At 45.3% G+C, this 71,256-nt stretch overlaps 4 protein-coding genes, 1 non-coding gene and 1 pseudogene across 5 annotated transcripts; 2 read left to right on the forward strand and 4 right to left on the reverse strand.

Moving 5' to 3' along the window:
- Positions 1-1,931: 1,931 nt before the first annotated feature.
- LOC132585790 (free fatty acid receptor 2-like) lies at positions 1,932-2,946 on the reverse strand. Its single transcript, XM_060257672.1, has one exon. The coding sequence runs from the start codon at positions 2,940-2,942 to the stop codon at positions 1,932-1,934; it is 1,011 nt and encodes a 336-aa protein (XP_060113655.1). The 5' UTR covers positions 2,943-2,946.
- Positions 2,947-16,302: 13,356 nt separating this feature from the next.
- LOC132585791 (free fatty acid receptor 2-like) lies at positions 16,303-16,923 on the forward strand. Its single transcript, XM_060257673.1, has one exon. The coding sequence runs from the start codon at positions 16,303-16,305 to the stop codon at positions 16,921-16,923; it is 621 nt and encodes a 206-aa protein (XP_060113656.1).
- A 10,802-nt stretch (positions 16,924-27,725) lies between these two features.
- LOC132585792 (free fatty acid receptor 2-like) lies at positions 27,726-36,752 on the reverse strand (annotated as a pseudogene).
- Positions 36,753-37,249: 497 nt separating this feature from the next.
- LOC132585794 (free fatty acid receptor 2-like) lies at positions 37,250-38,364 on the reverse strand. The gene has a single exon (XM_060257674.1). The coding sequence runs from the start codon at positions 38,354-38,356 to the stop codon at positions 37,250-37,252; it is 1,107 nt and encodes a 368-aa protein (XP_060113657.1). The 5' UTR covers positions 38,357-38,364.
- Positions 38,365-43,246: 4,882 nt separating this feature from the next.
- TRNAT-UGU (transfer RNA threonine (anticodon UGU)) lies at positions 43,247-43,317 on the forward strand. Its single transcript has one exon. It is a non-coding gene; the product is annotated as a tRNA-Thr (tRNA).
- A 7,651-nt stretch (positions 43,318-50,968) lies between these two features.
- LOC132585950 (free fatty acid receptor 2-like) lies at positions 50,969-52,097 on the reverse strand. Its single transcript, XM_060257833.1, has one exon. The coding sequence runs from the start codon at positions 52,087-52,089 to the stop codon at positions 50,983-50,985; it is 1,107 nt and encodes a 368-aa protein (XP_060113816.1). The 5' UTR covers positions 52,090-52,097; the 3' UTR covers positions 50,969-50,982.
- Between the last annotated feature and the right edge of the window lie 19,159 nt (positions 52,098-71,256).

Here is a 71,256-nt window from a genome sequence, read left to right on the forward strand (position 1 = left end):
TCCACCCCCAAAGTCCCCAGATATTTCTGGAATTGGACTTGGCAATCCTAGATTCATTTCGTGGCCCAGTCGTTAACAGTTGGTAATGGTCCATGGCCCAGAGGTTTGGGGATCCCTGGGTTAGACTGCGAGAGACAGAGTAACTAGACTATGGTCCCCCAGAGAACTTTCATGGCCGAGTGGGGATTCGAAACTGGGACTTTCAGATCTTAGCCTGACAGTTTAACCACAACACCTGGCTGGTCTCTGACAAAAGAGACCATTCAGTTCAGTTTAAAAATTAATCATAGGACAACTTGGAATAGCAAGTCCAGAAAACAACAGAAAAGAAAGCATTTCTAGAACTTTACTGTTTGCATCTGTTTCCCAGGTTTCCCTGTCTAAGAAAGTATGACAGAGAAGGTTATGAGTCAACTAAGCTGCAAGAAGAAGAAGAAAATAACCAGGAAAAATAAAAAAAAGATCTCTGTGATGCAAAACCCTGCACATAGATGGCCCACACTAGCCACACAAAGCAGCTAAGACTCCCAGCTGGAATAGCAAAGGCTTCTTCTTGCTGAAAGATGGAAAAGAGGGAAACTTTCAACTTCAACCGTCTTTCTAAAATTGCTATAGGACCTTAATATACTTGGAACCAAAGAGGAGGAGATATTTATGGGATACACCTCCGACCTCTTGCTCTCCTTTGGAGTCATCATTGGCTCAGAGGCTCACAAGATTAGCAGGTCTGGTTTAAGTAAGGGGGTGGGAGACATCCTGGCCTGGGCGCACAGTTCCCTGCTACCATTCAATAGGCCAGCAGGAGAAAAATGGGGAGGGGGGATTGCTGTCCTCCTATGTCATGACGTCACTTCCGGAACAAATAGAAAGTTACATCAGCACATCAGGGTAATGTTCTAGAATTTGCCCCAAATTCCAGAGTGTTGAGCCTATGCTAAAGCATCACCCCTATGTGTTGACATCCCTTCCTGTTCACACCAGAAGTGACATCATGATGCTGGGGATGTGGGAACAGGAGGATCCCTACCCCTCTAAATTCCCACCAGTTGCCAGCATCAGCATGGCAATTCAAGCAGGAGATGGTGCCATTTATCTCATGAAGGATAAATCTAGATCCGAGGCCATGCATTTAATCACAGGGGGGTTTACAAAGAGCTTTTAAATATATATATGGAATGGGCATTTTTTTTCGTGACCCTCAACTCTGGGTTGAGAAATTCCTGGAGATTTGAGGGTGGAGTCTTGAGGAGGAGGAACCTCAGCGGGATATAATGGTGTAGAGTCCACCCTCCAAAGCAGCCATTTTCTCCAGGCGAACTGATCTCTGCAGTCTGGAGCTCAACTATAATTCCAGTAGAACCCTCGATTCGATCTGGAGGTTGGCAGCCCTATGCATTGGAAGCACTCCGCTTTTGAATTTTGAGCTAAAGATTTCCCAACCAAAAGGTGAACCCATAATTGTGCACTTCAGGTCTCGGATTCAGAAAGAGCTCACAGGAGCACAGCTCCTAAACCTTTCTGAGAGTTCCACCACCTCCTTCCCACCTTGTCCACTGAATAGTAGGTGCAGCTGCATAACAATCCGGGTTAAGCTCCACCACCTATTTTTCTACAAAAAGACCCCTGATATACTCCAACCCCCAAATTTAAAACTTGCACTGAGAAATAAGAAAATCCACCAGATTTCAAACATCTGTGCAGCTCCTGAACTTTCTGAGAGTTCCACCTCCTCTTTCCCACCTTGTCCATTGAATAGTAGGTGCAGCTGCATAACAATCCGGGTTGAGCTCCACCACCTATTTTTCTACAAAATGACCATCCCCCAAATTCAAAACTTGGACTGAGAAATAAGAAAATCCACCAGGTTTCAAATATCTGTACAGATGTTTGTACAGCCAGCTTGTAGAGCCTTTATGAGTGGTTCTTGCTTTTCAGAGCTCCGTCTGAGCAACATTGACGTGGTATTCACCTTGAAGATATGAACTTGAGAACTGTCCAGCTCTTTTTCCTCTATTGTTATCTGTCAGACTTTGGCAGCAGGGCCAGCAACACCAGTGGGGTAGCAAAGTCTGCAGTTTGCGGCACATGCCAATCCAACAGTCAATAAAAGCTTGACGGACTGCCTGGGAGGAGAAGTAGAAGATGACAGGATCTATGGAGGCATTGAAGGTGCTGAAGAGGAAACCTTCCACTCTCCAGGGAGGGCCCTGTTTTTGTACGAAGCCCACGATGTGGGAAATGTTGAAGGGGCTGAAGCAGATGACAAAACTGATCAAAGTGGCCACGGCCAGGCCCATGGCTCGTTGCTTCTTGCGGACAGGGAAGCTGGGCAGGGAGTTCAGGATCTGAATAACTTTCACATAGCAGAAAAGAGTGATGATGAAAGGGAGGCAGAAGAAGACAAGACAGATTTCCAGTCGGATAGGGATGATCACATCAGGGGAGAAATTCTCATAGCAATGGGAGGTATTAGAAGAGCCTGGAAGGCTCCCGTTGGAAGCTTGGTATTTGGCAATGTAGATAATGCCGTAATGGGAGCAAACCAGCAGCCAGATAAAGACGCTGGCCGTGACTGCATAAATTGGCTTGCGCGTCAGCTTGTACTTGATAGGATGTCCAATGGACAGGTAGCGATCCACACTGACTGCTGTGAGGAAAAGGATACTGGTGTATACACTGCCATAGAGGAAGTAGCCAGTGAGTGGGCAGAGCAGAGGAGGAAGAGGCCAAATCGTGTCGGAGGTGACCTCCACCATCTTGAAGGGGAGAAAAAGGAGAAGGAGGATGTCAGAAATGGTCAGGTTGAACAAGAGGATGTCTATGGGAGTTGGCTTCTTGGACACTTTCAGCAGGAATATGTAGAAGGCCAGGAGGTTGGAAGGGAGGCCAGTCAGGAGAATGAAGATGCAGGAAGTAAGCTCCACAGCCTTCAGAACCGTCATCTTAGCTTCTCTAAAGGAAGGAAGGGATGATAAGATATCAAAATATTATCCTTGGCGATCACCCATCCAAGTTCTAACCAGGGTTGACCATGCTTAGCTTCTGAGACCTGATGAAATCGGGCTGTACCGTGCTGCCTTCCCTCCTAAAAGCACATTACAGAACATTTTTTAAAAAGAACTATCACTGCCAAGAAAGAAAAAGTAGGTTCTAACCAATGTTGAGCACTTGAAAGACCCACTCAGTCCAATAGAAGAAGAAGAATTGCAAATTTATACCCCGTCCTTCTCTCTGAATCAGAGACTCAGAGCAGCTCACAATCGCCTATATCTTCTCCACTCACAACAGACACCCTGTGAGGTGGTTAGGGCTGAGACAGCTCTCCTAGAAGCTGCCATTTCAAGGACAACCTCTGCTAGAGCTATGGCTAACCCAAGGTCATTCCGGCAGGTGCAAGTGGAGGAGTGGGGAATCAAACCTGGTTCTCCCAGATAAGAGTCCACGCACTTAACCACTACACCAAAGAGTTCTGCACATGACCAGACTATAAAAATGTAAGAGCACAAGAATTGCCCTGATAGATCAGACCAATGGTCCACTTAGTCCAGCATCCTGTCTCACAAGGTGACCATCCAGTTGCTATGGAGGGCCAACAACTGGGTATGGAGGCCAAAAAGAAACTCAGCTTAGCCAGCAACATGTTTAATAATGTTGCAGTTTGCAAATGGGCTTCTGCTGGAGAAAGCAGGCCCCAAGGGAACACATATGTTCTAAGTGCAGAGATAAACAGATCTAGGGGAGTCAGCTAAGACCATCTGGGTAAACAACTCCAGAAGAATGTAGCAGGCACTTGAAATGTATGTGGCAGTCTGGAGTGGAAACTTACTCTTAAGTTTTGGTTCTGGCTACAGCTATAGCTTTTGCTCATGAACAAGGCTATGTAACCTAAGAGTATAATTCAAAGGAACACTCTGGAAGGGTATGATTTTCTCTTTGCAGATTCATTTCTGTGGTCCCCATTTGCCTGGCAAATAAATCTTTAAGGTTGCTACCCAGTTGTCTGCCTGTTTTGGACCTATGGTTAGACTAGAAATCTAGTGAATTCCACCACAACCTGCAGAAAGCAATATTCAGATGACCAGGGCTGGCCCTAGACTGTCTGGCACCCTAGGCAAGGCTATGTTCTGGCACCCCTCCTCTGAGTCACATGGGGGCACCCAATTCAGAAGGCTGGCGCCCTAGGCAATTGCCTAATTTGCCTAGTGGTAGGGCCAGCCCTGCAGATGACATCTATTGTGGTGGAGCATAGGGAAAGAGATGGTCCTGCAGATAAGATGGGCACAGCCTTGGAGGCTTTGTATGTTAGCCAATACTTTGAATGGAGTCTGGTAACTGATGGACAGCCAATAGAATGACCGAGAACAAGAGTAATATGCATGCTCCTCCCAGGGCCAGCTCGCCGACTAGGCAAACTAGGTGTTTGCCTAGAGCGCTGGGAGGGTGGGTGCGCCAAATTGGGCTCCCTACCCCCTCCTGGTGCCCCAGGCAAGCACCCAGTTTGCCTGCCTCCTCTGGCCACTCCTGCCGCCCGCCACGGCTGCTGCCTTGCCCGCCCCTTCCCTTCACTTTGCCCCCACCACCGCCCCTCCTTTCCCTTCCCTTCCCTGCCCCGTCACCATGATCACAGTGGGCGGTGAGGCGATGGCTGTACCCCCTTCCCTCCCCCCTTCCCTTCCCTTTTGTGCCCCGCCACTGTGATCACAGCGGGCGGCGAGGCAGCAGCGGCACCCCCTTCCCGTCCCTTCGCTTCTTGCCCCCCCCCCCACTCACAGCCTGATGCTGGTGAAACTTATCTTTAGAACGACCGGGCTGAAATGAAGGCTTGGCTCCCCCCTCCCTTCCGGTTCCAGAAAGGAGGGGGAGCCAACCAAGCCTTCATTTCAGCCCGTTCGTTCTAAAGATAAGTTTTATCCGCGTTGGGCTGTGAATGCTTGGGGGGGGGGGAAGGGATGGGAAAGGGGTGTGCCGCTGTCTTGCCGCAGTGGGGGGTTGCAATGGGGGGTGGTGGAAGGCGACGGTGGGAGGCACCTTTTGGCGGCACTGGCAGGGGGCAGCGGGGGGGGGGCAGAGGGTGCCTGCCTAGGGCACCACAATTCCATGGACCGGCCCTGGGTCCTCCTAGGCCTTGATAATAACAAAGCTCTGGTATTCCACACTAACTACAACTTGCTTATGTAAAGTGCATTACAGTAGTCTAGTCTCAACGCCACCATGATGTGGATCCCCTCCACACAATTAAAGTTTAAAACTGAAATCTGGCAAAGAACCCTCAAATTCCGTCTTCGACTTGTGAATTTTTTCCAGATGTCAAATGTGTGCAAAATTTCATCAGACCATGATGAACATGGCATTAAGACTGTTAACTTGTTTCATGAGACTTCACATCGAGAATGTTAGCTCATTCTGACAAATTTCCACCAACAGAGACTCTATATATTATATACTAACAGATTTTGCAACCAACCTATCTATGGCTACACCCACTCACGGCTGGATAACAAAAAAACTATAAGCAATTGTTTGAAACTGAATTTTCCAATGCAGACAAGTCAGTTGAGCATCAAACCATTGCTATAGTACAAAACTCCCATGTGCCTCAAGATTTATCTGCCTGCCTTTCTAAATATTAACGCCGGAAGATTTTCTCATCTTACGTGCGTTCTAGATCGACAGCCGCTCCATTCAGTCTCCCAGGAAAAGTACAACCAAAGCCTTCTGAGGGTGACCCAGCCAAAGGTCTCCTTTCTGCCTTCCGAAAGCAGTCAGCTGAGTCTGATCAAATGCATTATAAAAATACTGTGCAGTGCAGGGAACACAGTGGGCTGCTCTGTGATATTAGGAGGAAGCAAGCCACCCAAGAAAACTTAAAAAGAGGCAATGGACTTTGGGAAAGACTATCAGCGATCACCGCTTTATGGAGAAACTGCTGGAGTGGTCAAGAGGGACTTACGGTACTTTGAATGACTTTTTTTACAAGCATGTTTTTTTCACCGTGCCTTTTCAGAACTTCAAAAATATATCAGATCTTTGCATTTGCAGGTCCCAGCGGATGCTGGCCAGCATCACCGATGATGACCGCTTGCTAATTTTGGCAGATGGAGCTGGCTCAGCAAGCAGGGGCTGCTTGAAAAAAAACCCAGCACCTTACCAAAGCCACAGTCAGGAAGTGATGTGTCCAGCGACTCTGACAGCTCTCCCACCTCCCTGGTCTCTTCTGCAGCTCCAGGAGAGCAGACCAAAACCAGAAGGTTACAGTTATCCAAAGGTATTTCATACACTTTACTGAGACCACATTCTGAGCTTAACAAAAGTGCAGCCAGCCAGCCTGATGAAGAAGCAATCATGGGGCATGACCCATTGCTAAACAAAACACTACACTGCTATTAAAACAGATTGCTCTGTAAAAATATTTGGACGCCTGTGGCAATCTGGGCCAATTTTCAGAAATCCATGAACTCTGGTGTACAAAATGATGAGATGACAAGATAAAGGCAGCCTGAGATTGCCGCTTTCTAAGTGCTTGACCACTTCCCCATTTTTGTAGTTCCAGAAAAGCAAAGTACAGCAAACTGGTGGCATTAAGGAGTCTCTGCTGCTTCACAAGAATGGCTGGTGGGATGGTTAGTGGCTAAGATGGTTTATAGGACTGTTTCCCCCTCCACCACCACCATGGTTTAGATCCTACCAGCTTTCCACAGAGTTGCCAGGTCCCACTCAGGAAATATCTGGAGACTTTGGAGGTGGAGCCAGGAGGCTTTGGGGGGTGATGGAGCCAGGTTGTGGCAAGCACTATTGAACTCTGAAGGGAGTTCTGGCCATCATATTTAAAGGGACCACACTTCTTTTTAAATGCCTTCCGTTCATTGAAAATAATGAAGGATGGGGCACCTTCTTTCGGGTTTCATAGAACTGGACCCCACTGAAACTTGTTTTGTGTGTGTGTGAAGAGGCATTAAATGCTATACTGAAAATCTGGTGTCTCTACCTCAAAAAACAGCCCCTCCCCCCAAGCCCCAGATATCCACAGATCAATTCTGCATTATACTCTTTGGGAACTGGTCTCCATAGGATATAATGGAGTGCCTACTGGGCATTCAATCCCCGCACTTTCTGATAACCCTGAAGCAGGGTTTTTTTGGCGTTCCATTCTGTATAGATATTTGTATGAGACTGTATTTCTATGAGATTGCTTTAGTAAGATTCTTTATATATTTTCAAGTGGAATGACAAAACATTATATTTGTTAAAATCTTTATTGGAGGCTGGTTTATCATGGAAACCTTTGGTTTTTGTATCTTCCCAACTGGAGATTAGCAACCCTATTTCCACAAGTACAAGAGGGAAGCCCAGTGATCTTGATCAGTTCCCTTCCTGTCTCCCCACTCATCTCACATGGGTTTTGTTCATGTGATTACATGAGCCTCAAGCACTTTTTTTTTTGGAGGGGGGGCGGAATGCAAGGAAAACTAATAGGATCCTGTGCACAAGAAGAGCAAAAGCATAAGATAAGCCATGTTGGATCAGACCAATGACCATCCAGTCCAACACTCTGTCATACAGTAGCCAAAACAAAAACAGGTGCCATCAGGAGGTCCACCAGTGGGGCCAGGACACTAGAGGTTAAGGACCAGAGAATACAATATATAGATCTATTCTGCCTGCCTGCTCTGCCTTTTTTAAATTTCAGTGGGTTCTGGTTGGTGGTGACCTTCTTTACATTTTTAGGTGTCTAGGTCTTGGACTGTTTATTCCTGTTTTATTGTATTATTGTGCCATTAAAGGTTTGTTTGATTGATTGAAGTATTTGTGAGCCATAGGAAGTGTACTCAGCTCATGTCAACATGGACGATTAGATTTTCAATTCAGTGGTAAAGGTTTCATGCTGATTGTATGAAGATGAATTTTGGAGCCAAGGACATTTTGCCTAGGGGAAATCAGGTAATATGCCAGCTTTTGAATCATTGTAGACATTTGCTTCATGTTTGCTTTAGAACCAGAGTCCAGAGTTGTTTCAAATGGGTGCAGAATTTCATTTCAGCTCAACTCTGCATGATACCAAATAGAAGGAAGAAGCTTTTCCCAAGAACCTCAGTGGGAGATGTTCATTTCCTACTAAATCCCTCTAAGGATCCTATGGGTGACTTTTATTTTAACACTTACCAATACATTTTTCAAAGGATGTAATTTATTAATTAATTCCAGAGTTATAGTATTTTGTCTAAAAACTTATGTGATAATTAGACTTCCTTGAATAAATAAATAAATAAATCCCAGAAGCAATTTCAGATCTTACTTGTATCCTAGTTTGGCGGGTCTCTACTCTGTCTTTAAGAATGGAAAGAATCACTGTGGATGGTAAGTCTACTTTGAGCCTTCCAAAAGCTGTTGGACAGATGTGTTCTAAGAAAGCCCTGAAGTGGCAATAACTGGTTGGGAAAATATTGGAGGCAGCTGAGATGGACTACATACCCTCATAACTTGGCAAATTCAAAGAAGAAGCAAGAAAACGCTGAGAGCCATTATATGTTTGGACACTACAGGCTGAGTTTGTGAATGAAATTAGCGGATGTGAATTTTTACGGTGTATTATGCTATATTTTGAGAATATGATCCAATTTAGATAAATACAGCCATGAACTTACAATAGCTACTTGGACTCTATTTTGAGTCTATTGGACTACTCTATGGTCTTGTTATTCGTAGTGATATATCAATATGCAGAATGTACGATCTTTATTTCTTTATCTTCTCTTCTTATCTATATATCTTTCACTTTTATCCTATTTCTCTCCCCTCCCTTTTTATGGAATATTATAAAAAAACCTAAAACCTGGGGAAAAAAAGAAAAGAAAGAAATCCCTGAAGCATCTATCTAGTATAGGAAGGCCACCAGCTTATATGGCATTTTGGAGGAAGTTGAGGAATCAGGAAGTTAGCCCATTAGAACTGTAAAAGAAGTCAGGGAAGTATTGCCAGCCGATACTCATGATATGCAACTTTTTTTAGAACAGTGGAAGGAAAGATTTCTTTAAAAATGATTTTAAAAATCAATTTCTTTAAAATGAAACAAAACCATGACCTATGGCCTTAAGATATATTATGTCTTCGACTTCTGAAGGAGTCTAATTCTATGAACATGGTGGAGAAAAGTTGTTTCCAAAACTAAGATAACAGGTGGACTGCCTATTGTCACTCTTGTCAGTTTCTGGAAAAGGGAACAATAAGGGGTTCACTGAATTATGCTTTTTTAAAAAAAATGTGTACCTTTTTCTATTCTGAGTGGAATACTTGCTTCCTGCTTCCTCTATAACATCACATAAACCTACTTTCCTTCCTGTACTGAATGGAGACTTCAGGGTTTTTGTGGTAAGTGTGTGACTATGTCTATCCACAGGTATTTGGAAGAAACAAAATAAACTCATAGATGGATTTACTCACAAGCTAATGAAGCAAGAGTTTAGGGTTTCAGATTATGAGGGAGGACTTTAAATCGAAAAAAAAATACAAAAATATTAAATTCCCATTTTTGGGGGGGAGAGGGTCAATATTGTGGGTCTCATAAGTACAACGCAGCCTAGTTCCTCATCATGTCTTGATCTGGCCCTGTGTGCCTTATCTATTGAATCATCTGTAGCAGACCCCTCTTGGAGAGCGAGTGGAGAGTGAGCCATCTAGGATACAGGTGAGATTAGAAGTTGCTTTTGGAAGGAATATTCTTTCAAAGTATTTATTTCAAAATGTTTTCAGTGACAGATTAAAAGAAAGTGTCAACACCAGGTCCGCCTTTCTCCAATAAAGGGAAAGGTGAAGAGCCTCCAAAATGTTTGAACTGATATTCTTGAGAAGAGGTATAGTCTTTCGTTTTTGCATCAGGGCTTTTTTTGAGCAGGAATGCACAGGAACTCAGTTCTGACTGGCTTGGTATCAGGCAGTGTGCTCTAATACGCAAATGAGTTTCTGCTGGGCTTTTTGTGTAAAACAATGGTGATGTTAGGGGATGTAGCCTGATATGCATATGAGTTCCTGCTGGGCTTTTTCTATACAAAAAGTCCTGGCATCATGTATGGTTAAGTTCAAATGAAACTTTGCTCACATTTGAAATTGGGCAGCATCGCACCACTGGAAGGGAGAATTTCAGCGCTTTTTGAGCTTTCACTTTTGAAATTTGACTGAATGGGAGGAACTTTACAAAGAACTTCAGTTATAACTTTTTATGGTGTGGTTTGCCATTGTCTTCCCCAGTCGTCTATACTTTACCCCCAGCAAGCTGGGTAATCATTTTACCAACCTCAGAAGAGTGGAAAGGCTGAGTCAACCTTGAGTCAGCTACCTGAACCCAGCTTACGAACATAAGATCAGGCCAACGGCCCATCCAGTCCAACACTCTGTGTCACACAGTGGCCAAAAAACCCAAGTGCCATCAGGAGGTCCACCAGTGGGGCCAGGACACTAGAAGCCCTCCCACTGTGCCCCCCAAGCACCAAGAATACAGAGCATCACTGCCCCAGACAGAGAGTTCCAACAATATGCTGTGATAAATAGCCACTGATGGACACCTGCTCCATATGCTTATCCAATCTCCTCTTGAAGCTGTCTATGCTTGCAGCTGCCACCACCTCCTGTGGCAGTGAATTCCATGTGTGAATCACCCTTTGGGTGAAGAAGTACTTCCTTTTATCAGTTTTAACCTGACTGCTCAGCATTTTCATTGAATGTCTACAAGTTGTCATGTTGTGAGAAAGGGAGAAAAGTACTTCTTTCTCTACCTTCTCTATCCCATGCATAATCTTGTAAACCTCTCTCATGTCACCCCGCAGTTAAAGTTTCTCCAAGCCAAAGAGCCCCAAGCGTTTTAACCTTTCTTCATAGGGAAAGTGTTCCAACCCTTTAATCATTCTAATTGCCCTTTTCAGCACTTTTTTCAATGCTATAATATCTTTTTTGAGGTGCAGTGACCAGAATTGTACACAGTATTCCAAATGAGACCGCACCATCAATTTATACAGGGGCATTATGATACTGGCTGATTTGTTTTCAATTTCCTTCCTAATAATTCCCAGCATGGCGTTGGCCTTTTTTATTGCAATCGCACACTGCCTTGACATTTTCAGTGAATTACCTACCACGATCCCAAGAACTCTCTCTTGGTCAGTCTCCGCCAGTTGACACCCCATCAACTTGTATTTATAGTTAGGATTTTTGGCCCCAATGTGCATTACTTTGCACTTGGCCACATTGAACCTCATTTGCCATGTGGACGCCCACTCGCCCAGCCTCAACAGATCCCTTTAGAGTGCCTCACAATCCTCTCTGGTTCTCTCCACCCTGAACAATTTAGTGTCATCTGCAAACTTAGACACTTCACTGCTTACTCCCAACTCCAAATCATTAATGAGCAAGTTAAAAAGCATCGAAACCAGTGTTGAGCCCTGTGGCACCTCACTGCTTACCATCCTATGCTGAGAAAATTGCCCATTTATACTCACTCTCTGTTTCCTATTAATTAGCCAGTTTTTGAGCCACAAGAGGACCTGTCCTTTTACTCCATGAATCTCGATGAGGAACAATCAAAAGCTTTCTGGAAGTCAAGGTAAACAACATCTATTGGGTCCCCCTTGTCCACATGTTTGTTCATCCCCTCAAAGAACTCTAGCAGATTAGTGAGACAACATCTTCCCTTACAGAACCCATGCTGAGTCTTCCTCAATAACTTTTGTTTATCAATGTGCCTACCAATTCTCTCTTTGATAATGGTTTCCACCAAATTTCCCAGTATTGAAGTCAGACTGACTGGCCTGTAATTTCCTGGATCTCCTCTGGAACCCTTTTTAAAGATGGGGATGACATTTGCTACCTTCCAGTCCTCAGGAACAGAGGCAGATTTCAATGAAAGATTACATATTTTTGTTGGGAGATCCACAAGTTCACATTGGAGTTCTTTCAGAACTCTTGGATGTATCCCAACCAAATTACCAGTTTTTAATTTGTCTACCAGTTGTAGGACCTCCTGACTATGGTCTTTCAACACCCCTCCCAAAATTAGCAGTTCTGGAGTGGACAAACACTTTTCATCTTCCACAGTGAAGATGAAGGCAAAAAATGCATTCAGCTTCTCAGTCATTTCCCTATCCTCCTTCATAATCCTTTTACCCCTTGGTCATCCAAGGGCCCCATTGCCTCCCTGGCTGGTTTCCTGCTTCTAATGTATTTGAAGACATTTTTATTGTTGGTCTTTATGTTTTTTTGCAATTCGCTCCTCATAGTCCGCCAGGATCGAACTCAGCTTGTGAGCAGAGCTTGGACTGCAGTACTGCAGCTTACCCACTCTGCACCATGGGGCTCTCTGATCTTCTCTAAAGCTTTCTTTGAATTCATCTGTTTCCTCTTCCTTATATCGGGGCTTTCAGGACTATGCTGTTTCTCAAGAACCACGTGTGCAGCCTCCAGGTTGTTTTCTTGCTGCTCATCCATCACTGAAGATATCCCAGGGGCCATCAGACTTCTTGTCAAGTCACTCCCTCTTCTCCTCCTCTTGTCCATTTTCCCTTCCTCCTGTGCTCAGTCCTCTGCCAGCCACTTGGACCTTCTCTGAGGAGAAAGCCAGGGTATCAAAGAAGAAAATAAAGGGTATTTAAAATTATAAATAAAGGATTAAATGAACATAAATGGAGGCATCCTATGTATACCCTTCTAAATTACTTATTTGGAGCATGGTTCAGTCAGTTTTCAACATTTTAAATCCCTTTGTTGATCCTAGGAGAGATATAAGCATTGGCATGTGTCTCTCTTAGTTTGTTAAGAACATTTCTGTATGCCACCTCTCCAGTAAACCTGTTTGAGGCAGTTTCATAGTATTTTACATTTTCCGGATTGTGTCCAGGATCCAATACTCAACAGTTTTGTTTTGCGCTGTGGATTAAAAATCAGGAGCTTTGGTTTACTATGGAGGCTTAGAGCTGATTGCAATTACTTTATCACTTTAATGAATCCATTCTTGGCTTTGAATGGCTCACACTGATAGGTCAGATAAATTAAAATCAGGGCTTTTTGTAGCAGAAACTCCTTTGCATATTAGGCCACACACCCCTTATGTAGCCAATCCTCAAAGAGCTTACCGGGCTCTTCATACAAGTATTGTAAACTCTGCTTTACTGCATGGGTATGTGTGCATGTATGGAAAGGCTGCACTTAGTGAAAACTGATACATACTGGGCCTGTACCAAGATGAAAATATATTGGAAATATATACATGAAGAGATCCAAAATATTTTAAGAACCAAATTCCTGATGAAACTAGAGTCTATTCTATTGGCAATCTTGCCAGACAAGAACTTCACAAGACTTAGATATATGTTGACAGCTGCTAGAGTAACACATTTGCAATTAAATGGAAGACAGAAGACTGTCCTACAATAGAGGTCTGGAAAGGAAAACTAGCTGAATATGCAACAGTGGCAAAGCTAACTAAATAGAAGACCACTAAAAGAATTTCAGCAGAAATTGCAAGCTTATTACTCATATTATGGAACAAAGTAGGAGTCTATTGCTTCAGACCAACACGGCTGCCCACTAGGATTTTACTACTCATATTATGGGGAAAGTTAAATACCTTGGTTCTTGAGAAAAGTGACATATTATTAAAACTGAAAGCAGATCAGAGCCAAAAAAGATAATCCACAGTGGTTCTCATGAGCATTAAGCCTGGGGAGAACTGATGTGGTTTGTGTGATTCATCTGCTGAAACTAACTTTGGTTTCACTGATAGCATATGTGCCCATATTAAAGGATACTCTTGGTTTTTCGCAGTGCATGCTGTCGTTTTTGAGAGCTGCTGTTCCAATGACTGCTAAGTCAGCAGCTTTTGAATGAAAAGATCCCAAAGGACAGCTTGATTATATGACATAACATCCCTTGTGATGTGCAACTGCAGGGATCTATGGAGCGTATTCTAGATTACCCTTCATTTGGGGACAACTGGCTGTTACACAAGCCTCGCCAGTATTCTTCATGAAAAACTGATGCCAGCCCTTGGAGCAGGCACAGGGGTTTGACCCTCCCCCTCCTCAGATGGAATCACAAGGGTGGGAGGAGCCTATCAAGGCTCAGTGCAGGAGCACTGGCCAATTGGGGGTCGGCTAGCTGGCCAGGTCTGGCGGTGACTGCCAACCCTTGACCATTCCAGCTCAATGTGAGCTCCCCACCCACCCACACTTTTTCTTAAAACCATGTGGAATTAGCTAATTGTGGGGCTGAGCAGGAATTATTTTGGGCCTCACTCAAATTGGCCATGAGGGGGCTTTTTTTGTTTTACCTGCTCTGCATGGTCTGAGAAGGCAAGGCCTAACTTGGCCTGATACAATAGGCTAGGCCCTTATGAAGATGGGAAAAGCATGGTTTGGGAGGGGTTTCGATCTGGCAAACACCTTGAGATCAGTGATGGGAGGGTGGGGTCCTCAAACCAAGTACCTAGAGGCTTGGCAGTCTAGGTAGGGTTGCCAACCTCCAGGTGGGGCCTGGAGATCTCCTGCTTTTACAACTGATCTCCAGCTAGCAGAGATCAGCTCCCCTGGAGAAAATAATAATATAAACAACCAAAGGTTATAGTGACCAAATTACTATGTAATACTGGTGTGCATGTACAAAAAAGCAAAATTGACAAAAGAATTGCAAAATTCATAAATAATCTTCCACAAAAGGAGTCTCAATGTGCAGGTTGTTGACTTTAGAAGGTCCTGCTTCGATTAAAACTCTTCCAGCATAGGGTGCTCCAGAAACTCTTAATGAAAATGTCCCCATTTAAAAAAATGGCTGCTTTGAAGAAGCTGAGGCCACTCTTCTCCCCAAACCCCACTCTCTACAGGTTGTTGTTCAGTCACACATTTGAGTCTGACTCTTTTGTGACCCCATGGACCAAGTCATATCAGGCCTTCCTGTCTTCCACCATCCTCCGAAGTCTGCTCAAATTTGTGTTAGTTACATCAGTTATGCTATCCACCCATCTCATCTTTGCTGTCTCCTTCTTCTTTTGCCTTCTGTCTTTCCCAGAATCAGCATCTTCTCCAGTGAGTGCTCCCTTCTCATTGGGTGGCCAAAGCATTTGAGCTTCAGCGTCACCATCTGACCTTCCAGGAAACAGTCAGGGTTGATTTCCCTTAGGACTGACTGATTTGATCTTGCAGTTCAAGGGATTCTCAAGAATCTTCTCCAGCACCTCTCTACAGGATCCACCCCAAAGCCTCCAGGTATTTTCCAACCACACACCTGGCAACCCTACCTTGGAGTTCAACCATGCTTGTCACAACCTTGCTCCTGGCTTCACCCCCAAAGTCTCCTGGCTCCACCCCCAAAGTCCTCAGATATTTCCTGAGTTGGACCTGACAGCCCTAAGTCCAGGTGACCCAATTGGGGGCCTCTTTGGGGTTGGGGAAGCATATGACGAGCCTTAAGGCTTTGCAGTTGTGGGCAGGGATGTGCCCCCCCACTCATGCACTGAGCCAGGGAGGGTTTGCCCTGTTAGGAAGCTTGCCTTGCAAGCTCAATGCAACCCATGCTTTAAATGTAATGAAATGGTGCAGATCAGCTTATATGTAAATAAAATTCCTAGTTTAAGTCAGGGGTGGAATTCTAGCAGGAGCTCCTTTGCATATTAGGCCACATACCCTTGATGTAGCCAATCCTCCAAGAGCTTACAAGGCTCTTTTTTGTAAGCTCTTGGAGGCTTGGCTACATCAGGGGGTGTGGCCTAATATGCAAAGCAGCTGCTGCTAGAATTCCACCCCTGGTTTAACCCATAACTTGTGTGGTGTTTCAATTGAGGGGTGAGTGGGCAACAGATGCCCTAGAACATTAACCAGCATCCTGTGCGACACCTGCGGATTCTGTGGCTGATAAGCTATTGGAAACTGTTTGACAAAGATAGGAAGTGTAAAAACCACCGAAGTATGTCATGTCTAATGTTTGGGTTAAATATTTTTTGCTATGACTACAGAGCAGAATTAAAGTCCCATGGGAGAGGGAATAGCCTTTGCTGAATAACGCAGAAGACCACAAGTGAACTCTTAGTCTTCACTTCAGATTTCCTTATTAGATGTAGGAAAGGAATTGCCTGCCTTTATTCCATAGCACAGGGGTGGCCAACGGTAGCTCTCCAGATGTTTTTGCCTACAACTCCCATCAGCCCCAGCCAGCATGGTCAATGGCTGGGGCTGATGGGAGTTGTAGGCAAAAAACATCTGGAGAGCTACCGTTGGCCACCCCTGCCATAGCTGATGATCCCTTCTTTCCCTTGCAGAAGCTGAGAGGATGGCCTCAGAGACTGTTGTCCTCGCTGTCTTCATCTTTACCTTCCTGATCGGTGTCCCATCCAACCTTCTGGCCTTCTACACGCTCCTGGTGAAACTGTGCCGCAAGCCAACCCCCATAGACCTCCTCTTGTTCAACTTGACCATTTCTGATATTCTCCTTCTGCTTTTTCTGCCCTTCAAGATGGTGGAGGTCTCTTTCCACATGACCTGGCCTCTCCCCCCTTCCTTCTGCCCTCTCACCAGTTGCTGCTTCTACGGAAGTATGTACCAAAGCATCCCTTCCCTCATGACAATCAGTGTGGACCGCTACCTAGGTGTTGCATATCCCATCAAATACAAGTTGCATCGCAGGCCTGTCTATGCTCTAGTGGTCATCATCGTGCTCTGGTTGTTGGGTTTCTTCCATTGCAGCATTGTCTACATTTTCAGGCATGGAGGCTCCAACGAGAGCATTCCGTACTCAGCTAATAGCTCCCGTTGCTTTGAGAATTTCTCCCCTGAGCAGCTCCATGTTGTCTTCTCTCTCCGTCTGGAGCTGTGCCTTGTCTTCTTCTGCCCCCCTTTCACCATCACACTCTTCTGCTATGTGAACATTTTCTGCATCCTGAATTCCCTTTGACAAACCTTTTAATATTTTCCCCCACCAAACAATGGGAAAACAACCAAAACATAAAGCAGACAGATGGCAATCTTCATCATGCCACTGTGGCCACAGAGGAGAAAGTAATTTAAAAAGCATGATGGGAGGAAGGTTTTCTTATGACCATTATAATTCAAGAAGCATTTTCAGGTAGATGCTGAGCTGATATAATTTAGTACACTTTGCAGTGATGTCAAGGGTCTGTGGCATATGCAAATGAGTTGTGCTAATGAGCTCTGGCACCTCTTTTCCTGTGAAATGACCCCTGACTAGAGACATGAAAATGTGATAAGGAAATGTTCCTGTGCTGTGAGAAAAGCTTCCTTGGCTGGTTTTGCCAGATCTTCCTGGTACTATAAGGCACAAGAAGAGGCTAGAACTGCTTGCCAGCTCCCTTATTGGGTATAGTGCAAGAGATGGCCAAGGCTCTCATTAAGAGAGGACGGAATGTTAGTATGACTACTGCATTCCATGAAGTAAATGACAGGAAATTACTAGAGATTCCCAGAGAGAGCATATAGAATTGGATACTCCATACTGACTGAGAAGCAGCATTAGAAATCGAAGGAACACAGCTTCAGTCAACTTCCTTTCAGAAGTAAAATATTTTCTTGAAAAAGTAAAATCAAAATATTTTCTGGAAAAAGATTCATCCGAAACAGAGCAATAAGGACCATATTGGGGCATTTTGGAGAGTTGGAGTGAGGACTTTACTTGTCTAATTACACATACATATGGAATACTCAATAGAAAGCCTGTAGAAATTGTATTTTTGAACCTTGGTGGATGGTGGCATGTTGTATTTGAGTGTGGCATTTGTATTTGAGTGCAAAAAATATTTTTGTAAGAATTCACATGAATTCCAGTAAAAACTTTATTTTGTACATTTACCTATTGACATGGTGAGATGTTTCCATTTTCAGATTTGCAGTTTATTTCCCCATGCTCCCACTTAGTTCTAAATCAGGGATGACCAAACTTGCTCAACGTAAGAGCCACATAAAATAAATGTCAGATGTTTGAGAGCTATGAGACATGAACATCAGATGAAGGAAGGAAAGAAGGAAGGAAGGAAGGAAGGAAGGAAGGAAGGAAGGAAGGAAGGAAGGAAGGAAGGAAGGAAGGAAGGAAGGAAGGAAGGAAGGAAGGAAGGAAGGAAATAGATTGGGGGGAGGAGGATGGAGGGAGAGGTGAAAACTTTCAATGCCTTCTCCAAGGCACTGGCTGGCTTGACTGGGATAAGTGATTTAAAGGGACAAATAATTTCTCCAAGCCAGCCCATGAGGTGATGGGGGCTTCAGAAGCCACACAAAATCTGTGAAAGAGCCACATATGGCTCCTGAGCCACAGTTTGGCCACTCCTGTTCTAAATTCTCTAGTTGGGGCAGGGGAACTTTGCCTTGAGCTCCTGTTTCTCCTTGGCACTCTAAGCTGTGGTTGTGGTGGGGAATAGAAAAAAAAATCACCAGCATTGTGACCAGGCCTCATTTTGGGTAGGAGCTCACAGGAACAGAGCTCCAGAAGCTCTAAATTTTATTGTGTTCTTTCTTTCTTACCCCCCCTCCCCCAAAAATACTTGCTTCTAGGCTCCATTGTTCAAATCCCCTGTGAGAATTTTGCCGAAGTCTAAGAGCTGACAAACTTTCTAATATTTTCTCCTGCCAAAAATGGGAAAATAACCAAAACATCTAAAGCTTACAGATGGAAATCTTCATCATGCCACTGTGGCCATATAGGAGAAAGTAATTTTAAAAGTACGATGGGAGTAAGGATTTATTATGACAATGAAAATCCAAGTCGCATTCTTAGATGCTGCACTGGTATTTTATTTATTTACTTTAGATTTGTATGCCGCCCACTCTGTGAGCGGACTCTGGGTGGCTAACAGTCATGATAAAACAATGTAAATATAATTATAAAAGAATAAAACATATATACACAATTCAAAAAGTACATTATTAGGTGCTATAAAAAGGTTTTGTAACAATGTTGACTTCTCCATATCTCAATGCTTTATTCCTTATATCAGGGGTGGCCAACGGTAGCTCTACAGATGTTTTTGCCTACAACTCCCATCAGCCCCAGCCATTGGCCATGCTGGCTGGGGCTGATGGGAGTTGTAGGCAAAAAACATCTAGAACGCTACCATTGGCCACCCCTGCCTTATATTACTTATATAACAGTGCAGCATCTAAAAATCAGTGATCTTACAGATGATATTGTTCAGCGACAGAACATAACAGTGGTACCTTCCTCCCACGTTAGTTGTTATAGGCCTGATGGAAGAGTTCAATTTTGCAAATTATAAGTTATAATTTAGTACACCTTCCGGTGATGCCAGGGGTGTGTGGCATATGCAAATGAGCTATGCAAATGAGCTCCAGCACGTCTTTTTCTACGAAATGACTCCTGATTGTGAGTATGATGATGTCACTTCCAGAGAAAGTCTGGAGGAAACAGCAGTAACTCTTGGGAATCTAGTGAATTCTAGGAACCCTAGATTACTAGGGCTTTTTTGTAGCAGGAACTCCTTTGCGTATTAGGCCACCCCCACCCCCGATATAGCCAATCCTTCAAGAGCTTACAGTAGACCCTGTAAGAAGAGCCCTGTAAGCTCTTGGAGGATTGGCTACATCAAGGGGCTGTAACCTAATATGCAAAGGAGTTCCTGCTACAAAAAAGCCTTGTTTAGACCAGGGGTGCCAATGGTAGCTCTCCAGATGTTTTTTGCCTACAACTCCCATCAGCCCCAGCCATTGGCCATGCTGGCTGGGGCTGATGGGAGTTGTAGGCAAAAAACATCTGGAGAGCTACCGTTGGCCACCCCTGGGCTAGACCATCCCATGTGTCTCCATCCCCAACCACCCTGCCTGTTGCCAGGCTTAGCTTTGCAATCTTACCTTCCATACAGCGTCTTCTATCTGTTGCTCTGTACTTGTGTTGCCATTTAGAGGCCCCATTTAGCTTCTGGATGTCCTGCTGTGCTCCTACATGCAGGTGCAGGGGCAATCTATCACAGCTTCAGGATTTAGAGCGTTGTGCTCCAAGGATGGAGAACTACATTGTTGCCCGTCCCTGATACCGCGCTTGAGATAGCACAACCAAAGAGATGTGGTGAATGTCCAGAGATCAGATTGACAGAGTTCAAAACGGAAATGGTGCTGGAGGAAAGTGCCTTTTAGGCATAGCCAATTTGTGGTGAGATGATCCCATAGAGCAGGGGTGTCAAACATGAGGTCTGGGAGCCAAATCAGGCCACTGGAGGGCTCCTATCAGGCCCCCAAGCAACTGGCTGACATCTGCCTCCTTCTCCCTCTCTTTTGCTTCCTTTTACATCACAGCTTGCTTTGCCAGGCTTGCTCAATTGCACAGGCACTACAGAGCAAAGCTTCTATTTTCTCCATCTGCTGGGTCTCCTCCCTTGGGGGGGAAGGGATAGCTTGCTTTGCCAGGCTCTCTCAATTGCACAGCAGAGCTACTGAGCCAAGCCTCTCTTCCTTCTATTGATTGAGGTTTCTCCCCCTCCTGGTCCCCTGGGGAAGGAAGGAAAGAGACAGAGCTTCCTTTGCCCAGTTCCCTGGATCCCATGGGAGAGATTCAAATAAAGCACCTTTAAGACCGACGAGTGCTAATGTTTTAATTATGTTTTAAGGTTTTTTTTTCCAAAAAATTGTATTTGTCTGTGTCTTTTATAAAGTTTATCTCTGCTATCTGACATTACATTTTATGACACGAATGGCCCGGCCCGACAAGGTCTCATTTATATCAGATCTGGCCCTCATAACTAATGAGCTTGACACCCCTGCCATAGAGTTTTCAAAGCAAGAGAGACATTCAGAGGTGGTTTGTTATCGCTTGCCCCTGTGAAGCAACCCTGGGCTTTCTTGGTAGTTTCTCATGAAAGTATTCACCAGGACCAACTCTACTTAGTTTCTGAGAACAGATGAGATCAACCATGATGAATGAATAAAAGAATACACATGTTGTGTTTAAGCTTTTGGGATGAGTTGGGGAACAAAGAAAAGGTAGAAACATGCAGTCCTCTTTCCCTGCACTAGGTACTTCCTAGAGGAAGCTTGCTTTACTTGAAGACGCAGTCGTTCAAAGTTCATCGTTGCCTAATTTCTCATGGTTGGGTCTTCCCTCCACTGTATCTGCTACCCAGGCAAGATGATGGCCCTAGGTAAAAGCTTAATCCATCATGGCTGTGCCCATCAACAGAGCTGTCGCAGATGGAAAAGTGCATTCTTCCTCACGTCCTAAGTTTAAGTAACCTCCCCCCCACCCTGCCCTTGGGATTACTTCACTGTGCCTTCCTGTCGCAAAGAAAGATCTTCCTTCTATCACCTCAGTCTTCTTAGCTTCATGGCTCTAGGCGTGACTTACCGTACTTTCAGGGAGTGAGTTAGTAAGCTATTAGTATTAACTATTAGTATTAACTAGGAGCTTGAGTGCCCTCTGCTGGGAGCTCATTGAATCCTTTCTCCAGCCCCTCTCCCTTCTGCTGTCTGATGAAGTCTGCTTAAGAGCATACGAAAGCTTACATTCTGAATAAATCTTAGTTGGTCTTAAAGGTGCTCTTGTCTACTGCTTTGTGCTCGTTTTGCAGCTGGGCTTCTATCCAGGGACACACAGCGGTTACAATAGTTGCAGTCTGGAGGTGAATTCTTGCATGGATGACATTTCACCCTCCTGCGTGATGAAGCAGTGGGCGTAAAGGGGGGAAATCTGGAATCGTGCAATGGTGGTTTTCAAAGTCTGTGTCCCCTTGTGGCTCCTGTGGACTGCCAGGTGGGGCCAGGGCTGTCTTTGTAGCTGGAACTCCTTTGGTGTAGCCAATCCTCCAAGAGCTTACAGGGCTTTTAGTACAGGGCCTACTTTAAGTTCTTGGAGGATTGGCTCCATCAGAGTTGTGTGGCCTAATATGCAAAGGAGTTTCTGCTACAAAAAAAAAAAGCCCTGGCTGGGTAGGGTTGCCAAGTCCAATTCAAGAAATATCTGGGGACTTTGGGGGTGGAGCCAGGAGACTTTGGGGGTGGAGCCAGGAGACATTAGGGGTGGAGCCAAGATCAAGGCTGTGACAAGCATAATTGAACTCCAAAGGGAGTTCTGGCCATCACATTTAAAGGGACGGCACAGTCTGAAGATGGAACTTTTCTGAGCCCAAGATTTGTAATTGCGGGCTAATCGCTGCTAGGGGTTGCTAGAGGCCCAGCAGCGGCAATGACTGATGGAAAAGCTGACACCTCTACCACTGCCGATTCACAATCCAGGAAGGGCTATTTCCTGTCTATGGGGCACTATGTTTAGCCTGTGCATCTTATTTTCATCTCCTCTTCTGCACCAATACAAGCAGAGCTGAACAAAACTGGAAAGGCACATTTGTGTCCTGTTTGTGGGCTACATAGAGGTAGCTGGTTGACCATGATGTGAACAAAATGCTGGACTAGATGGGCCTTTGGTCTGCTCCAATATGACTCTTTTTACATTCTTATCAAGACATTTTTTGTAGAAAAGGCTAGGCCTCGGATTCAATGGGAGCTCACAGGAGCACAGCTGCTGACCTTTCTGAGAGTTCCACCTCCTCCTTCCCACTTTATCCATTGAATAGTAGGTGCAGCTGCATTACAATCCCTGGATGAGCTCCACCACCTATTTTTCTACAGAACGACCTCTGAACAAGCCCAACAGGAACTTATTTGCTTATTAGGCCACACCCCCTGACATCACCATTGTTTCACACAGGGCTTTTCTTTGTAGAAAAAGCCCAGCAGGAACACATCTGCATATTAGGCCACACCTCATGATGTCAAGCCAGATGGAACTGAATTCCTGTGCGTTCCTGCTCAAAAAAAGTCCTGGTTCTTATGCTATTTACTAGGGCTTTTTTGTTGTAGAAACTCCTTTGTATATTAGGATACACACCCCTGAAGTAGCCAATCCTTACAGAGCTCTTATTGCAGGGCCTACTGGAAGCTCTTGGAGGATTGGCTACATCAGGGGTGTGTGGCCTAATATGCAAAGGAGTTCCTGCTACAAAAAAAGCTCTGTTATTAACAAAAATGTCACACTTTTATATCTGAGGTATGTTCTTTCCATAACACTGAAAGGACATGTACATGTCCAGAAAACACCTTGTTCAAATAACCAACTCTTAATCTTCCATTACCAATATTAGGGTCACCAGGTCCCCCTGGCCACGTGCAGAAGCTGGCAGGTAGGGTTGCCAGATTTCGGTTGGGAAACTTCTGGAGATCTGGGGATGGAACGTAGAGGGAACAGGGACTTTAGTGGGGTACAATGCCGCAAAGTCCACCTTCTAAAGCATCCATTTCCTCCAGCAGAACTGATGCAGCAGAACTGATCTCTAGTCTATGGGTGTAATTCTGAGAGATTCCCAGGTCCTAGCTGGAGTCTGGCGTGACTAATGATAATATTTGGTTGCCCTATAAAAACATGTGTCCATCTCTCTAGCACATTGTTACTCCTCTCTTCTTGTCCTCCTGCCCCCCATTTTATCCTCACAACATTCGGTGAAGGGGAGGTTAGGCAGAGACCGTGCGACTGACCCAAATTCACCCAGCAGTTTGTAGGATTGCCAGCAATGGGTTGGGACACACCTGGAGATTTTGGTTGGTGGAACCTGAGGAGGGTGGGTTTTGAGAAGGGGAGGAACTGCAGTGGGCTATAATGCCATGGAGTCCTCCTTCCAAAGTTACCATTTCTTCCAGTTGAATTGATCTTTGTCACCTGGAGGTCAGTCAGTTGTAATCCCAGGATAGCTACAGCCACCACCTGGAGGCTACAAGCAAGAGAGAACAATGAGAGGAAGAAGAAGAAGAAGAAGAAGAAGAAGAGGAGGAGGAGGAGGAGGAGGAGGAGGAGGAGGAGACTGGATTTACGTTCAGCTTTCATAAGATACCCATTCCCAGGGGTGGAATTCTAGCAGGAGCTCCTTTGCATATTAGGCCATGCCTCCTGATGTAGCCAGTCCTCCAAGAGCTTACGTGGCTCTTCTTTGTAAGCTCTTGGAGGATTGGCTACATCAGGGGTGTGTGGTCTAATATGCAAAGGAGCTCCTGCTAGAATTCCACCCCTGCCCATTCCAGATATTCCAAGAAGTTTCAATTCAAATCTTCCTCGTTTTTCAGGCTGTTAAATGGAGTGTATTCAGTGTCCTGCTCTATCCCCTTATTGGAAAACTGTGGACTTATTGATGATTTGTATTATGAACCCAAGGGATTGGGGTGGGGGGACAATGGAAAGATGATGAAATAATTGTATAAACTGGCATATGACTAAACCTGTTGAATATTGTGAATGACTGTTATGTATGGTTTTGCATTTTGCTATGGAATATATGTATGACTGAAATTTGAGAACTGTTTGATAATTTGAAACTTAGTGGTTTCTCCATTCCCTGGAACAAAAGAGGCTGGCAACACAATGTGGCTTATGAGAGACATTCTCAGATCATATTGGGGACATTACAAGGACTCAGATGGTAAATAACCTTGATCTTCGCTGCTCCAGCTGGCGGCAAGGTAAGAGGCAGCGAGGCAGGAAGGAAGCTCTCAGCTCTTCTCCACTGCCACTCCGCCTCTTCCTTTCTCTTCCCGGCCTCCAGACTCAAGCTTTGCTCATTGCTGTCAGAGAGGAACAGGCCAGCCCCTGCCTTCGCTTCCCTTCCTCCCTGGAAAAGTGGTGAGGGCACCCAGCAGCAGGTAGGGGCAGTGGTGCAGCATGGCAGTGGGCGCACTCCAGCATGCCAACTGGGGCCTGCTGCCACACACTGGTGGGGAGGGAGGAAGGGCACACAGTGGGTGGAAAGTTAGGGGCAGTGGGGTGGCTTGTCTGGGGTGGCAGTCAAGTGCTCACATGGTGTTTGTTGTGGGGAGGGGAAGGGAAAGGAGATTGTAAGCCTCATTGAGACTCCTTCAGGTAGTGAAGGGTGAGGTATAAATCCAATCTCATCTTCTTTTCTTCCTCAGTGGAGAAAGGAGGACAGTGTTGTAAGCCACTATGAGTCCACATTGGGTAGAAAAGCAAGGTGTGACTATATAAAACGAATAAATAGCAGGCCTCGAATTCAGTGGGAGCTCACAGGAGCACAGCTCCTGAAGCTTTCTGGTAGTTCTACTTCCTCCTTCCCATCTTGTCCACTGAATATTAGGTGCAGCTGCATAGCAATCCCTGGATGAGCTCCACCACCTATTTTTCTACAAAATGACCTCTGATAAATAGTAAAGTGTAATGAAACCTATGAGGTAATGTGCAGAAAGGGTTTCCAGCCGACCAGGGAAAGGGAACCCTGAGGCTGATTTCTGTTTTGTCAGCAGTTCAGTCTGTAGATATCCAAAGATGGAACCTTTCAGAGTGCACTGAGATCTATGATTACCAGCTGGTTGCTGCAACGGCTGAGGGAAGAGCTGGCATTTCTATCGCCACCAACAGTGTAGGAAGTGGCATCTTCTGAGTACCAAGCACTATCTTTAGCTCACACATCTTATCTTCATCTCTTGCCCTAGTACAAGCACAGCCCAATGAAACTAGGAAGTCACATTTATTCACAGAAATCCCACAAACAGCCTATAATGAAAATACACTGACACATCCAGAAACCCCCTTGTTCAAATAACTCAGTCTTCCATTACAAGAATCCATTGGCCTATTAAAACATACCTTTGCCTAATAGTACATTGTTATCCCACTTGTCTTTCAGGTACTTCAATGCAGCAGGCATTGGTATCCCTATCCCCCATTTTATCCTCAAACAGCCCTTGAGACAGGTTAGGCTGAGAGTGGGTGACTAGGGATGGGCACGAACCAGCTAAGAAACTAAAGGTCATGACAAATTTTGGCTGGTTCGGGGTTCATTAAGTGAAATTCATGGCTGCTCAACCAGCACAGACTTTCCACAAACTTTTAAGCTGTTCACGGAGGTTTGTGCCAGTTCATGAAAGGATACATTTCCAGACAGATCGTCTCTGTTCATTCTAAATGTTTACCAAATTTCAAAGCAACAGGGGAGTCAGTTTCAAGCTAGTCTAGTCAGTTTCAAGAGGGCTCCCCTTCCCTTTTTCAGCATCGCTTTGTGCTCCTTTCACAAGCTTGCACAGAGCTTGTGAAATCTCCCCCTTGGATTTGTTGTAACTCTGTGCTTTGAGATAAGTCAATTTCAGCTGGCAGTGCCACAGTGGTACCAGGTTCTGCTGAGCATTCTGTACACTGAAGTGGTTGTGCTGGGCTTGAAAAAAAGTTCCCTCCTTTTCACTTTATACTTCAGGGATTCTCTGGTTTGGCATTATTTATCTTTTGCTTGCATTGACACAGTGGCACTGGGTTCTGCTGGGCATTCTGCACATTGTAACTTGTTGTGCTGGGCTTGCAAAACCCCCCTCCCCTTACTTGGATTTCTTGTGATTCTACTTTGAGACTTGACTTTTAAAGCTGGCAATACAACAATGGCATTGGATTCTGCTGGGTACTCTTTCATTGCACTGTAGTGCTAGGCACTCTGTACATTGCACTGGTTCTACTGGGCTAGCAAAAAATGCCTTCCTTATATTGCAGAGATTCTCTGGCTTGACCTTAGTCCTGTTAGTTTTGTACTGCCACAGTGGCACTGGTTCTGCTGGGCACATTGCACTGGTTCTGCTGTGCTTGGAAAAGTGCAAAGATTAATTGAGACTTTGATTCTGTTCTGCTGGACTTTTCTTGCCCTTGCTTTTTGGTTGTTGTTGGCAACAATAGAGGATAGGGGCACCCAGGGGTTGTTTTGTAGAAAAATAGGTTGTGGAGCTCATTAGCATAACTCATTAGCATATGCCACCCCCCACCAGCCAAAAGCATCCTGATGCAAGAAAGGAGAACGTCGGGCAAGTGAGGCCTGCTTGGGCTGGCTAGAAATCCAGACAACTCAAGCAGGCCTTGCTCACCTGGAGCTCTCCTAGGCTGCCCCCCCTCCACAGTCAAGAGGCCAGCAAGCCACCTGTTGCCCAAAATCACATAAGAAGTGGAGAAAGAGTGGCACAGGTTTCTCCGGGGGATAATGAGGGCTGCTGAGGCATCTGGTGTCTGGCTGGCTGCCTGCTCTCCTAATGCAGGGATTGTTATGCAGCTGCACCTACTATTCAATGGACAAGGTAGATAGGTGTGGAGGAGGAGGAGGGGGAACCATTAGAAAGGTTCAGGAGCTGCGCTTCTGTGAGCTCCTGCTGAATTCAAGGCCTGGGAGCACCTTCTTTTGGGGAGGCATAACTTGGACCCTGTAAATCCAATCCACACCAAGCTAAGAAGAAGAAGAAGATTAAGAAGATGATATTGGATTTATATCCTGCCCTCCACTCCGGAGAGTCTCAGAGCGGCTCACAATCTCCTTTACCTTCCTCTCCCACAACAGACACCCTGTGAGGTGGGTGGGGCTGGAGAGGGCTCTCACAGCAGCTGCCCTTTCATGGACAACTCCTGCGAGAGCCATGGCTGACCCAAGGCCATGCCAGCAGCTGCAAGTGGAGGAGTGGGGAATCAAACCCGGTTCTCCCAGATAAGAGTCCACACACTTAACCACTACACCAAACTGGCTCTCCAGATAGAACACAGATAGAGGAGCATCAGCTGAAGAGGCCCAAAGAGTTTGGTATCTTTAGCCTGCACAGAATCCATTCTATACACTCCTGGACCTCCTGATCCTGTATCTGCATAATGTATGACTCTCAAAATGTGGGTGAGATTACAGGGGCCAAAGAAAATCGCAACAGATACATCAGCATACTGAACCCTCAGTGAAAACTTCCAAGGAGCCAAGTCACCACAAGCAGGCCCTTGCAGTGTTGCTCGCACTGACCTTGGACCTCGGACAGGGAGTCCAGGATGCAGATCACACTGACATAGCAGGAAAGGATGAGGATGAAAGGGATGCAAAAGAGGACGATGCAGGTTTCAAACCAGAAGGGGCAGATGATCTTCTGCTGTTCATAAAAATCCTTAAAACACACCGCGTTACTGGGGGGGGGGGGAGCTGAAATGTTTCATTTTTATTAGTGCTCATGGATCTGACTATACAGACACTGCTGCAGTGGGGACCAACAAGCAAAACAGATGAAGATGCCGGCCACTACTGTGTAGGCCAGCTCTCATTGCAACTTGCACTTAATGGGAAATGCAGCCTCCAGGAAATGGTCCATACTGATTGCTGTGAGAAGAATGCTGATGTAGATGCTACAGTGGAAGATGCAGCTACTGGTGGTGCAGAGAATGTTGGGGAAAGGCCACTCCCCCCTGTGGCAGCCTCCACCATTTCAAGTGGAAGATAAACAAGAAGCACAATGCTAAGTTGAGCCAGGGTGTGTCTACAGGGTCTGGGTTTTTGCACACATTCACCAGGAATGTGTACGGGGACTGGAGATTGGTAGGAAAGTGATGATGTTGATAGGAAGAACAACTGTATGGCTGGTCATCCTCTCAGCTTCTGTAAAGGAAGGGAAGCACCATTAGATAAGTAAGGGAACGTGTTTCCTAACTTTCAAAGGGAAACCCAAGGGAAACAAACACTTCCCAGCTTTTCCCATTCAACATTTTTTGTTTTTTTTTTCCTGAAATGTTCTGATTTCAGTGAAAAAGGTTTATCAGTCAAAAAATCTTATTTTCTGAAAAAAACCTGAACTATTGAAACTGGGGGAAGATTTCCATCTTTCCCAGAACTTCAGCACATTGGAAAGGATTCTGGTGAAGTCCTATGTCACTTCCTTGTTCCTGTGGGACACTCAGGGCTATTTTTTGTAGAAAAAAAACCAAGCAGGAGCTCATTTGCATATTAGGCCACACCCCCTGACATCACCATTGTTTCACACAGGGCTCTTTTGCAGAAAAAGCCCAGCAGGAACTCATTTACACATTAGGCCACATCACCTGATGCCCAGCCAGCCAGAACTGCGTTCCTGTGTGTTCCTGCTCAAAAAAAAATCCTTGGGGACACTAGTTCCATTTTCTCACTCTTCACATTGTATGGGCGGCGAGCCTATTTTGGCTCGCCCCCGGGGCTTGATGGACCCGGAACGGTTCCAAACAGCCCTGAGGGATCCCTGGCCCACTGGCAATTCCCTCGATGACCTGGTGGAAGTCTGGCAGAGCCAGCTATCCAGGGCTATCGATGGCCAGCTATCCAGGGCTATCCAGGGCTATCGATGAAATTGCACCTCGGCGCCCTCTGCGCCCTCGCAAGAGGCTGGCACCATGGTATACCTTGGAGTTACGCCAGCTGAAGCAAGGGCTCAGACGACTAGAGAGACGGTGGAGGCATACTCGGGACGAAGCGACGAGAACATCCTATAGAACGCTTATGAGGTCTTATGAGATGGCAGTCAAGGCTGCAAAGAAAGAATACTTTGCAGCCAAGATTGCATCTGCAAAATCGCGCCCAGCACAATTGTTTAGAGTAATTGGAGATCTTATAACATTGCCACAAGGCAAACCAAATATTAGGGAATTAGAAATAGGCTGTGAGGCATTTGCAAAATATTTTGCAGATAAAATCTCATCGCTCCGCCAAGACCTGCCTATCACATTAGACACAGTAAGTGAAACTGAGGCTCCGCGCCTGTCTTCAGATTTAGTACTGGACCACTTCGACCCACTCAGCCTGGAGGAAGTTGATGGAATTCTCTCTGCTGCTCGCCCAACAACATGTGATTTGGACCCTTGCCCCTCTTGGCTGATTAAATCCTGCCAGAGGGAGCTTAGATGTCCCCTACGGGACATCATAAATAGATCCCTCCTAGAGGGGCATTTTCCAATGCCTCTGAAAGAGGCCTTGGTCCGCCCCCTCTTGAAAAAACCTACAGCAGACCCGGTCGAATTGGCAAACTACCGACCGGTGTCCAATTTACCATTTTTAGGTAAAATTATCGAGAGGGCAGTGGCGTTGCAGCTACAGAGATTTCTAGATGACGCTTCTGTCTTAGACCCGTGCCAGTCTGGCTTCCGGCCGGGCCACGGGACGGAGACGGTCCTGGTCGCCTTGGTGGATGACCTCCAGGGGCAACTGGATCGAGGCGGTGCAGCAATACTGATGTTATTAGATCTGTCGGCTGCATTTGATACAGTTGACCATCGGTTGCTGATCCACCGCCTCGCCGACATAGGGGTTGAGGGGCTGGCCTTACAATGGCTCTCCTCCTTCCTCATGGGTCGGGGACAGAGGGTGGCGATTGGGGGTGAGCGATCCCAGAGGCGCACACTAGACTGTGGGGTGCCCCAGGGAGCAGTTCTCTCCCCGATGTTATTCAACATCTATATGCGCCCCCTCGCCCAGATTGCCCGGAGATTTGGGCTGGGTTGCCATCAATATGCAGATGACACCCAGCTCTATCTACTAATGGACGGCCGGCCCGCCTCCGCCCCGGGGAACCTGGACCGGGCTTTGCAGGCAGTTGCAACGTGGCTTAGACTGAGTGGGCTGAAGTTAAATCCAGCGAAGACAGAGGTTCTCCATGTGGGTCGTGGCACTCTGGGGAAGGAAATATCTCTCCCGGCCTTTGACGAGGCGCCGCTGAAGACGGCGCAGCCGGTGAAGAGCCTGGGCGTCTTACTAGAGCCTTCATTATCAATGGAGGCCCAGATAACAGCCACTGCCAAATCAGCATTCTTCCACCTGAGGCGGGTGAGGCAGCTGGCCCCTTTCCTAGAGCGTCGGGACCTAGCAATGGTGATCCACGCGACGGTCACCTCAAGATTGCACTACTGTAACGCTCTCTACATGGGGCTGCCTCTGTACCGGACCCGGGAGCTGCAGCTAGTTCAGAACGCGGCGGCCAGGCTGTTACTTGGTCTCCCAAGATGGGAACATATACGGCCGGGGCTGCGCGGACTGCACTGGCTGCCAATCGTATACCGGATCCAGTACAAAGTGCTGGTCATAACCTTTAAAGCCCTATATGGCCAAGGACCGACCTACCTGAGGGACCATCTCTCCCCATATGAGCCCCAGAGAGCACTGAGGTCAGTGGGGAAAAGCAGACTGAATATCCCTGGGCCAAAAGAAGTTAAACTTCAAAGCACCCGCACTCGGGCCTTTTCCGTTGCGGCCCCACAACTCTGGAACCAACTCCCAGAGGAGGTGCGGGCTCTGCGGAACTTAGACCAGTTCCGCAGGGCCTGCAAGACCGCCCTCTTCAAACAGGCGTTCACCAATAACTAAATTTAATGTTTACCGCCAGATTAATAACGTTTACCGCCAGTGTTAATTTAGGAATGTTTTAATTAATTATTGACTATTGACTGGTTTTTAATGTGAATTTTAATGTGAATTTAATGTTTTTATTATTGTATTGTTTACTTGAAATGCTGTTAGCCGCCCTGAGCCTGGTTCGGCGGGGGAGGGCGGGATATAAATAAAATTTTACATTACATTACATTACATTGACCCATATGAACAGAAAATGCAATCTGGGACACATCTCAGTCACAATCATCTGTGGAAAGATAGCTCATGAGGTGCAATTTGTTTTCCAGACAGGAAACTTCTTCAGAAGCTGCAACAGGATTCCCAGGAACAAAGGGAATAGATATATACATTACCTAGTAATACCTAGTGCTAATATAATTTGAGATGTGTAGCCATATTAGTCTGTAGCACAGAATAAAGCTGGAATCCAGCAAGACTGTGGACCAGTTACAATTTTGTCAGAACTCTCTTAGAAATCCAGCCAGCCCAAGCAGGCCTCACTTGCCTGGGGGTCTCCTGGGTCACCTCCCCTCCCACAGTCAAAAAGCCACCAAGCCACCTGCCACCCAAAATCACATAAGAAGTGGAGAAAGGGTGGCATGGGCTTCACCAGGGGCTGCTGGGAGTGTGGCGAAGCCCCTGGTGGCTGGCTGCACTCCTAATTCAGGGATTGTTATGCAGCTGCACCTGCTATTCAAAGGACAAGGTCGGTGGGGAGAAAGAGGGGGAGCCGTCAGAAAGGTCCAGGAGCTGTGCTCCTGTGAGCTCCTGCTGAATCTGAGGCCTGAGGACAACCAAGATTTTGGTCCAATATATGCAGGAGCTTGTGCCTCTGGCTGCCTCAAGGTTGATAGAACCCCAGAGGGTTCTTTTTCCTGCTGAGAGCCAAACATGGAACGGAGTTGATGTGCATAGACACGTGCATAGCTCTCTGAAGCCAGGCAAGAACTCTTCTGTTTGTCATTTTAAGCGATTACATTCCAATTCCTTTTTGTGTCTGTTCCAGTCCTTTGTTCCAGTTCCCTTTTCTGAGAGTCCCACTCTTGAAAACTTTACCCAGTTTTCTGCTATATTTTTTTTTTTGCAAGGGCACAGACTTCAGCTCCTCATTCCTTGAGCATGAGGCATATGTTCCTCTTTGAAACGCTCATCGAAAGATAGATGCATAGCAAATGTTACTTGCTCGCATTCTTCCACTGCTCCAGCAGAGGGCACCTTCCTCCCCTTGAGAATAGAAGGTTCTGACAGCTATCTAGCGCTCCATTCCAGAGAGGTCAGAAAGTAAGCACTTCTCCACAGCTGTGGTTTTAACAAGGGCCGTTTCTCTGTTCTTTCAACACGGGGAGCTTCAGTTCCCAGCAGAGCATTACATAGGACAGTCTGCCTAGTTTGCAGAGTGCAAACAGGAAGGAGGCAGCTTCTCAGCTCTACCTGCCATTAAGACTCCGAGTAGCAACCACCAAAGGTGGCTAAGTGCTGACCCAACAAGGACCAACTGATCCCCACCAAGCCATTTCCTTGCAATGTGCTCACAGCAGGTCAAGCTAGGAGCTTGTAAACATCCTCCCATCCTTTGCCTAATCGAAGTGGGCTAAAAAATACAGCTATTCCCTGGGCAGCTTGACAAACAATGAGAAGAGACTGGAGAAGGCAGAGGAAATGGAACACAACCAGGGGCCAGGACAAGAGGTGACAATGGCCTTAAGTGCCAGAGTGGCTGGCATCAGCTATCACAGGGCTCAAGCCAAGGTGAATGCAAAACACACACAACAATTGTTCATGGTCAGCAACCAAATTAGCAAATCCACAGCTTGAGTCCTGTGATTTGTTTTTGCCATAGCCAGAGCTGGATTAACCATCAGGCCAAGCAGGCACTGGCCTATGGGCTCCACACCTTTAGTGGCTCCGGGCCAACTTTTCCCACAGTTTCCCCCCTGCTCGCAGCCCTCCCAGCCTAAACGCACAGCCAGCAACTGAGCTGCTCTTTGCCCAGCTTGCCTGGTGAGGCTGCTGCTGGTGTTATTGCCAAGTTTGCCTCTTTCCGCCTCTCCCCTGCAGCTTAGTGAAAGGGGCTTTTGAGAAGGGGCCTGCAGGCTGCAGTGGGGGCCATGGGCAGTGGGGCGGGGGCTCAGACGGTGAGATAATGTGCGAGCCCCCAAGATTTTGACTGCCCAGGGGCCTCCACAGGGTTTAATCCGGCACTGGCCATAGCAGATTTAGGCAAATACCCCTTTCAAAAAAGGCTCTGCCCATGTGAATTGGGAACTCTTGACTCCCTGTCCCATATTATTTTGAAGTGCCCTTTACTTGCTTCCCAGCACAGTCTATTTCTATCTAAATATCTTCCAAATAATAACCTCACTGATGAGAAAATGCTTTTAGAGGGTGGTGTAAATCTTGAAACCACCAAAGTTTTCAGCAGAAGCTTATAAAATCAAAATTGAAACACACCAGTAGATCTTAACAAACTAAAAGACGCTTGTTTTCTTTTGGTATTTTATATTTGACATGCTATCACTGTTTATCTTAGAATATCCTGTTTTATATTCTTATTTATGATATTTATCAGATTTACGCATATATGTGCTGATAACTACATGTAATTATTCATGTTTTTATACCAATAAAAGTGTATTATGTATGTTTTTGCCACAGGATGAGGCTATGTGCTTGTAACGATGGAGAAGTTGACTTCTGGGTGTGCAGAACACAGCTCGATCCCAAGACACAACAGACTCTTTTTACTGAATGTGCCACCCAGTCCTGTTACGAAGGGAAGATTAAGAAGATCAGACCACCTTTGTGATTGTTCTCAGGGGAAAATTGGTACTTTAGTATGCACTTTGTTGGAGTGTACTCTTGATTTTAGCCTTAGAAATAGGTTTTTAACACAGCACCTAGAGAATTTTTCATCTTTGCCTCATCAAGCTAGTTTTGCTCCCCTTATCTGACAAATTTCCAAACCTTTCCCTTGCTGGTGCAAGATTTTTTTATTGGTTTAGTGTTGTGTCCAGATGATGCTACTTAACAGATGGGTTTTTGACTACTCAAGACTTGTATTCAAAGAACTTGAATCAGATTAAAAGAAAGGAAGTGACTCTTTGGGTTCCCAGTTGGATGTACTGCTGCACTTCTGCAAACTCTATCAGCAACTTGCAGTCCCTGGGCTAAAGACATGCTCAGGAGAGGGTTGCCTGCCTCCCAAGTTGCAAATCCCAGAAGGAAATGTTGGGTGTGAATGAGGAAAACCTGGGCATGAGGCTATGGATGAGGGGACCTTGACCAATTCCCACTGCTTGGCCATGCATGACCTTGAAATCAAATTAGTAACTCTAGGATTCAAAAATGAGCTCGATGGTTGTAACTCTTGTTAGATTGCACTGTGAGACTCAAAATCCAGTGCCACGCTGGCTGGGCCACTTATCTTCAAAATGGCTCACCTAGATATGGATTTTCTTCCTTTGATCTGGAAATCTTTTGGGGTTTCACAAACAATTTCCTCCTCCTTAACTTGGCTCGAGGGGGTAAAATAAAACATGTAAACAGACAACAGAAGCAGGCTGGGACCCCAAATCCAGAGTGATGGCAGACTTCACGTTTCTAGGACTCTATAGACCATCCCTTGTGCCTGAACAACTCTAGCCTCATCACAACAACAAAGTGGTTGTTTTTTTTTAAAGAACAATGATGAATTCTCTGGTTGCTCCAGGAACAAGAATTGTTTTAGGTCGGGGGGTTGTGAGTTTTTCATTTCATCTGTTTTCATCGCAGGAATTGTCACTTCATGTTTTCAGTTACACCATTTATACACCTTTGACTCTCACGACAATGAAGACTGACAAGCAGGATGTTTAATGGAACTGAAATTTGGCTTGAAATATAAATGGCACAAAAGGGAAGCATCCCATGTCCACTTCACACTTGGAGAAGGCAAAATCAACGTGGAGCATGTTACCGTGAACCACCAAAGATCAAAAAGCCGATAAGATCAAAATTTGCGATATGAATTCTCATTCTCCTGTTCTTAAAATTTGCACTGTTATGACTGCATTCCAGAAAGAGTTTCCATCTGGAATCTGCAGTTCAGAGCATAAACGGGTGTATTAGAGTTCCGTTTCAGCTGTTATGGAGAAACACTCTGTGGTAGAGCGTCTGCTTTGCATTGAAAACCTCCCATGTTCAGTCTAAGACAAATCCAATTAAAAGTACACAGGAGGCAATAGGAAAGTCTCTGGAGACCCACTGTTAGTCAGAACAGAAAAAAAAGATCTTGATAGTCTAGTAATTTCTAAAGTGGCTTCATGTTTCCAGTTTAAGAAAGAAATAGCTGTAATAGTAAAGCTTGATCCTAGGGCTGCCAACTTCCAGGTGGGGGCGAGAGATTCCCCGGTTTGAAGGCCCTCCCTCTGCTTCAGGGTCATCAGAAAGTGGGGGGAGGGAGGGAAGTGTCTGCTGGGCACTCCATTATTCCCTATGGAGTCTGTTTCCCATAGGGTATAATGGAGAATTGATCTGCAGGTATCTGGAGCTCTGGGGGACTAGTTTTTGAGGTAGATGCACCAAATTTTCAGCATAGCATCCAGTGCCTCTTCCCAAAATATCCTCCAGTTTCAAAAAGATTGGACCAATTCTATGAGCCCCCAAAGAAGGTGCTCCTATCCATTATTTTCAATGGAAGGAAGGCATTTAAAAGATGTGGGTCCCCTTTAAATGTGATGGGCAGAACTTCCTTTGGAGTTCAATTATGCTTGTCACAGCATTGCCCCTGGCTCCACCTCTAATGTTTCCTGGCTCCACCCCCAAAGCCTCCTGGTTCCACCCCCAAAGTTCCCAGATATTTCTTGAAGTGGACTTGGCAAACCTCCTTGATCTTCTAGCACAAGCCATACCTGCAGCTCCCAACTTTCAGATCAGCCCTGTTAGAGCTCCCTCATTTCCTGTCAGTGAGCACAGCCTCCCACACACTCCTGGCTCCCACCACCACTTTATGGACAGCTGAAGCAAAAATGGGAACTGAGGGAACTGGCACTCCGTAATGTCATAGTGTCACTTTCAACTGTGTACCAAGAAGAGACGTCACAGAATTATATGATGCTCTAGGAGTGTCTCAAATCTTGACGAGTTTTACTATGGGGGTTTGGGAGAGTGCTTGAACCTTATGCCAGGTGTGCAACTGGATGTGACTTCATGGCAGCACACAATGCTGTTTTCTACTGCCTTGGCCTCAAACGTTGCTGCGATTTTTCTAGCCCCTGAATGTATTTCTGATAATATTTAGGTTTCACGTATAGTTTTTAATTATTGGCCCTACATTGGCTTGCGGTTAACCTTTTTGGTTTCTTGATTCAAGTCTTAAAGGTGCTACTGGACTCTTGCTTTTTTCTACTGCTACAGACAGACTGACACAGCTGCCCATCTTGATCTATTGCCTTCTTTGTACCAGCTGGCAACCTGACTGCAACCAGGGGTGAAATGTGCAGGGATGAAAAAATCACACCATGCCTTTCTATGAAACAAAAGCAAAACCTTTCCCCTTCTTTGCAAACCCTACTTCTGGAGCTTGACTGTCAGTAAGATGCATCATCTAGCGAACGTCAGATAAACGGGAAAGTATGTGAAATCAGAGAACTTCTCTCTAAAACCTTCCTGTCATACCTTCCCCCTTTAAACCCTGCCCTTATTTTGAGGAATTCAAGGTGGCATACATGGCAGAGTGGGAATTTGAACTGTGGTTTCCCAGAAACTAAGCCAGCACTATAATTACTGTGCAACACTGGCTGTGGTTAATGCGACTTCAGTCAGAGACATTTAACTGAAATGGGTTTGGGTCTCGCCTGTACAACCTTCATTATAGCATGCGTCATCTACAAGCAGAATGAAACCATGCAATTAAGCAACCTCATACCTGATATCTGTAAAAAAATCAAGATATGCACACAATATACAAATGTCAATCCAAAACAAACAAACGAACAAAAACCAAACAGACAATTTACAACATACAATGGTGAATATACAATTCCAAAGCAGGAGTGAAGAAATTTAGACACTGGCATCTTTTTGCAAAAGTCTGTTTCGAGTCTAATGTTCCATGTGTATTTGGAACTTGGTACAATATGCTTCTTTTTCAGGGTTCAGTGCACTAACTTCCCAGGTCTTTGCGATGCGAACGCTGGCGGGGGATTCATTGGATGCACCAGTCCCGCCCAGTCCACTCGAAGTGGATAATCCAGCAGCCCCTGCTCCCTCATCATTGTCTCTGGGTTCCTTGCAGCAAGGCAAAGAGCAGCGTGATAAAATGGGACGGACTCTGAGGTACATGCCAGCCCAGCAAACACCGACGTTTCGTCGGATGGCGTTGGACGAGAAGAAGAAGATGAAAGGATCCAAGCAGGTGTTGAAGGAGCTGAGGGCAAAAGTATACTCTCTCCACGTTGGGTCTTTATAATAGATTACTCCAAAGATGTGGGAGATGTTAAAGGGGGCAAAGCAAAGAGTGTAATTGAGCAAAGTGACCAGAGCCAAGCCCACGGCCCTTTGTTTCTTGCGGGCCTGGATGTTAGGCAGGGAGGCCAAGATGCGGATTACATTGACATAACAGAAGAAGGTGATGACAAAAGGAATGCAAAAGAGAACAATGCAGATTTCGAGCCGGAAGGGGTAGATGATCTTCCTCTGCTCTTCGTTGAACTCCTTGAAACACACCACATGGTTGGAAGGGCGTTCTGACGACGGGATCGAATCATTGCGTAGGGACCTCACGACAAAGACTGTGCCGCAGTGGGAGCCAACAAATATCCAGATGAAGATGCTGGCCATCACTGCGTAGGCGGCCTTGCGTTTCATCCTGTACTTGATGGGAAACACCACCCCCAGGTAGCGGTCCACACTGATGGCTGTGAGGAAAAGAGTGCTGATGGAGAGGCTGCTGTGGAAGGTGCAGCTGGTGACGGTGCACAGGGCTCTGTGGAAAGGCCATGCATTGTTTCGGGCTGCCTCCACCATTTTGAGAGGAAGGAAAACCAGAAGGATGACGTCCGATAAAGTCAAGTTGAGCAAGAGGATGTCTATAGGGGCCGGCTTCTTGCGGACTTTCACTAAGAATGTGTAGAAGGCCAAGAGGTTGGAAGGGAAGCCGATCAGGAAGGTGATGACATAGATAGCAAGAATAACTGTAAGGTTGGTCATCCTCTCAGCTTCTGTAAGGGAAGGAAACTATCATTAGATAGGAAGCTAGATCAGGAGACATGTTTCTTAGCCCCTGGAAGAGTTTTGATTCAGTTCTATAGGAGTAAAACAAGAAAAGCTGAATGATAAGACACCATATACTATGGCATTTTTCAGTCTTTCTACTTTCAGGGAATGCTAGTTCCCATATTAGTCCATCTGCTATGAAACCCCAGCATATTGCAGAGGATTCTGGGTGATGTTCTATGCCAGCTAGGATTCTGGGTGATATCCTAGGGTCTTCTCTGTGGGTCATTAGTCAAGTTAGCTGATTTCTTATTATTAACCCATGTGAACAGAGAATGCAATCTAGAATTCTCTTCTGTGGCTGGTTTTGTCAAGGAAAAATTGGTTGTTATAGCCAACCCAGTTTTTAGATTACCACATTATGAATTACTTGAGAGTCTACTACAAGATTCCCAGGAATATAGATGACTGGAAAACATTTTCCCACTTCAGTGATGTCTATTGCTAAAAATGATTATTTCAGAGGTATAGTAGCGTTGGTCTGTAGCAGTCGAAATAGCAAAGGAATCCAATGCCACCTAAAGTGTAACAAAATTTATTCTAGCAGATCTCACTTCATCGGATCCACGAGGTGTAAATCCATCTAGCTTTTTAATATACACAATAGAATTGTGGGTGAGTATGCTATACAGAATGGCCTGAGTTAAACAAGATCCAACTCAAAGAACACTGAGTTTTCTCAGGGAGGGTCTGAGACACTTCCAGCTGTTACATAAGGAAAACACAGACTCAAGCGCTGGATGAAATTACATAAGCAGACGCAATAGGAAGTTACAGCAGTGCAGCTGAAGTAATGAACATATGAAAGAGGTTGAATATGTAAGAGATTAGCACTAATAGTGGGCTGGGAAGCCCAGCTCTCCAATAATCCATGGCTGATACATTGTCTTGAATTTGATAATGAATTCTGATTCAGCAGTGTCACATTGAGTTCCGTCTTTGAAGTTTCTTTGTAAATCAACTGTAATTTTAAGATTTATTTATCAATCCATTGGCCTCCCCACTACCGCCCTACTGCTTTACTGCTCTACTGCACTACTGTACGGTGGTGCTGTATTGTGGTACTACTTTGTGCTATACCACCTTGCTGTCATGTCATCTTGCTGAATCATTTTGCTGAACTTTGATGAATGCTGTAATTAGTCTTATTGTGATTTTTTTTGTGATTTTATTTCTATTTGATGTACTCCGCTCTGAGCCCCCAATGGGAGAATGGGTGGAATATAAATAAACAAATACTAATAATATCAATAGCAGAATGTTCTGCAAGATCAAAATATTTTCCCATGTAGTTTCCCAATATTAGGATTTTTAATAAGAGAACCTTTAACAAGATTTTTGGCAGGGTATGAGCTTTTTTGAGTCACTGCTCTTGATCTATCTTGGGGGAAGGATTTTTAATGTCATGCTTATGCCTTATTTATTCCTTTGCATAATAGGGGCTGCCTTGTTTCCTCTATGCAGAGAGCGGAGACACAATGTTGACTCATGATAATACATATTACCCTGGAGGATGAGGAAGTGAACGAGCCTGAAATTGTATAGCTGACATTAGCTTTTGGTACGTTGTTAAGCAATTCTGTCACTGGACCTAACAAAATCAGCTGTACCATGCTGGTCTCATTGACTTGTGCGTCCTCCAATAAAATGTATGCAATTGCATGTCAACATAAGTCTTCTATATTTTTCAGCTGGAAAACATGTCAGCCCTTACACTTAGGTGAAGGGTACAGTCCCTGAGAATTTCATCACAATAAGGAATGGGAACTCATTTCCCCAGTGCTTCCCACTGAAATGAATGTCAGTGAGACCAAAAATGCAATTATCACCCTGCACACATGGCATAATGATATTTAAGAACTCAAACAAAAGTTTTAATGGACAAAATGAAACAATAGATATGCCCATCCCTGAGGCTCAAGGTCTCAATTTCCTACCAAAGACCATTGCCTTGAAATTGACCAGTAAGTGAATAATTTCAATGTATCCATCACAGTCAAATTTTAAAAGTGAAATCTGAAATGCTATGTGACATTGTTAATGTCTGAATATGAACTGAGAATTTCAGTTTGCAAAATATTTTCTAGTTGGCCTGGTACAGAAGGAAAGGATTAGTTATAGGCCACTATGGATGTGCGCCTAAAAAATATTGGTATTTTCAGATCCAGATATCAGTATTCCCAATTGTCCAGAAAAAAAAATACCAGTATTCCCAGTTATCCAGGTTAGAAATACCAGTTCAGCATTTGGATCTGAGTTTATGTTTCTCGATTTCAGTATTATTCAACTCCACTGTTCCCTACAGGGAATCTTTCCGGAGGGTGGGAGGGGCTGTTTTGTTATTTTGTTTCAGCAAATTACACCAAAATTGCAATAGAGCTGCTGAGTCTTGTCCCTCAAGTAACCCCCAAGTGTGGAGCATGGGCCCCTGAAAAAGGTGCCCCAGTCATCCCTCATTATTTCCTATGGAGGGGGAATTCCATGCTTCCACCATGCTTGGCTCATACCAAGCTCTGGGAAGACACAGACACACAGGGAAAAAAAAATAAAGAAAAAAAACCCCAGTCCTGGGAGCCTTAAAATTCTGGCTCCCCATATTCCTGGTTATTACTGAATATTTACAGCATGTTTTCAAACCCATTTCCTGAAAAATTACTGGGTACCATTCACATCCAGAAAATCCCAATAAAGTATTTTTAATATATATATATATATTCAGATTGGATATATCCAAATGCACACCCCTAGAACCCACTGTTCACTCTAATGGAGAGGGAGCACATTTCTTGCATACAAAAACTCCCAGTCTAAATCAGAAGTATCTCCAGGTGAAGGGCATAAGAACACCCAACAGCCCTGCTGGATCAGACCAATGGTTCATCTAGTCCAGCATCCTGCCTCACAAAGTGGCCAACCAGTTCCTCTGGATAGCTGATAACAGATCATAGAGGCCAAGGATTTCCCCTGATATTGCCTCCTGGCTCTGGGATTCAGACAATTAGTGCTTGTGACTGGAAGTTCCTCTCAGTCACCCTGGCAGGAGCCATTGATAGACTTATCCTCCATGAATCTATCTATCCACATTTTAATCAATCTCTGTGAAAATAAGTATTTCCTTTTGTCTCTCCTACTGCCCATCAGCTTCATTGGATGCCCTCGAGTTCTAGTATTGTGGGAGAGGGAAAGTTCTGTCAGCTCTCTCCTCCCCATGCATACTTTTATGACCCTCTATCATGTCCCCCCCTTAGTCATCTCTTTTCTAAACTAGAAGTCCCAGACTCTTCAGCCTTTCCTCCTACAGAAGGTGCTCCATCTACCTTATCCTCTTGGATGCCCTCCTCTGTACTTTCCCCAGCTAATCCTCTTGGATGCCCTCCTCTGTACTTTCCCCAGCTAATCCTCTTGGATGCCCTCCTCTGTACTTTCCCCAGCTTTGCAATGTCCTTTTTGCAATACAGTGACCAGAACTGTACACAATATCCAGATGAGACTGCATTGTAGATTTATGCAGGGGCTACACAATATTGGCTGTTTTATTCTCAATCTCTTTCATAAGAATCCCTTGCATAAAGTTTGCTCTTTACACTGCTATAGCACACTGGCTTGACATTTTCATTGAGCTATCCACTATGACCCCAAGATCTTTTTCCTTCTCAGCTTCAGCAAGTTCAGACTCCTCTCCTTGAAACTGAGATTTTTTTTTTGTTCCATCACCTTACAATTTACAATTTTTTGTGCATCACCTTACAATTTACCAACACTGACCTTCATTTGCCACACTGTTGCCCATTCACCCAATTTGTGGAGGTCCTCTCAGAGCTCTTCACAGATAGCTTTGGTTTCGACCATCCTGAATAATTTGGTGTCACCTGCAACCCTGGCCACTACACTACTTACTCCTGGTTTCAGATCAGTAGGGAAGACTTTTTTCTGCCAATAGTGAGGCAATGGTCACTAGAGAAGACCATATGGAGCTAGATGGACCCTGAGTCCTGACATGGTAGAAGGCCACTTGATATGGTCTTGCATGCCAAAGGTTCTAGCCTCAACCACTACCCTCTCCAGTAAAGGATCTCTGGGAACAGGTGCTGGGAAAGACTTTTCTCTACCTGACACCCCCAACAAAGTATTACCAATCAGAGCAGCTGACAGTGATAAACATTGGTTTATCTGATAAAAGACCAAAAACTTTCCCCTATGAGGAAACTTACCCATCCCTAGGCTCCGCCCCCCAAATCTCCCAATATTTCCAAACCCAATGCTGGAAATTCTATATGAGTCTTTGGACACTACAAGCAGATTGACCAAAGCAGTTATACAAACCATCATGAAATCTGCTGTGGGAATAATCTCGTTGACTTCAGAACAATGTTCAAGTCCAGTGGCACCTTTAAGACCAACAAAGTTTTATTTAAGGGATAAACTTTTCTGTACATGCACACTTCTTCAGATACATTGAAATGGAAGTTACCAGTCCATACATATTGATAGAGGGTGAGTAGGAAATTATCATACAGAACTTGTCTTATTAGGACAGAATTTAAAGACAACCTACCTATCGAGAATATCAACTAATTCAGATTAAGTCTCGCTGTCTCATCAGATCTTGGAAGCTTAGCAGGGTCAGTCCTGGTTAATACTTGGATGGGAAACCACCAAGGAATTCCAGGGTTGCTAGACAGAGGCAGCCAATGGCAAAACACCTCTGTTCATCTCTTGCCTTGAAAACTGTGTGAGAGGGGACTTGCCATAGGTGACAGCAACGTGACAGCAATTTCCACCATCAACTAGCCAAATAGGGACAATTTATTTATTATTGGGGAGGGACAGTGGCTCAGTGGTAGAGCATCTGCTTTGTAAGCAGAAGGTCCCAGGTTCAATCCCTGGCATCTCCAAAAAGGGTCCAGGCAAGTAGGCGTGAAAATAATTCGCTTGAGACCCTGGAGAGCCGCTGTCAGTCTGAGAAGACAATACTGACTTCGATGGACCAAAGGCCTGATTCAGTATAAGGCAGCTTCATATATTCATATTTGACCCAATAGCTAAATTCATCTTAAAATAGCAAAGGCACATTCATTTCAGCAGCAGTTCAAATCTTACTTGACTTCCTCGCTGCTCGTTCTTCGAGGTGTGGAAGAAGTACAGCCTTTTGCAGATGATGCGGCCGACCTGCCTTCTGTCTTCCTAAGGCAGCTGTGAGAGCACGTTTCCATGTACTGCTTTTTAAAAAATATGATGTATTAAATGTGGTGCAATAAGAAGCGGCTGCCTTCTCTGGCCTGGCGGAGGAAGCAGAGGTATTAGGCAACCAACTGCTTTCTGAAAAAAAGAACTAGGAAGGCATTACCCACAGTTTACCTCCCAGACTGGGAGGAGATCTGTTTTGATTGCACTATAAAAGTCCAGGGTTTGGCAAGGATCAAATACTATCATGTCTCCAACTTATTGGATTTCTAGCTCCCTTAGAACAGCTATTGGTAAACTTATGCTGGGAGGAGGGAGCTTTACAAACAGGAGGTAATCACAGGTATGAGGGAATATCTCCCTAGCTGTCAATTAACCCTTATTCACTCCCAGCTCTTCACTGAAGTGAGAAGTAAGTCCTTCCGAGTGAAAAATGTCACCGAAAGAGACAGAACAGCAGGAGAGCAGCAGAGAAGAATCTATAGGTGTGCCAAGGTGTGCTAACCGCACCCTAAGATCGAGTGCTTAAAGGATTTCCTGGAAAAGCAGCACTGAGCCTGAGTTATAATTTATTTTGAGTTTGTGTTGTTGGGATTAGGGTGTTGGCCCTCGAAGATTCAGATTTCAGCTCAGCTATTCAGCTCACAGGCAGGCCTGTAGTCACAGGGGCCCCCGGGGGGCACGCCCCCCCCACCCAACCACCCCTTGGAACTTTATGGCCCCTCCTTTTCCCAGCCCCCGCTCTCTCCATGACCACTTTTCTGGTGGCCCCAATGTCTCCCCACTACTCTGGTAGCCCCCCCTCTGGACGGCACTGGCGCCTCCCCCTCCCTCCCTCCCACCTGACAAAACAGTAAAGAGCGAGCTCCTGGGGTGCTTTCAAGGCATCTCCCACTGATCACGTGATTGATGGGGAAAGCCACGCCAAAGCTGGCAATTCCTACACCAGCTTTCCAGCATGCTCGGGACGTTCAGCACTGTCTGCCCCAGTGCTGAACATCCTGAGCATGCTGGAAAGCCAGCATAGGAACTGCTGGCTTTGGTGTGGCTTTTCCCGCTAATCATGTGATCGGCGGGAGCCGGGGGGATGTGCCTTGAAAGAGCCCCAGGAGCCCACTCTTTACTGTTTTGCCGTGTTGGTGGGTGGGTGGGAGGGAGAGGGAGGTGCCTTATGGAGTGGTGCAGGGCTGCCAGAGCAGCGGGGAGACATTGGGGCTGCCAGAAAAGTGGCAGCAGAGAGAGCAGGGGCTGCTGGGGGGCCCCCACCCAAACTTTTCCCTGTGGGCCCCCCCAACTGGAATTTTCTGGATATGGGCCTGCTCACAGGCAGTGCCATCCTAAGCAGAAGAATACGTTTCTAAGCCTGTTGACTTTCTCTTGAGTGACCTTGGGTCAGTCACTCACTCGCAGTCCAGCCCACTTTGAAGGGTTGTCCTGAGGACAGACCAGATGAAACAACAACCAAATACACCTGAGAGACAAAGCGTGGGACAAACATTTCCCTTCCCTCCGTTCACTTTGTTAGATAGTGTTGAATTTGGGCAAGGAAGCTGCAAAAGTACCGAATGTGGCAAGAAGGGGAAGCGGTTTTACTTTTGTTGTGAAGGAGATTTTAGTTGTGGTTGTGGTGTGGTGTTTTGCACGTCTCTTTTGCTAGACTAGAAACTTAGAAGTGGAACATGATAATTCAAGAGGGTGGCGACCTGGGTAAGGAAAAAAATGTTATCAGTACTGATTTACATGGAAATGAATTTAAGTATTCATTCTTAGGGTGGGAATAACGGTACCCCTGTCCCTGTATCAGAAATCTGAACTGCAAAAAACAGCATGGAAATTATTTTGTGGCCTAGACTTCAATACAGACAGATGCACATTGCATCAGATCACCCAGCTGTAAGTGGGACAACTACAAGCGAGGGCTGGTTTGGAAGCTGGCAACTGTAGGTGGGGGCTTATCCCAGTGAGTCATGCCCTCTTTGTTACAACCATGTGTCTATTCTTTCTTCAGTGCAGCTGTTCATGAACCTTAATCAGTTCTGCCGGGCCTGCAAGACCATTCTCTTCCAGCTGGCCTTTTGAGGTGGAACCATTGTATCATCGCAATGAAAACTATGTTTTCACATGCCAAGACTGTGGCACCATAGAACATATGAAGCTGCCTTATACTGAATCAGACTCTTGGTCCATCAAAGTCAGTATTGGCAGTGGCTCTCCAGGGTCTCAAGCTGAGGTTTTTCACACCTATTTGCCTGGACCCTTTTTTGGAGATGCCAGGGATTGAACCTGGGACCTTCTGCTTCCCAAGCAGATGCTCTACCACTGAGCCACCGTCCCTCCCCCATATCATACTGTGGTTTTAAATTACTAGTTTAAATGCTGTTTTAAATGTAATTGTAGTTTTAATTGCTATGAATTTTATTGCTGTACTACTGTGATAATGTATTTATGTCATGTAAGCCACCCTGAGCCTGCTTCGGCGGGAAGGGCGGGATATAAATTAAAATTTATCATTATTATTATTATTATATTTAGATTTATGATGTGGCCCTTGGTTTTGGTCCCAGCAGCTCAACATTTACAAAAAGTTAGGGGAAATCAAAGACCTACTTATGACAAGGATGCTAGACTATTGAATTTTTGATCCATCTCTGGTTCGTCTTGAAATTCCCCTTTTTGATTTCTGCTCTTCTTTGTGTGAATTGAACCTGTGATTTTTCATTGTTCGTGCCATTTCACATTTCATGTGAAATTTCGGCTTTGCAAAAGGTTAATCTTGAAACTCCCTTTTTCTATTTCGCCTCTTCTTTGGGTGAATTGAACCTGTGATTTTTCATTGTTTGTGCCATTTCACATTTCATGGTTTTGCAAAAGGTATGCATTTTTTTCAGCATAAGTGATGTGTTGATGGCATGGAAATGGACTAAAGGAAACCACTGAAGTGAAAACATCACTAAGGTAAATGGATGTTGTGAAAAGGTTCACAGCAACTTATGAACAAGAAGAGAAGAGAAGAAGGAGGAGAGTTGGTTTTTATACCCCATTTTTCACTACCTGAAGGAGTTTTAAAGCACCTTACAATTGCCTTCCCTTCTTCTCCCCAAAACAGACACCTTGCGAGGTAGGCAGGGCTGAGAGAGCTCTAAGACAACTGTGGGTGCAATCACACTACACTAAATAATGTATTTTGCATGTGGATTTTTGCTATTCATACACAGTAAAAATCCAGTTGCAAAATGCATTATTTAGTGTAGTGGGAATGCACCCCGTGACTGTCCTAAGGTCACCCAGCACTCCTCATGTGGAGGAGGAGTGAGGAATCAAACCTGGTTCTCCAAATCAGAGTCCACTGCTCTTAACCACTGCACCACGCTGGCCCTTGCCATACTGGAAAGGGGGCATCATCGTATTCCCCTTTTTGGGCATCTCTGTGTTTTGGATGGCTTAACCCAATTGTTTTCAACTCAGAACTTTGTTTTTTTTTTTCTTTTAGCTTCATAGCACTCTTTATATAAATACTACCATGAACTTCCACCTTGTGAGAGCCAAACATGGAACAGGGGTTATATGTATGGATATGAGCATGGCTCTCCCAAATTAGGCAAGCTATCTTCTGTTAATAATTGTAAGTGATTATTGTCCAATTTTTTTTGTGTCTGTTCCAGGCCTGGTCCATCTTGCAGGGTTGTAGCCAGCTGGGGTGTGTGTGTGTGACAGGGGCAGTGCCTCCTATAGAACCTTCAGCACCCCCACCCAGTCTTCCCTAAACTTCCCTTTGAAAGGAAAGACAGAGAAGATTGGGTAGGGGTGCTGCAGATTCGATATGGGACACTGCCCCTGTGCCCTACTGCTGTCTATGGCCCTGCCATCTTGAGAAGCTCTTCCAGTGTTCCTTTGCCTTGAGATCATTTTTTTTTTACAAGGCCACATATTTAATCTCCCTATTCCTTGCAGTTTCAATGCCATGCTTCCCTCCATTAAAAAAGTTCTACAGGTAAAGGTAGTCCCCTGTGCAAGTGCCAGTCGATTCCGACTCTGGATAAAAAATTCTAAGCTGTCACTAAAGGACAGATTGATAGAAATGGTGACTTGCTTGCATTTTGCCTCTCTTCCTGCAGAGGGCACCTTCTTCCTCCTGAGAACAAACGCTTCCAACAACTATCCGTTGCATCGACCGAGAACGATCGGGTAGAACATTCCTCTCCAAAGCTGTGATTTTTAACTAGGGCCGTTTCTCTGTCCTTTCACCACAGGAAGCCTCGATTCCCGATAGAACATTACACCAGACAATCTGCCTGGTTTGGAAAACACAGGCAGGAAAGAGGCTCCACTTGCCATTAAGACTCTGAGTCGCAACCACCGAAGGCCACTAAGTGCTACTCCGGCCAGGATCGATGGATCCCCACCTAGGCGTTTCTTTGCAGTGTGCTCGTACCAGGGCAGAGCCCCTTGTAAACATCCTCCCATCCTTTGCCAAATTGAAGTGGGTTTAAAAAGTACAGCTATTCCCAGGGCAGCTTGACCTACAAGTGAGATGCGGATGGAGAATTGGAGAACACAGAAGAAATGGAGCATGACCAGGATTGAGGAGAAGAGGTCACAAAGGCTTTGAGGGCCAGGATGGCTGACATCCTGTATCGTAAAGCTCAGACCAAGACGAATGCAAAAATAGTTGCTCATGATCAAGGGTGGAATTCTAGCAGGAGCTGCTTTGCATATTGGGCCACACGCCCCTGATGTAGCCAATCCGGGGGTTCTGTTTGCCGCGCGAAAAAGGTGAAGCTAGTTGCAGCCCGGGGCAGATAGTGTGAAGTCTGACAGAACCCCCGAATAGAATAGGAGCGTGAGAGCGGCGTAAGGCTAGTGGAAATCGGTCTGAGACACAACATGGTATATTCAATATTTTCTTTAAAAATGAACAAGAATTTGATCACTGTTATCTGAGAAAGCTCCAGCCGACTTGGTCTGAATCAACAACAAAGTTAGGGTCCTATGGTATCTTTAAAACCAACAAAGTTTATTCCGGGTATGAGCTTTCGTGTGTATGCACACTTCTTCAGACGGTAGAAAGCATTACTCTAAAGAGCTGAGCCATATAGAATAAGGGGAACTACTTTCAATTTGAATGCGTGCACAGCTCCAGGAATTTACTCCCCTACCCCTTTATTACAAAAGAACCCAATTATAGCATTAGCACAGGTAGGCCCAGCGCTAGGGTTTCTGATGCCCCACACCTCACCCTGCACTGGCACCCCCTTCTATATCCTTCTCGTGCACGCAAAGCATGCATGGCTTGATGACCTTACTGGAAGTTACGTCACTGGGCTGCACGCACTTCGCATGAACGCTCAGTCCAGCCCTCTCCCTCTTCAAAAGGAGCTGGGAAGATGGTGACCTCTTCCCAGCTTCCTCTGAAGAGGGAGAGGGACAGGCAGTGGACTGGCTGAGCTGCATTTGGGAAGGGCAGAGGCCAGGGCCCCGGAGGTCACTACCCTGCCCCTCAAGAGCAGCCCAAAGTTGCTCCTGCTGCTGCTCAGCAAGGAACAGGGCTGAGCCGTATTCAAGAGGGGCAGAGGCCAGGGCCCCAGAGGCCGCCTCCTTCTGCCCCAAGAACAGCCAAAAGGCACTCCTGCCACCACCCAGCAAGGGATGGCTGAGTCAGGTTCGGGTCAGCGTGAGCAGGGAGGGGGAGGGGGCGCCCACTGCTGCCCCTGTGGTGAAGTGGTGCCCCAGGCGGCTGCCTACTTTGTAGGGTTGCCAATCCCCAGGTGGGGGCAGGGGATCCCCCGTTTGGAGGCCCTCCCCCCGCTTCAGGGTCATCAGAAAGCAGGGGGAGGGGAGGGAAATGTCTGCTGGGAACTCTATTATTCCCTACGGAGATTTATTCCCATAGAAAATCATGGATAATTGATCCACGGGTATCTGGGGCTCTGGGGGGCATGTGTTTTGAGATAGATGCACCAAATTTTCAGTACAGCATCTAGTGCCTCTTCCCAAAATATCCCCCAAGTTTCAAAACGATTGGACCAGGGGGTCCAATTCTATGAGCCCCAAAAGAAGGTGCCCCTATCCTTCATGATTTCCTATGGAAGGAAGGCATTGAAAAGGTGTGCCGTCCCATTGAATGTGATGGCCAGAACTCCCTTTGGAGCTCAATTATGCTTGTCACAGCCTTGATCTTGGCTCCACCCCTAATGTCTCCTGGCTCCACCCCCAAAGTCTCCTGGCTCCACCCCCAAAGTCCCCAGATATTTCTTAAATTGAACATGGCAACCCTACTACTTCTCCAACTCCCACGTGCTGGCCCTGAGCACAGGGTGTTCCTTTATTAACCACCATTCTAAACTGGGGGATTCCAGGATAAATTTACCAAAAACAGAATCCCCCAATAGGAGAAGATCATAACTTGCTGAATACTGAATGTGTTAATTAAGCATTGTAATGGGCCAAGCCTCCTGTTTTTGGTGAAGACTAAATTAGGAACAGGGCTACATATACTCCCCTGCCCCTGATTGAATACTTAAAAGGATTTGCATGGAAAATCAGTATAGATTTTCTCTCTTTCAATCAGTTAGCAGACAAGAGGCGGAGACGTGCAGGGATGAAAATCACTACACTTCCTCCATTGCACAAGTAAACCTCCTTCCCCTTTTTTGTCGCAGTCCTTTTACAGCTTTCTTGCCGGTATGAAATACCATTGATCAAATCCCAGCCTAATGAAAAAAAGATTATTTGAAATTAGAGAACTTTTCTCCAAAATCCGCCATTGTATATGTTTTTAAATCCCTGTCCTTGTTTTGAGGAATGCAGGGCAGTGTACATGGCAGAGCGGGAATTTGAACGGTGGTCTCCTAGATCCTAGGCCTATTTTCTAACCACCATGAGACTCTGGCTCTGGTTACTGTGTTTTCAGTCAGGGGTCATTTCGTGGAAATGCAGTTAGGTTGCACCTGTACAACATTCATTGTAGCATGGGTCTGCAAGCCGAATGAAGCTGCTTATTTAAGGAATCGCATATTTGATGCCGACAAAGAAAAACGCGATCCAGATATGTATATAAGATTCAAACATTAACATAAACCCCCCCCCCCCCATTTGACATGCAATTTTGAATTCGTAACTCCAAATCCAAAACTGGGGCAAAGGAATTTAGACATCGGCAACCAAGGCACTTTTTTGTAGCAGGAACTCCTTTACATATTAGGCCACACACCCCTGATGTAACCAGTCCTCCTAGAGTTTACAGTAGGTCCTGTACTAAAAGCCCTGTAAGCTCTTGGAGAATTGGCTACATCAGCGGTGCGTGGCCTAATATATAAAGTAGTTCCTGCTACAAAAAAAGCCCTGTCAGCAACAATTCACAAAAGTCTGTTCTGGGTCTAGTGTTCTGGATGTCGATGGAACTTGGTGCAGTATGCTTCTTGCTCAGCATCCAGCGCGCTGAGCTCCCAGGTCTTTGCGGTGTGGCCAAAGGAACAGGATTCAGTGGACGTGCCAGTCCCTCCCAGTCCACTTGAAGTAGATAATGCACCAGTTCCTGCTCCTTCATCGTTGTCTCTGGGTTCCTTGCAGCAAGGCAAAGAGCAGCGTGATAAAATGGGACGGACTCTGCGGTACATGCCAGCCCAGCAAACATTGACGTTTCGTCGGATGGCGTTGGATGAGAAGAAGAAGATGAAAGGATCCAAGCAGGTGTTGAAGGAGCTGAGAGCAAAGGTATATTCTCTCCAGTTAGGGTCTTCATAACTTATCACTCCAAAGACGTGGGAGATGTTAAAAGGGCCAAAGCAAAAAGCGTAATTGAGCAAAGTGACCAGAGCCAAGCCCACGGCCCTTTGTTTCTTGCGGGCCTCGACGTTAGGCAGGGAGGCCAGGATTCGGATCACACTGACATAACAGAAAGAGGTGATGATGAAAGGGATGCAAAAGAGGACGAGGCACAATTCAAGCCGGAAGGGGTAGATGATCTTCTTCTGCTCTTCGTTGAACTCCTTGAAGCACACAACGTGGTTGGAAGGCAGCTGTGAGGGTGGTATTGAATCGTTGCGGAGAGTCCTCAATACAAAGACCGTGCTGCAGTGGGAACCGACCACCACCCAGATGAAGATGCTGGCTACCACTGCATAGATTGACCGGCGGTTCAGCTTGTACTTGATGGGAAATGCCACCCCCAGGTAGCGGTCCACGCTGATGGCCGTGAGGAAAAGAGTGCTGATGTAGATGCTGCTATGGAAGGTGCAGCTGGTGACAGTGCAGAGGGCCCTGTGGAAAGGCCACTCATTGTCTTGGGCTGCCTCTGTCATCTTGAGGGGAAGAAAGATCAGAAGCATGATGTCCGATAAAGTCAAGTTGAGCAAGAGAATGTCTATGGGGGTTGGCTTCTTGCAGACTTTCATTAAGAATGTGTAGAGGGACAGGAGGTTGGAAGGGAAGCCGATCAGGAAGGTGATGACGTAGATAACAAGAATCACTGTGAGATTCGTCATCCTCTCAGCTTCTGGAAGGGAGGGAAATTATTATTAGACGTGAAACTAAGAGGAGGCATGTTTCTTAACTCTCAAGGGGAAACCCAATGGAAGATTACAGTTGCTGGTGGTTCTCACCAACTGATGACTGTCTTGGAGGCAGAAGAGTCTATAAATCCTCAAAGTCTTTCTACTTTCAGGGAATGCTGTCAACATTGGCTCATTAGACATGAAGACCCAGTGTATTGCAAAGGATTCTGGGTGATGATGTTCTGGGTCACCTTCTTTGTGAGTCACTGGTCTAGTTGACTGATTCCTTATCATTAACTCATGTGAACAGAACACACAATCTAGAACAGGAGTGGCCAAACTTGATTAATGTAAGAGCTACATAGAAAAAAAGTCAGATGTTTGAGAGTTGCAAGACATGAATGTCAGATATTTTGAGAGAAGGGAGGGAAGGAGGAAAGCAAATAGATGGGAGGGAAAGGTGAAAGGAAAGAAACTTTAACTTTAAATGCATTTTCCAAGCTTCCAGCTGGCTGGGCTTGGCAAAGTGATTTAAAGAGAGAAATGCCTTCTCCAAGCTGGCCAATAGGGCAGTGGGGACTTCGAGAGCCACGCAATATGTGTGAAAGAGCCACATGTGGTTCCTGAGCCACAGTTTGGCCACCCCTGATCTAGAATACACCTCTTCTGTGACTGCTTGGGGCAAGGGAAGTTTGGTTATTATATATAGCCAGCCTGGTTTTCAGATTGCCACATGGTATCTTATTTGAGATTCTACTGCAAGATGTCAGGAGGAACATCAACCACTGAAAAACCACTTAACTAATGTCTATTGAGAGCCAGTTTGGTGTAGTGGTTAAGTGTGTGGACTTTTATCTGGGAGAGCCGGGTTTGATTCCCCACTCCTCCACTTGCACCTGCTGGAATGGCCTTGGGTCAGCCATAGCTCTCACAGAGTTGTCCTTGAAAGGGCAGCTGCTGTGAGAGCCCTCTCAGCCCCACCCACCTCACAGGGTGTCTGTTGTGGGGGGAGAAGATAAAGGAGATTGTAAGCCACTCTGAGTCTCTGATTCAGAGAAAAGGGCGGGGTATAAATCTGCAGTTCTTCTTCTGCAGTTCCATTGTTAATATGATTCCAAGGGTGGTGTTGCAACCAACTAACACAGTAGTCCAGGGGCACCTTAAATCGTACCAGTGGCACCTTGAAGTGTAACAAAACTTTATTCCAGCAGATCTCACTTCATCAGATGCATGAAGTTAATAGCTCAACTCAAAGAAGATTCAGTTCTCTCAGAGAGGATCTGAAACACTTTCAGCTGTTAGACAGGCAAAACATAAAATCTAGGCTGGATGAAATGAGATAAGCAGATACAATAGGCAGTTACAGAGGTGTCAGGAAGTCGGGTATGTAAGATAGCGATAATAGTGATCTAGGAAGCCTAGGTCCTGAGCATCCATGGGGGTGGGGTGCATTGGGTGCTTTCACATGGTGACTGTTTGCAAATGGATGTGGCCATTTTTACGCATAAAAATCCAGTTGCAAAGTGCATTGTTTAGTGTGTGTCAACACACCCATTGTTTTGAATTTGAGAATGAATTCTGATTCGGGAGTTTCACATTCTGCCTTTGAACTTTCGGTCTTTTTTCAGAATTTTTAAAATCTTTTTTTGTGTGTGTGCCTGCAACCTGGAAGTCATGGTGACCTCTGGTGGTGACTGACCCCTACTGGGAGCCTGGAGGATATTCAGAGAGGTGGCTGAATAAAGCCTACCCCTGTCCTCTCGACTTGGTATTTCAAGGAGGTCTCCCATCCATGTACTAGGCAGAGTTGACCCTGCTTATTGGGAGATCTGACAAGATCGGGCTTGCTTGGGCTATCCAGGTCAGGGATTCTTTGAATTTTTTGAGAGTCAGCTATAGCTTTAAGATGAGGAACGTAATGCCCTGGTAGTTTTTGAATATTAGAATTTTTAATGTCTTGTGGAGAAAAAATGTCGATGCAAATGACATATTTTACTTTGGAGGATGAGCAAGTGAATGTGCCAGAAATGGCACAGCTTATAATTATTAGCTTTTAATGATGTTGCTAACCGACTCTATCACTGGTCTTAAAAACATCCGATACACCATGTTAGTCTCATGAGACACGCCATCTTAGATTTGTCTATTCTCCAATGTAATGCATGGTGTCCTGTGTCAACATTAGGCTTCAATTCTCTTCATCAGAAAAATAGAACAATCCCTAACCTTGAATGAGGGTACAATCTGTGAGAATTTCATCACAATAAGGAATGGGAACTCATGTTCCCAGTGATTCCCAATGAAATGAATGTAGGCTAGACCGAAAATACAATAATCCTCCTGAACCCAAAACATGAAGGTAGTTAGGAATCAAAACAAAAGTTTCAACAAACAATATGAACCAAATCCAAAACTGAATGCAATTCTTCTGCACGTTCCTAGGGTTCAGGGTCTCCATTTTCTACCTAACACCATCGCCTTGAAATTGACCCAACAACTGAATAATTTGGAAGTATCCCTTACAATCAAATGTTAAAATTAAAATTGGAAATTCTGTGCAAAATTGTAAATGTTTGAATCTTAGCATGCAAAATGTTATTCTAGCTGGCACGCTACAGTGGAAAAGCATTAGTTATATCCAAAGGTATCTGGAAAATAGCAACAAGGCATTTTTTGGATATATATTGGGACTGGATGTATCCAAATGCAGTCTCTATTACCCACTATAACCCACTGGATGTATATGAATGCAGTCTCTTTAACCCACTATTCAATCTAATGGAGGACTACTGCCCAGGGGTAGGGCACATTCCTTGCATACAAAAACTCCCAGATTAATCAGTAACATCACCAGGTGGACCTCAGGTAGCATGGATTACGAAACACCTATTTCTGCCAGTGTTGAGTCATCAGAGAAGATAGTAAGCAAGAGGAACCCTAAATTCTGACGTGGTAGAAAGGTCTGGAGAGGGACTGTAGCTCCACGGCAAAGCATCTGCTTCACATGCCAAAAGTCCCAGCTTCAGTCACTGCCATCTCCAGGTAAAAGATCTCTGAAAACAGGTGCTGGAAAAGAACTTTCTTTACCTGATCCCAAAGAGAAATGCTATCCATCAGAGCAGGTGATAGTGAGATAGATGGATGAATGGTTAGACCTGATAGAATGTGGCTTCAAATATTAAATAAGCATTGATCTATCTGATAAAAGACCTCAAATCTTTCCTTGTGCAAATATTCTGGTGTCTCTCAGCTATCACAAATAGCAATTAAGTCTGATTAAGTCCCATAACGACTCTGGAGACAAAAGCACTTAAAATAGAGAAGGAATGCTAATTCTTGCAGCCATTTCAAACCTTACTTGATAGCCGCTCCGCTTGTTCTTCGAGGGACTGAAGAATCACAGCCTTCTGTGGATGATATAGCCCATTTGCCTTCTCTCCGCCAAAAACAATGCTTAGAGCATGTTTCCATGCACTGTTTTGTTAAAAATGTGATATATTTATGTGGAACTGCCCTATCTGATCTGACGGAGGAAGCAGAGGTATTAGGCAACCAACCCTCACCTTAAAAATAGAAAAGCTAACCAGGAAGGGATGACCAACAGTTTACCGCCCAGTGTTTTGCAAACATCTAATTCTATCATTTTCCTGAGAACTCCAACCGCCGTGGAACAGCCATTGGTAAAATAATGTGAGTGGGAGGACTTAACTAACTGGAGGGATTCATCTGCTGGGGGCACGTCTCCCCAGCTGTCAAGTAACCCTTAATAATTCCCCCAACTGCTGACCAAAAGCAGAAGTTAAACCATGCCAAGGGACAGTGATCTTTTTATATTTTTGTATGCATGTTGTCTGAGGAGAGAGGGAGTATAAGCTATGCCTGCTTTACCTTGGGTGTGCTCTGTCCATTTTAGCAATCAAAAATCTCCGTTTCTACCCTGCAGAAAGGAGTGAAACCTTTGTCTCAAGGACACTTTATTTCTTCTCAGAGACAGCTCGAGTAGCTAAATGTGTAATGAACTGGAGGTGTGGGTGGGAACCAGTTTGTACTGTGTTGTGCGGGCTTTTTGCACTGTAGTTTTGGTGGGCTGCATAATGGCCCTAGATAAGGTATAAAGGACTGGCTGCCCCAAAGGTGAGCCAGTTCTGACACAGATGTGTATTGCTACTGTTTCCAGGGCTTTTTTGTAGGAAAAATCCAGCAGGAACTCATTTACATATTAGGCCATATCTCTGACATCACCATTGTTTCACACAGGACTTTTTTTTTGCAGAAAAAGCACCGAAGGAACTTATTTGCATATTAGGCCACACCCCCTGATGCCAAGCCAGCCGGAACTGCGTTCCTGTGCATTCCCGCTCAAACACTGGAAGCCTTCTTTAATTGAGGCTAATTCCAGAGCTGACAAGCCCTTCCAAGAGAAAAACATTTCAAGGGGGTGAGCTGTGCAGAAGCATGGCAGAGTAGAATCTATAGGTGTGTCAAAAAGAAAAACCCATCTAACCGCAGCCTGTATCTAGGATTTCCTGGAGAGGGCACTAATTTAATTAACAAAGCATAAACAAGAGGAGAGATGGGTTGGGAGCCCAGGAGAGAGTGTGTTTGGAAGATTTTGGGAGGGGGCACTGCCCCCATGGCCCTGCCAAAACCCTAAGACTTTTTTGAGCAGGAACGCACAGGAAGGCAATTCTGGGTGGCTTGCCATCAGGAGTTGTGGCCTAATATGCAAATGTATTCCTGATAGGCTTTTTCTACAAAAAAGCCCTGCCTTAAAGTATTTCCTGGGAAATCAGTACTGAGCTACACTTTGTTTTGAGCCTGTGTTGTTGGGGTTAGCATGCTGGCCCTTGAAGATCCAGACCGATTTCCCACTCACCCTACGCCATTCTGATGTTCCTCTTTTCAGCGCAGCATCCTTCCAACTTCCCACTATCTGCCCCAGGGCATCAGCTTGCATCGGCATTTTTGCACGGCAACAAAAACTGGTTTTTAGCGGTTTCTGTTTACAGTGCAAAAACACCAATGCAAGCTGATGCCCCGGGGCAGATAGTGGGAAATCAGAAGGATGCCGCGCTGAAAAGAGGAATGTTAGAGCGGCGTAGGGTGAGTGGGAAATTGGCCCCAGTTTCAGATTTTCACTGGTGGCCTCCCAAGCAGAGCAACTGTTGACTTCCTTGTGAATGACGTTGAGTGTCACACTCTCGCAGCCCAGACTCCTTTGTAGAGTTGATGTGAGGACAGGACAGGTGAAACAAGAACTAGGTATGCTGTCCTGATCGCCTCACAGGAAAAAGCGGGACAAACATTTTCCTCCCCTCTGCTTGCTTTTCTAGATCGTATCGAATTGGGACAAGAAAGCAAAAGTACTGAACATGGCAAGAAGGGGAAGTTGTCTTTCTTGTATGTCGGAAGAGGTTCGAGTAGTGGTTGTCATGCTGACTCATTTTTCCCTTAAGGACTAGAAACTTAAAAAGGAGAAGTGAAAATACAACAGGCTTGCTATCTAGGGAAGAAAAAAAAATATTGATGTCAGAACAGATTTCCATGGAAATGGATTTAAATATGCCTTCTTAGCGTGGGAATAGAGTAACCCTGTCCCTTTGCCAGAAATCTAAATGACAAAAATCTGCACATGGAGCATTTTATGGCTTAGACTTCAATACAGACAGATGCACATGGTTTCAGATCACCCTGCTGTAAGTGGGACAGCTACAGGCTGGTTTGGTAGCTGACAACCCTAGATAGGGCTCATCCCACTGCGTCATGACTCTCATTTTTTATTTTATTTTTAGCCTGCCCTTCCCATAGAACAGGCTCAGGACGGGTTACATCATAAAAACAACCAACAGTAAAAAACCAATTTAAAATATATAAAATCTAAAATTACAGAGTAACAATAGGTACCAAAATGGCAAATTCCGCATCCCAGACATGGCCTATTGTCCAGGCCCAGCAGGTCTTATAGCATTGGGATGGAATGACATCCATCCATTTGTTACAGCCACATGTTTAATCGTTCTTGATTTATCCCAAACAGTACTTTAGCGCAGACATTCATGATTTGTAGATTCACAATGTGATCATTGGTTCTGGAATCCATGCCTAGCAGAACCATTGTTTTTGTTTTAAAAATGGATAGAATCACACAAACCCAAACAGCTGAACTAGGTTTGATTGCCCACTCCAGAGGACAGAGATGTTACTTTTATTTCTTCTGTGCATCATCATGGTTTATGGTTGGACTGCTTTCTTGTTTCAGCTTCTCTGATGCCCCAGATTATTGACTGTGATATAGATTTTTTTCTCTCCTAATCACACCCCCATATGATTAGTTCTTCGGTTTTCAGACAAGATTAGGCCATCTGGTGTTTGTGACATTTTAATGTTTCTGTTCTTAATGATGAGGCTTTTAAAAATCAGATGACGCCTGAGTTGTCAGAATTTTTTAATATGTATCAAGGAACAGATAGGATGCTTTTGAGTCGGGTGCTTGTAAAGCTTTTATTAGAAGGAGCAGGGGTCGTTTTGTAGAAAAATAGGTGGTGGAGCTCATCCAGGGATTGTTATGCAGCTGCAATACTATTCAATGGACAAGGAGGTGGAATTCTCAGAAGGAGGAGGAGGAACTCTCAGAAGGAGGAGGAGGAACTCTCAGAAAGGTTCAGGAGCTGTGCTCCTGTGAGCTCCCACTGAATCTGAGGCCTGAGAAGGAGAATCATTGCATATGTTTCTCATAAGAAGTTTAGAGAAATAAAATAAGTATCTTTGAAAGACACATTAAAATATCTCTTGAGATAGTTTGCTATACATCCCATACCAGATCATCATAAGAACTTCAGAAAAGTCATATTGGATCTGCCCAGTGGTCCAGCCAGTCCAACAGTTTGTGTTACACAGTGGCCCAAACCCAAGTGCCATCAGGAAGTCCACCATTGGGGCCAGAACTCCAGAAGCCCTCCCACTTGCCCCTCCAAACACAAAGAATACAGAACATCACTGCCACATGTACATTGTGGCTGTCATTGATCTGTACATTATAGCTATTAGCTCCTTATGGACCTCTGCTCCACATGTTTATCCAATCCCATCTTGAAGCTATCTATGCTTGTAGCCATCACCACTTCCTGCGGCAGTGAATTCCATATATTCTTTGGATGAAGAAGGACTTCCTTTTATCTGTTTTAAGCTCACTGTTCATCAATTTTGTTGAGTGTCCATGAGTTCTCATGTTGTGAGAAAGGGAGAAAAGTACTTCTTTTTAACCTTCTATCCTAGGCATAATTTTGCAAACCTCAACAATTTCACCCCTCAGTTGTCATTTCTCCAAGTTAAAGAGCCCAAAGGCATTTAACCTTTCTTCATAGGGTTGGTGTTCCATCCTCTCCATTCCATTTTTTATCCTCACAACAATCCTTTGAGGGAGACTGGGCTAAGAGAAGTGACTAGCTCAGGACCTGGCAGCGCATTGCATGGCTATGAGGGTATCTCTCCAGTTCTTATCTGCCACTTTGACAGCTACATCACGCTGGCTTTTATAGACATACATGAACTGTCAAGTCATGTAAAGGGGAAAGTCCAGCATATACATTTTAAGAAGGGGGAAAAAAATCTTTGTCCATTCTTCATTGATTCGTTCATCTGTTTCGGTTGCTGCTTCTCTAAATAATGAATTGAAACTGTTTTCCAGTAAAAATATTGGACGGGATCCTGTCACCTTTTCTGCTGTATTTCACATGACTCTCCTCCTCTCTGCAGCCACCATCCTGCATGACTTTTGGCTATGTGGGTTCCCGGACTTTTTTTGTAACAGGAACTCATTTGCATATTAGGCCACACACCCCTGATGTAGCCAATCCTCTAAGAGCTTACAGGGCTCTTTTCACATGGTCTGCTATAAGCTCTTGGAGGATTGGCTACATCAGGGGTGTGTGGCCTAATATGCAAAGGAGTTCCTGCTACACAAAAAGCCCTCCATGATCCTTCTCTTTCACTGGGAGAAAGACTGGTGGGATCCAACCCATTAAAATAATGCTATGTGTAACAAGCTCTAATTAACAAACGATAATTATTTTTCTGTATGAATCCGTTACGTGTTCACCTTATCAAATGGACAATTGGGAAAAAAAATAAAAATCAGAATAATGATTAAAATATTGGCTAGGAAAAAAAATCAAGTGATAGGCAAGGAGAAGCTGATAAAACAAATAAATCAAGCAAGGAGAGACAGATCAAATCAGCAAGCATAACAAAGTACAAAATATCAGGAAGTATTGCGATAGATCAACTTCATAGGCTATGAAAACAGCTACCCTCTGTCGTTTATCTTATCTTCTTACTACTTAAAAAAAAACAGTAACAGCCTAACATTCTGTGTTGACATTGGTGCCGCAAAAGTGACACTGGAATCTATTAGTGGGTCATGACCCACTCATGGAAATCTCATATTTATCCGAACTCATTTCTGATAGTGTGCATACTCACCTCTCTTTTTCAGCCTAACCTAATTCAATAGGGTTGTAATTGTAAGGACAAAGTAGAGGGAGGGAGAACCATGCTGTAAACCACTTGGGCGGGGGGGTGGGGAGAAGAAGTTTAATGAATTAAAAAAATGAAAAGAAGTTTAATGAATTAGGATAGCTGATTGTGGATCCCCAATATCACATCTAGTTTGAAACTCAGGTAAACCAGTGTTCAAGTTTGAAAAGCTGGTAAACTCCAGAGTACACGAATTTATTCAGGGCTTTTTTGGTAGCAGGAACTCCTTTGCATATTAGGCCATGCCACACAATGTAGCCAATCCTCCAAGAGCTTACAAGGCTTTTAGCACAGGGTCTACTGTAAGCTCCAGGAAGATTGCCTACATCAGGGGTGTGTGGCCTAATATGTAAAAGCCCTTCATTTATTTATTTAGGTCTTGCCTCCTCCATTCTCTCACAACCACCGCCATATTGTGAGGTAGACTACAGTATGTCGCAGGCCCACGGCAGGACCGGATCTACATGTTTTTTGAGGGGGGGGGGGCAAAATTAAAAAATGACGCTCCCTTTTGGGCCATTCTATATTATGGTCCCATAGATACAATGGACACCATACCCAATTTGGCGCCCCCCCTCCATCGGAGCCCGGGGCAAGCGTTCCCCTCTGTCCCTCCCCCCCCCTAGATCCGGCCCTGGCCCACGGTCACCTATTGAGCTTCCATGGTGGAAGTGGGGATTTGAATCTGTGTGTCCCAGGACCATAGTCCAACACTCTGACCACCATAATAATAATAATAATAATAATAATAATAATAATAATAATAATAATAATAATAATAATAATAATAATAAATTTTATTTATATCCCGCCCTCCCCGCCTAGGCAGGCTCAGGGCGGCTAATTCCATACAGGCTCCCAAGGCTGGCTAATCCTGAGACTAACTCCAATCCTGACTGGTCAGATTCTGTATTGACTCTGTCCTTGATCTTCCAGATTCCTCCTGAGTCTCTCTATATAGCTGTCTTCTAGCTTTCTCTTGAGTGCCAGCACGGTGCTGTGGTTATGAGTGGCAGTCTCTAATCTGGAGAATCAGGTTTGATTCCCCACTGCTCCTCCCAATGAAACCTGCTGGGTGATCTTGGGCCAGTCATAGTTCTCTCAGAACTCTCTCAGCCCCACTTACCTCACAAGGTGCTTGTTGTGGGAAGAAAAGGTGATTGTAAGCCTCTTTGAGACTCCTCAGGGTAGAGAAAAGTGGGACATAAAAAACAACTCCTCCTCCCTCTCTTCCTGACTTGACCACAAGGGTCTTTCTCTTCTAGCCTCCCTGCGCACACTCCATCTAAAACTGGCAACTCTACCCAGCCACCGATGCGCATGGGTCTGAAAGAACAGAGCAAACATCCCCAGCTCAGCTAAATAACTCCTGCCCATCTATTTCCAGGCCTCATCAACCACTGGCCCCATTGGGCTGTAAAGCAGCAGAGCACAGATAAGACATGACATGTTAGATTCTGCTGTTTGACCAGGCAGCCTTTTGGCAGATGTGGAAGGAAGAATCTATTTATATAAAAGCAGGGCTTTTGGGGGGGGGGGCAGAAGGACACAAGAGGGATACTGCACCTGGGTTGGCCAGGGCACCTCCTGGCACACTGGGGGAAGGCAGAGGGAGGCATCTTTAAATGCCTCCCCAATGGCTTCAGCCTTCCCCAGCATGCCCCCTGCAGCAGGCGCACTGAGGAAGGCATGGGGGAGCTCCTGCTGGGCCTTTTCTACAATAAAAACCCTGTGTAAAAGACATGGCATTTTCACACTGATCAGGGACCCCCTTTGCTCTTTGGTACGCAATCCGCAAAAAACATAACTTGCTTGAGAGTCAGTTTGGTGTAGTGGTTAAGTGCATGAACTCATCTGGAAGAACTGGGTTTGATTCCCCACTCCTCCACTTGCACCTGCTGGAATGGCCTTGGGTCAGCCATAGTTTAGTTTAGTTTATTTGCGATTTATATCCCGCCCTTCCCACCAGGTGGCTCAGCTTTTGTAGGAGCTGTCCTTGAAAGGGCAGCTGCTGTAAGAGCTCTCTCAGCCCCACCTACCTCACAAAGTGTCTGTTGTGTGTGTGTGTGTGGAGGAGGTAAAGGAGATTGTGACCGCTCTGACACTCTGAGATTCAGAGTATAGGGCAGGATTTAAATCCAGTATCTGCTTCTCTTTGGAGCATTTCAAAACATGTGAATAAAAGCACATTATAATTATCAACAAGATAATTAAAAAGTGCTGTCAAGTCGCAACCAATTTATGGTGACCCCGGTAAGGGGCTTTCAAGGGCACTGAGGAGAGGTGCTTTGCTATTGCCTTTTTTTTTTTGCAGAGTCTTCCTTGGTGGTCTCCTTTCCATGTACCGACCCTGCTTACCTTCCAAGAGATGACGAGACTGGGCTATACCATGCCACCTTTCCTCCCATAATAATCATTTAAAACAACAACAACAACAACATACCAGGAGAGATACACAAATAGGCACCTGGGAACCAGCCAACAAATACTAGTTGCCAAACTTCAATTGTAACAAAAGTACATTTCATCCCTCTGCAAACTTCAGAATGAAAGACAGAGCCAAGTGTATACTCCAGAGAAAGGCATTCCTGAGCTCTGAGGCGACCCCTGAGATAGCCCCCTGTTGACTTTTTGCTTTCTTTGGAATTCTGTGCATGCTCCAAGGCACTCCAAACAAAAGACAGGTGCCTTAGCTCAGGCTAGCTGCTCACGTCTAAAGATTCGATTCAGACTGAACTGGAAATTTCTATCCATCTCCCCCTTCTGGTTTTAGATATTCCTTCCTGGTCCTCTGTCAGGGTTGTCAGGTAAAACCACAGAGCTTTCAGGGATTCCTAGAGCTACCCTATGTCACTTCCAGTTTCTTATTGGAAATAAAGTGTCACTGCAGTTTTAATTTTTCTCCCTTGCCACTGTTCAGAATGGCCAGAAAACACCAGATATCTCCCTTGTCCAATGAAAACAATTTACTTAATTACACAAACGCATGAAAAATACACAAAACACTAGAGATACTTATGGGGAAAAGTCAAAATGCTATAACACATACACTGTTGCCAATAAATACCATGGACAGAATAACATAAAACAAACCACCAAGTTCCAATACAGTTCCAGGCTTACAAGGAATATGTAAAGAATGTTCAACACTCAAGAATGTAAATGAATGTAAATTCTCCAAATTTACACCAGTTTGGTGTAGTGGTTAAGTGTGCGGACTCTTATCTGGGAGAACCGGGTTTGATTCCCCACTCCTCCACTTGCACCTGCTGGAATGGCCTTGGGTCAGCCATAGCTCTGGCAGAGGTTGTCCTTGAAAGGGCAGCTGCTGTGAGAGCCCTCTCCAGCCCCACCCACCTCACAGGGTGTCTGTTGTGGGGGAGGAAGGTAAAGGAGATTGTGAGCCGCTCTGAGACTCTTCGGAGTGGAGGGCGGGATATAAATCCAATATCTTCTTCTTCTTCTTCTTCTGCATATGGTAGGTTCTCAATGGAATTCTGATTGTTACACTTCCTTCTTCGATAAATATCTTTATAATGAGATGCACATATAAACAACTTAAGCCAGGCTTTCAAAACTTTGAGGCTTTCAAAACTATGTATCAAGTTCAAAATATTTATTTTAATGCTCCTCATCTCTGGAGCCTTACAGCCTCTGTAACATTCATGACTCAGTGGTACATATGTGTATTTTATGCGTTTGTGAAATTAAGTACATTGTTTTCATTGAACAAGGGAGATATCTGGTGTTTTCTGCTTTAGTCTTTCTCCCCGTCACTGTTTTTTCATTGTTACTGTTCAGAATGGAAGCAGACAACAGGAACGGGGTGCAGGGGATCCCCCGCCCTGGCTGGGGGCTTGGAAACCCTATCCCCTGTCCCCCAAGTCAGTTCCATTCTGCAGTTTTAAAATGTAACCCTGAACCAACCCCAAAATGCGTTCCATTTCACTGGCTGTGAAATTCAACTTCCCTCCCTTTGAGACAGATTCTGCCATCATTTCCCTCTTTGCTCCGCAAGCAGCAGGTTTCAGCATCTCCTGTCTGGGCATTACTCAGTCGTTTGTAAAGCCTTCCCACTGATTGCTGTCTGTTGCAACAGGCCTCAATTAGGCAAAAAAGTAAGAGTCTTTTTTTCACCGTTTCCAGGCTTTGTCAGAGTCTGCTGCTGGGAAATGGCTGAGTGGGGCTAGGAAGTACAGAATTTTGAGTAGGGTCACATAGTGGCCATTAGCTCCAGGCAGGGACTCTCCAGCCTGACTGGACAGTGACCAAGAAATGACATCCTGTCCCATTAGGGTTGCCAGGTCCAATTCAAGAAATATCTGGGGAGTTTGGGGGTGGGACCAGGAGACATTGAGGGTGGAGCCAGGAGCAAGGTTGCAACAAGCATAATTGAATTCCAAAGGAAGTTCTGGCCTTCACATTTAAAGGGACTGCACACCTTTTAAATGCCTTCCCTCCTTTGGAAATAATGGAGGGAAGGCATTTAAAAGGTGTGCAGTCCCTTTAAATGTGAAGGCCAGAACTTCCTTTGGAGTTCAATTATGCTTGTTGCAACCTTTTAAACGCCTTCCCTCCTTTGGAAATAATGAAGGATAGGAGCACGGGGCTCATAGAATTGGACCCCCTGGTCCAAACTTTTTGACATGTGGAGGGTCTTTTGAGGAGAGGCACTGGATGCTATGCTGCAAATTTGGTGCCTCTGCCTCAAAACACAGCTCCCCTAGAGCCCCAGATACCTGCAAATCAATTCATTATATCCTATGGGAATTGGTATCCATAGGGAATAATGGAGTCCTTAGAAGACATTTCCCTCCCCCACCTCACTTTCTGATGACCCTGAAGCAGGGGAACGGCCTCCAAACTGGTGGATCCCCTGCCCCCATCTGGGAACTGGCAACCCTATGTCCCATTCAACCTCCAGCCAGCCCCATGTCACACAGCTTTCCCACATTCTTATTTTCCTAACTTTTAAGTTTTTGTTTCTTTGCCTTTTCTTCCTGTTCTGCTCCTGTTTTGCTCCCTCCAGTGATTGATTTGATGTTACGCTGGTTTATTTCCAGGATAAACCCCTGCAGTTCAAATCTGCAAAGAAATATCCGAGTGTTAAACAGTTGTGGTACCAAATCAACCACTAGAGAGAGCAGAACACATGCGGAGCAGGAATCTAGTGCTGGAACTGTCCATAGCGATTAAGATCTTTTGCTGCGGACAGTTCCAGTACTCGGTGAATGCTCTGATCCCCCCTTACAAAGCCTGCATGGAGAATCGTGTAGGGACTTTGTACAATAATAAATAGATCAACTATCAGTTTGGTGCAGTGGTTAAGTGAGTGAACTCTTATATGGGAGAACAGGGTTTGATTCCCCACTCCTCCACTTGCACCTGGAATGGCCTTGGGTTAGCCTTGGGTTAGCCATAGCTATCACAGGAGTTGTCCTTGAAAGCGCAGCTGCTGTGACAGCCCTCTCAGCCCCACCCACCTCACAGGGTGTCTGTTGTGGGGGAGAAGATACAGAAGATTGTAAGCTGCTCTGAGTCTCTGATTCAGGGAGAAGGCTGGGGCATAAATCTGCAGTCTTCTTCTTCACCTGACTTTCTCCCCTTTTTTGTTTTGTTGGCATTGCTTGGGTGCAGCCCATTTTTTTCTTTATTTTTCAATAATAACAATGACATGTGTATTATGTGGCAGTATCAAAAATACCACTTAATTACACATGTGATGTTTCTGTAAATCTGAAGAACACATCAGATGCATATGATCCGCTCCCGGGTACTACTTGCTTTGAAAAGTAATTGGAGACCAAATAAGTGGCTCATGTATTGCCACAAAAATCTGAGAAAAAGATAACTTTTCATACTGCGTATAACACTAACAACAACTTTAAAATTCCACTAGTAATAATGTGTCAAGCGATGTATCAAAATCCCATATTATCAGAAATATATACATAATTGATGTAAGGAGCAATATTAACCAGAGTGGCCAAGCTGTGTTGCCGGGTTGGTTGGCACAGAAAGACCTCATGCTGGGAAGGACTGGGAAGGAGGATTCTGCATTAGACTACCGCACTTTATTTATTTATTTATTTATTTATTCCGTAATTTATATCCCGCCCTTCCCACAAGTGGCTCAGGGCGGCTTACAACAAATAATAAAACAATAAAATCGGAACAAATTAATACATTTAAATTCAAACATTTAAAACCTAAAAACCTTAAAATTTTACATTTTACATTAAAACTGTGCAGTATAATCACAAAAATCTAAGATCTAGAAAGCTACATTTGTCTAGTCAGGCGTAGGCTAACCGGAAGAGGGTCGTCTTACAGGCCCTGCGGAACTGAGTAAGATCCCGCAGGGCCCTCACCTCTTCCGGTAGCTGGTTCCACCACATAGGGGCCGTTGTGGAAAAGGCCCTGTCCCTAGTTATTTTGAGGCGCACTTCCTTGGGCCCGGGGATGGTGAGAAGATTTTGAGTCCCAGACCTCAGTACTCTCTGGGGAACGTGTGGGGAGAGACGGTCCCTCAGGTAGGCAGGTCCCAGGCCATATAGGGCTTTAAAGGTAATGACCAGCACCTTGTACCGGACTTGGTATATTATTGGAAGCCAGTGCAGAGCCTGAAGACCCGGCCGAATGTGCCCCCATCTTGGGAGGCCCAATAACAGCCGGGCCGTGGCATTCTGCACCAGCTGCAGTTTCCGGGTCCGGCACAGGGGCAGCCCCATGTAGAGGGCATTGCAGTAATCCAACCTCGAGGTGACCGTAGCATGGATCACTGTTGCTAGGTCGTCGGGATCCAGGAAGGGGGCCAACTGCCTTGCCCGTCTAAGATGAAAAAACGCGGACTTGGCAATGGTCGCTATCTGGGCCTCCATATTTAGGGACGGCTCCAGCAGCACCCCCAGGCTTTTGACCCTGTCCGCCGGCCTCAGCGGGACACCGCCAAAAGCTGGCAGGGGGATTTCCCCCCCTGGCCCCCGACGGCCCAAACAAAGGACCTCTGTCTTCGCAGGATTCAATGTCAGTCCACTCAGTCTGAGCCACTCAGCCACGGCCTGTAATGCCCGATCTAAGTTATCTGGAGCGCAGACCGGTCGGCCGTCCATAAGCAGATAGAGCTGGGTGTCATCAGCATACTGGTGGCACCCCAGCCCATACCTTCGGGCAATCTGGGCAAGAGGTCGCATATAGATGTTAAATAACATCGGGGAGAGAACCGCTCCCTGGGGCACCCCACAGTCGAGTGAGCGCCTTTAAGGATAAGATGTATCCAATACCTTGCACTTGAGAGAGATTACATCTGAGTAAGGCACAACAGCACTTTATCTGGTTTCACTTTTATAATATCTACCTCCAACTGCTAACTTTTATGAATGGAATTAGGATGGGATTTGACTGCTAAATTGATTGATTGATTATTTTTGGTTAATTAATTTGGATGGAATGACTAATTAATTGATTGGCTATTTGACATAAAATATTGTATTTTTTTGGCAAATTAATTAGAGGGTTTGATTCGACTGGGAGGGTTTTATAGTTAATGAGCCATCACGGACTAGCGGGCGGAGGGGAGGGGTGACCCTATTCATACGAAAGGCTTACTCCTTCCGGGCTCTCCTGGCCCCAGAGATCAGTGGCATTGAATGTGCTGGTCTGGCGTGGGATGTTGGGGAGGGGTTGGCGATATGGCTGGTGTACCGTCCGCCTAACGCACCGGCCGGTGCCTTACCATCCCTGATGGAGGCTGTAACAGGCTGGGCATTGGAACACCCAAGGCTTCTGGTTTTGGGGGATTTCAATGTCAATGCCGATGACATGACCTCCAGTCAGGCGATGGACCTAGTGTCATCCATGGCGACACTGGGACTCTCCCAATTTGTTACAATGCCTACTCACCAAGCAGGACACATGCTGGATCAGATCTTTGCGGCGGGGGTATTGGTGGATGGTATGACTGTTGAAACAGTGCCATGGTCGGACCGCTATGCCCTCAAGGCTCGTGTGGATGTCCCACCCCAAGCCTGTTTAAGTGGCGAGCAGATTTTGGTTTGCCCGCAGAGCCTGATGGACCCTGAGTGGTTCCAAATGGCTCTACGGGACTCCTGGCTCCCTGCCGATTCCCTCAATTACCTGATCGAGTCTTGGCATGGCTGGCTCTTCAGAGCCATCGACAAGATTGCACCTTGGCATGCTCTGCGCCCTCGCTCTAAGCTGGCGCCGTGGTATACCCTGGAATTGCGGCAGATGAAGCAAGGACTCCGATGGCTAGAGAGGCAATGGTGGTGTACTTGAGACGAAGCGGCTAGAACATCTTATAGAGAGTTTATGAGGTCCTATGAGATGGCAGTCAAAGCCACAAAGAAAACTTACTTTGCGGCCAAGATAGTGTCAGCAACTTCGTGCCCGGCACAATTGTTTAGTACAATTCGGACCCTTACAACACTGTCGCAAGGCAGGCCAAATTCTAGGGAATTGGAGATTGGCTGTGAGGCATTTGCGAATTTCTTTGCAGATAGGATCTCATCACTCCGCCATGACCTTCCCGCCACTTTGGAAACAGTATGTGAACTCGAGGCTCTGTGCCTGTCTTCTGGGCCAGTTCTGGAATGCTTCAATACACTTAGCCTAGAGGACAGAATCCTCTCCACTATTCACCCTACAACTTGTGATTTGGACCCTTGCCCCTCCTGCAAATTAAAGCTTGCCAGAGGGAGCTTAGTTATCCTATTCGGAATATCGTAAATAGATCCCTCTCGGAAGGGCTTTTTCCAGCGCCTCTTAAAGAAGCAATGGTCCGCCCTCTCCTAAAGAAACCTACTCTAGATCTGGCCGAATTGGCACACTACCGGCCGGTCTCGAATTTACCCTTTCTGGGTAAAATTATTGAGAGGACAGTGGCGCGACAGTTACAGAGTTTTCTGGATGACGCTTCCGTTTTAGACTCCCACCAGTCCGGCTTTCGCCCAGGTCATGGAATGGAGACAGTGCTGGTCACCCTGGTGGATGACCTCCAGCAGCATCTGGATCAAGGCGGCTCAGCAATACTGATGCTGTTAGACCTATCGGCTGCGGTCGATATGGTCAACCATCGGTTGCTGACCCAACACCTCACCGAAGCAGAGATACAGGGGTTGGCCTTGCAATGGCTTTCCTCTTTCCTTGATGGTCGGGGACAAAGGGTGGTGATTGGGGGAGAATTGTCCTGGAGGCACACACTTTATTGTGCCTCGGGGCGGTGGTCTCACCGATGTTGTTTAACGTCTATATGTGCCCCCTTGCCCAGATTGTCCAGAGGTATGGGTTGGGTTGCCACCAGTATGCTGATGACACCATCTCCTGATGGATGGCCAGCCTGACTGTGTCCAAGAAAATCTGGATCTGGCGCTACATGCTGTGGCAGGTTGGCTCAGACTGAGTCGATTGAAGTTGAATCCAGTGAAGACAGAGGTCCTTTGCCTGAGTCTATGTGGCTCTTACATTAAGCAACTTTGCCCCCTTCCCAATATAAACAATCACCTTGACTAAGAATTAATCACGAGTGTTTGCCATTGTAACAGTGTGGAGAGAGATAACAATGACCCATCTGTTGTTCTAAAACATTACAATGAGTTTTGTAAGCAATGAGAATATATACTCATTAAAACTGGAGAATTGAACAATAGTAACAAATCTGAGGATATCATATTTGTTTAGTTTTGGTTTTAGTACATAAGATGCTCAGGAATTAGAACAATTCCATGACTAGATAAACGACATGTAGCTTTTAATGCTGCAAGCTTTTACATGCTAAATAATGATCTTAAAGAAAGGGGGGAAAATGGTAACCAATTATTTATAAAAACACTGACCATCCCTAAACCTGACCTTGGCAGGATGGGTGGGGTAGAAATCCCAGAAATAAATAAAATAAGTAAATAACTCAGCGTTGAATGTCTTGGACCAGATTGTGATTTTTTTACTGACCACTCATCATTCTGTACTAGGTTCATCTCTGTTGGATTCTTTCTGAAAGAGAAGCAAAATGTACTCATAAACAGCAGCAAAAGAGACCATGACTTATGAACTGGACGTGCACTGGGTGCCCCTGGGGAAGAAATCTTGTCACCTTTCCCCCAGTTTTGTTTTTGGTTTTCACTCATCTGAATCCGGCTGAGTCATGCCTTGGAATTTTTTCAGCGTTCCACAGAGTTGGTTGCTGTTCCAAACAACCCCCCCCCCCTTTTGCTCTGCATTTCTTTAAAACATATCTATTTTTTTTAAAGCTGCTCTGAGACTCTGAGATTCAGATTGAGGGGCAGGGTATAAATCCAATATCACCACCACCACCATCTCTTTCTTCTTCTTCTTCTTCTTCTTCTTCTTCTTCTTCTTCGTCATCGTCATCGTTGTCATCTCGTCTCGTCTCAAACCATGTAGGAAGACGCTAGACATAGAAGGGAAAACCTTGACCCCGCCACACATGTTCTTTTCCCTGGCAGTTTCCAAATACTGAACATCTGGGGTCAAAAGTACAAACATTGATCTTCAGTTCCTCTTCTGCCCAGGTAAAACCAAATATACATGTGGCAACCCTCCCTCAATTTTTCTTTTTGTCGAAAAGGTAACTAATTTGAAAAA

This window comes from Heteronotia binoei, chromosome 17 (genome assembly GCF_032191835.1).
Source record: "Heteronotia binoei isolate CCM8104 ecotype False Entrance Well chromosome 17, APGP_CSIRO_Hbin_v1, whole genome shotgun sequence".
Taxonomy (NCBI): Eukaryota; Metazoa; Chordata; class Lepidosauria; order Squamata; family Gekkonidae; genus Heteronotia; species Heteronotia binoei.

Excerpts from the sequence above, each read along its gene's own strand:
- LOC132585790 (XM_060257672.1), bottom strand. The coding sequence starts at position 2,942 with ATGACGGTTCTGAAGGCTGTGGAGCTTACTTCCTGCATCTTCATTCTC.
- LOC132585791 (XM_060257673.1), top strand. The coding sequence starts at position 16,303 with ATGGCCTCAGAGACTGTTGTCCTCGCTGTCTTCATCTTTACCTTCCTG.
- LOC132585794 (XM_060257674.1), bottom strand. The coding sequence starts at position 38,356 with ATGACCAACCTTACAGTTATTCTTGCTATCTATGTCATCACCTTCCTG.
- LOC132585950 (XM_060257833.1), bottom strand. The coding sequence starts at position 52,089 with ATGACGAATCTCACAGTGATTCTTGTTATCTACGTCATCACCTTCCTG.